We start from the raw sequence: 72,089 nt of genomic DNA on the forward strand, positions 1-72,089 counted from the left end.
AAAATAATAACATGACTCAGGAGGAATGAGTGTTCTAAAAGCAGCAAGCGCGTTTGCGTTTCTAGATAAGTACACATTCATTACTGTAAGATGCTAACATGTTGTATAGTGGTGGTGATGGGAGCCGGTGTATGGTGTGGCAATACGTTACATAAAGTCCCAATAGGTAGAAGCAAGCTCATGCATCTTTTTAGCATTTTAGTCCCACTGAGTGAAGCTCCATCACCAGACTGCAACTGCATCCCCTATCCAGACTTGTCATCCGATTCCTGAGCGTCGCTGAGTGTGGGAGCGTTCAGAGGTGCTGCCGCTCTGGCGGGAGTGGGGGTGTCCCTCCTGCCCCAGGCTGGTGTGTAGGCCTGCGTATTCTGGCCTGAGACTCAGTGGCATATATTGCCCGAGTGTCTCCCCCTCGTGGGGGTGGCGGGAGGTCTGCAGGTTGGTTGCCGCTTGTGTTTCCGCCCATGTGGCCGACGCTTGCGGGTCGTAGCCCTCTTGGCCTTCCGCCCGGGTGGGCTGGGGTAGGTGAGTGTCAGCTTTTGGTCCGGTGCTGCGCCCGAGGGAGTCCCCCTCTCGCCCAGCTGTCCACATCTCCCCTTTCGCTTTGCCTCGGCGCGCTGTGCGCGTTGCTGGAGCTTCTCCCAGAAGTTGTGGAATAGGGCATCCAGATGCTGCATGAGGTCTGTGCCACAGTCGGAGCCCTGCTCAGGAGCTGCAGGCTGAGTCTGCTGTTGCCGTGAATACTCCGCCGCCATGTTCGATCGGCCACGTGTCGCCGGCCCCGATGCCCTCACGCTGTGCATAGGCTCGGTCTGGGCTCGCGGCGAGGACCGGGATATCCCCCACCGGTCCCGGGGGGGGAGGGGGGCTGGATGATTGAACGTCGAGGTGGTCATGGAGCAGGTAGGAGGAAAGGAGAGCGGCCGTCTCCCCCTTGCCAGCCATTCTGTAGGCCTCGGTCACCGCAACTTGGGGTCTCGGGTGGGTAGGTCGTCGATTAGGGTGTCCAGAGGTGCACCCCGAGAATCCCCGTTCAATTATGCCCCTTTAGAGTGGGTCTGTGCCAGGTTTACGGGGTATTTTCCCCAAAATCAGGCGCATATTGCAGGAGCTGAGTTTTGGCACGTCCACTCTGCTTGGCAGCTAGGCTCCGCCCCCCAGAAAAGTGTTTTTTTTTACAGCAGCACACTAAAAAAAAAATCAGGATATAGCAATAAATTTAATGGTGATAGATATAATACAAAAAAACATTATTACAATAAAATAAAAAGTAAAATTGTAAAATTGTAAAACAGTGAAATCCCTGGTATAAATAAAGGTTTACACACTAAAGCATTATAAAAGCACGTAAAGACACGAAATAGGTAAAAGGCACTTCATAGGGAGCTAATCACATTAAATAGGGGTAGGAGTGTGTATTTTAAATGCCTGTATCCAGTAAAGAATGATTATTTACATAAATTCCTTGAAACACTTAAGGCTGTAGTGTCCCCTGGGAGACCATTCATGAGCGGTACCACTTGCTCCCATCACAGAGAGCTGAGCTAGCTGTTACCATTACATACGCCCGCGTTCTGCATTTTGTCTGTACGCTTCCCTCTGTTTTACTTCCAGACATTTCACGCTCTGAGTTTTGAGATCATTACGTCTATCTTTTCATTTTCTATCTATTCCTTGTAAGTGATTAAGCAACTGGTGAAATCCTTTTTTTAAAAATTAAAATTCTTATGCTATTAGGCATGGGAAACGTTGCTTTTTTAAATCTCTCTTCCCTTTTCATATTTCTCAGTCCATCTGACCATTCCATGCTTAGAACAACCACGCCTCCAAACATATAAAATCTCATTCTGCCCAAGGCACAGTGCCGGCTGTGGTTCCTAGTGTCACTAGTGTCCCAGTAGTTTGCTCTTTTGTCTGTTTTGTATAATTTTGGTATTGACCTGGCTTACTCTCACTTTCTCTGTTTTCTGGCTCCCCCGACTCGGCTTTGTTTCTGGCTTCCCTTGACCGTGGCTTGTTCTGACGTTCCTTGAACTTATATTCTATTATTTGGTCACTCCAAGGGACCGGTTTAAGGACCTTCTATCGGTCTCTGTTTGTTCTGGTGGATTTACATTCTGTGTGTTGGGTTATAGCGTTACACAAACCATCCACATCTGACAACTCTATCATTTCAGACCCCACAACCAGTTACACACACCGCACTGACTTCTCTATGGTCAAATGTCAAATTACAGTGAGGTTGCAGCTTTCCCTTGATTTCCATGGCACAAATACACATTAATAGTCCACAGGTTTAAATTATATTATTCCAGTAAAAAGATATATTCATAACATTCATAAAGTTCCATTAAAGTTAACATCACGTGATTGCCTGAGTGCACGAACAACTAATAAATAGTTTTAGAAGTTAATGAGTTAATCCATTCACCATTAGTGTTAATGCAAGTTCCGTCTAAATGATCAAACTAATCGATAGGATATGTGCAGCGTGGTGACCACTAAGCACTGAACGGATTAGGTAAATATTGAATCTCCACAAATAGTGAAGATAATGTGAAATAATAAATTGAGCGGAAAAGTAGGATTTCTATGTTGCGATATTTAAAGATAAAACATAATGTGAAAAAAGAATCGATAAAAATGCATGCCTATAAATATGAATCACTATAACAGCCTTCCAGAGGTTTCTTTCTGTGATACATAATGACTGAGTATGAACAGTGTATCTGTTCTGTGTTATGCAGATTCATAAAATTCAGTGATTATTATCTGTTCCGTATTATGTGGTCACTGAGTATCAGTTCTGCAGTATGCAGTGACTATATTATGTATTATGTTTTCTGTATTATGTTTATTAATACATAATATATTATGTATTATGTTTTCTGTATTATACAGTGACCGAGTACCAGTTCTGTGTTATACAGTGACCGAGTACCTGTTCTGTGTTATACAGTGACTGAGTGCCTGTTCTGTGTTATACAGTGACTGAGTACCTGTCGCAGGGGTCACAGCTGTGACCGGGCCCGTCACTCCAGGGGGCTTGGCCGCCCTGCGGACTCTGCGACCTCGGGTCTTGCCAACTAAGTAACGGGGCTAAGCTGAAGGGGCCTATCGGATGGCCCATGATGTTAGTGCCACCCTGTGGAAATTAATTTCCAGGGGGCACGGTCAGCGCTGTGCCACTTTAACAGCGCAACCGGGCCCCCTTTAATAACATGACTGCTCCGCTCACTCCTCTCAGCTTACACCGGGATCTGAACGGGAGGAAGGAGAGGAGGGAGTCAGAGTGGTAACGTATGTGAGGGGGGTATAGAGGTGCGGGGGTGGGAAATGTATGGGAGTAGATGGATAGACGTATGGGGGTTGCAAGGGGTAGACATATGGGGGGGCCCAGGGCAATTTTTACACTGGGGCCCCCTGGTTTCAAGTTGCGCATCTGGCTAGAGCTAATTGGTCCTGTGAGTAGTATATTCACTGACTTTTTTTTTGTTTAAATCTTTCTTTTATTGAGATGATAGTAGTATACAGATGAGAAAAATAGTAATTCAGAGCAAGCCAGCTTGGCAACAGGATCAACATTCTTGGTTAGGAGCTTTTGGTCAGAGCATTTGCTACACCGAACAAGGAAGACATTTATTTTTTTTGTTTAGCATATATCACAAGCTAAGTAACAGGCTGTGGATATGCATCTAGATTGGCAGTATACTGTCTAGACAAATATAATTAAGATTATTAGGTGAAATCAAGCTAAGCATGTGCTCATCAGGTATATGTTCCTGTGGCGGAACCCGCCTCGCCACTGGGCCTTGGAGGGGCCTGGCTGCCTGCCTCCTACCTGCTGACTATGGCTCCTGGAAAATTGGTACGTTTGAACTATATTTGGGCATGTTATATTTTGTATTGCTGCTGCTGGTCCTTTTAGAATCATCTGTGGACATATTGGGACTTTTGGGAATAATGTCCCTTTAAGACTTTGTAGCATATTGCAGTAATACTGTCTTAATTATATATGTATGTTATTATGTGTTCGGTTAAATTGTATTCATGTATGCAGCATTCCTCTAATTGTTCGGTAGAATCACTCCATTCATTATATTGAGTGAAACTACCGAACAACCAGACCACCCAGGAATAAGTGTGCCTCCAATTACCGTTTGCAACAATATTGCAAACGGGTAATTGGCAATCTATGTAATGTGTTCTTTGTCCTCTGGGTGGCCGCCATTCGGGAAAGAAACACATGGCGGCGGCCATCTTAAACTCCCGAACAGCGGTGTTTTGCCGTCGGGTGTCTGGAACTATTTTGTGTAGAAACTACCGAACGGCCCACCGTTCGGTAGAAAGAACCACACAAACTAGGGGATTCATTTGAATCCTCCCCAGGCTCCATAACCCAGGCAATTGTTTTTAGTCCCTTTTCTGTGACCGACCGCAGGGCCAAAATACATGGAACTATTTTCGGATACTTCGCACATGCGGTCGGTCAAATCTTTGCCTGCCCATAACTTCCGAACCCCTGGTCCGATCTGGGTGATTTTTGAGTATGTTGCTCACCCAGATCAGGGCTATCAGGGGAGAGGTGTATCATATATATTTGGGGTACATCTGAAACTTGGGGGAAATGGTGTACTGTTTAATTGTGTTAACAGATAAGTTAGAGGGAGGAGATGTGTGGGTTGTACCTTAAACTGTATTGGTGGCTGTACTAATTGTGGTAAATCCCTCCCTTGCATGGGAGAATGTCTTATAAGGAGATTGTGAGAATAAATCTGGTCTTCCTGTTTTAACCCTCAAAGTGAAGTGTCGTCTCATTATTGGGGGAGGATTTATTGCATGCTGTTCCAGTTTGACTGCTAGGAGTGCAAACCTATTCGTATGGTTCCTATTCAACTGTCTACAGCATTCAGAGGCTTGAGAGGATTCCTATGCTGCTCAGATTCGGTGGTTGTGGTGTCTGCTGCAGTGCTTGGAGTCCTCAGGAAACGCTAGGAGCATCCTTTAACGGAGGTACCCAGTCGGGGTGCCAGGTGATCCGTTACAGTTCCATATTCTAAAACGTTAATCTGAGTAGAGGTGGGAAACATATGGGGTGAAATATAAAGGTAGCGTCCCACTGGAGGAGGGGATGGGGGTTATAGGTTTGCTGCTTGAGCTAGTAACAGAAAAACGTCATTGAGTAATCAGAAAACAAAATATAACTGACAGAAAAATGAAACCCTATTGTGCCACAAATATACACATCACTGCCGCATACGCTGCCCTCCAAATCGTGCCAGGGATCTGTGGTAAAAGTCCCAGGCCGCCGGGTGTTGTATTCGTGTCGTCTCACTGACTTTAAAAAAAACAAAAACTTTATTTGAAGAAAAGTTGAGAATAAAAAATATCACAAGATTTGTGAAGCCCATGGAGCAATGCAATGGAGGAGTGGGCCTTGACAGAGCCAGGGAGTGGGCAGGTGCATGGAGTTTAGGGGCTGAATTAGGCTAATGGAGCTTGAGTGTGGGGTTATGGGTGGTTAAATAGCGGCCATTTTAGATAGGGGCCATTTTAATCTGAGCTTCACTTACCTGTTAATTGTCCCACCCACCCTCCCTAGGTTTGGAAGCTATTTCCCGTTTGGTCACAGCGGCGGGAACAGGGCGTAGTTATCTTGGAATTTGGCGTTGAATTGGAACTGGACAGGCCAAGGTCTAGGCTGGAGTAGGCCGGATGGAAATAAGTATTGGTAGGTTCTAGCTCTTCGGTGGCTACGAACCTGGGGGTGTAGGGGTGTCTGGGTACACCCCTACAGTTAACCTTATGATATGGGGCCTCTTTGGTAGGCCGTGTGTTTCAAGTTAAATGTTATTTGCTTATTTTTTGCTTATGTTATTTGTTATTTATTGTTCAAGTGGTAGAGTCATTGTCAGGGGTATTGTGCAGGGGGATAGTAACATAATGTCTATTAGGACAATGACCCTAAATATGTTAATTTATAATAATTTAATAAAGCTGTGGACTTTATACTCCAACAGTATAAACGGTGTCTGTGTCTTATTTAAGTTAAGGTTTATAGCACATGCCGAACAACGACTGTGCAATGCAGAAATTAGCATAAAACAGCTGCTAAAAAGCTGCACACAGCACTTGACTTGAACATCAATCGTATATAAAACGGAACATGGAGAAAAACTTTGTGAAACTAGTATTGTTACAGGGGAAATAACAGGAACGAACCGCAGAAGCCACACAGAGATATGGACACAGGTCTTCAGGAAGTAAAAGGCCTTTATTCACATACCGATCGGGTCTCAGATGAACTCCTGTTCCAAAAATATCTGAGAGACAAATACATTGTTCACAGGACTTTTGTTAACAGCATATCCCCTCCCATACAGTATAACCCCTCCTATATTCCTCAGACCAATCAGCACACAGGATATTCAGGATCACCTCATATGGGCAGACCACATGGCTTGTTGAAGACAAAGGAATTTTCTATCCACTTCCACACATGCTCAGTATACTGATGACTCATCCAACTGTTTGTAACCAGATACTAATTAGCATATGCCATGTGGAGATTTCGGCCTACTAAATTTTGACCATGCTGGATTCCCATCACAGTATAAGCATTATACTTAACACAAGTGGCCAAAGGCCATAAAAGTAACAAAAACCATGCGTTGCAATCATTAAATAAGAGAGAAGAGGGGAAGTGGAATGGGCAAACGCAACCTACAAAAGGCCAAACAACAAACAAGAAGCACTTAAATGTACACAACTGACCCCTAAAGCCAGGCCCGGACTGGCCATCGGGCACATGCCCGGTGGGCCGCGGTGGCCATGGGCCGAGGCCGGCAAGGGAGGTCACAGGATCTCCCCTGCCGGTCTATGCAGGGCCGGCACTATCTTAGCGCCGGCCCTGCTGTATTCCATGACGGGCTGGTGGGAAGATCAAAGATCTCCCTCACCGGCCCACATGCTGTCCAACGCGGCCGCCGGCGGGGAGAGAGGGAGGGAGCCAGCCTGCCTGGAGAGAGGACTCTAACTTGCAGCTCCGCCGGGTTCCTCTCGCGAGATCCGGAGCGTTGCCATGGCAACGACCGGATCTCGCGAGAGTGAACTCTAGCCCGCAGGCTAGAGTTCACTCACCACGAGGACCACCAGGGAACACTGCCACTCTGCCTCCCAGTCCCAGGTACCAGTCCCCCCTCCCAGGATAATGGTAAGAAGGGAGGGGGGGACATAATGTCTTTTATTTTATTTGTTTATTTACAGCCCCCCCCCCTTTACACACAATCCATTCTAACATTTATACACAGCAGCACTCTCACACCAATCACACTCAGCACTCTCACACACATCCCACTCAGCACTCTCACACCCATCATACACAACACTCTCACACACAGCACTCTCACTCACACCCATCACACTCGGCACTCTCACACACATCATACACAGCACTCACACACAGCACTCTCACTCACACCCATCACACTCAGCACTCTCACACACATCATACACAGCACTCTCACTCACACCCATCACACTCAGCACTCTCACACCCATCACACTCAGCACTCTCACACCCATCACACTCAGCACTCTCACACCCATCACACTCAGCACTCTCACACCCATCATACACAGCACTCTCACACCCATCATACACAGCACTCACACACACAGCATACACAGCACTCACACACATCACACACAGCACTGTCACACACATCACACACAGCATCCATCACACACACATACTGCACCCCTTACATACACACAGAACCCCCCAACACACTGCACCACACACATACACAATACTTCCAAATATATATATATATATACACACATACACATATACACACACACACTACACTTTTAACACACACACTCTGGATCCCCTATACACACACTAGATTCCTTGTAAGCAAACACATACTACACCCCTAAACACACACTTTCTACAAACACTACACCACCTATACACACACACTATAGCCTGAATGCACACACTTGCTATATCCCCTATACACACATTCTCTACAGCCCTTAGCCACATATGCATCACATAACACCACAAACACAACATGACTAAAACCAACCTTATTACACAATACCACACCACAATCAGCTCACTCTACACACACGCAATACCACAAGCAGGCTACAAACACATGCACAGTACTCTTTCCTAGCATTTTTGTCTCCGGGTATCCATTTATAGAGACCAGACAAATTGCAAGGAGAGACAGTGCAAGCATGTTATTAAATTTGCTTGCGCTGTGCAGAACAAATACAGGGCTTTTTTTCCTCATGCTAGAGCTCTTCAGCAGAGCTCTGTGCATGGTCTGCCCTGGAAGAGCATTGAACCAACATGCTCACTTTGAGAGGGGGCGTGCTTGTCATTGGTGATGACAAAACATACCTTCTCTGCCCCGCCCCCTTAGTGGGCCGCTGTGATAGAAAAATGCCCGGGCCGAATTTTTCTCCCAGTCCGGCCCTGCCTAAAGCAGTTTAACGTCCAGAAGTGCTTTATGTGTGAAGTGTGTTCGCTTTTATAATGTTACAAAAAGTGTACATTTCAATCTGACAATCAGTCCTGTTACTTCCTGTTTTGGTTAGCTCCAAACTCAAGAAGCAGCAAATAGCTCAGAGCACCTGCCTTGCAAAGACTTCTCATTGAACTGCTTTAGGACATCTGTGATTGGACAGCCACAGAAAGTCTGTTAGAAGGGAGAGGGGGGGGGGCGGAGACTTTCAAGGGCTGCAGACAAGAGATCAGCAGTTTTTGCAAGCTGCTTATAGATATACCCCGAATGAAAAAAATGTGGCCGTGGAGTGTTTCTTTTAACTTAATTTTTCAACTCACTCTAATTTTTTTTTAAAGTTTCAGACCAATAATAAAGTATTTCCTGTCACCCGTCTCCTTCCCTTACGTGATGCCAGCTGGTGGACCCACTAATGCAAACGCTCATTTTTTATTTTTTCTCCAAATGGTAACCTTTGCACAATAATAGTGAATAGCAGGCAAACAGCAAATTACAACGGCGGATTTAATGAACTATTAGTGGTTACACTTTCCCTTTCTTGCAACATTTGGCATAAAATATATTGGGGGTCCTAAATCTAAGTATATAAGCAGAGCCTGTTTGATTCTCTCCAGATGAAAATTCGCTTCACCACTACATCATCTGGCTAGTGTTCCCATAGCCGCCATGTTTTCCTGGATATATACCATTACTTCATGTGGATGGTAAACATAAAAAGTGCTGCTCCGCTATATGTAGCATTCACATACTCTTTGATTAATGACTTAATTTCCATCATGTTCATTTGAATTCTACGTAACACAGGGCAATTGCTTTTGGTGTACTGCCCAGCAATTCATATGAATGATATGTATTGGGAAAAACATGGTGGATATGGCAACCCTACAGCTGGCATGGCAACTCATCCTGAGGGAAAAGCTTACAAATGGTTAAAAAAAAAAAATGGCCTTTCCGTAGAAATTGCACAGAAAAAGATTTTTACTTGGTAGCTAGTGTGGAGACCTTTTACACATAATGAAATTCAGGGGGTCTGCACGTGTCATCGTTCTCCATTCAAATAATAAAAAAAAGAAAAATGCTAAAATATAGAAATAATGAAAGTCAAGATGAGACGTAGTCCTTATTACATCTACAGTAATTGTTTTGAAGTTAACTTACTCCCCATGGTTAATATATGAGGTGTCTTAAGGCAAGTTTGCCCATATCATGCCGTACATCTGAAATGACATTTTTAACGTGAGATTATGAAGGACTAGTGATGACTATAAGAATTAGAGGAAAGCCATAAAATGAAGTGAACATTTGAGAACAAGCAGTGCAGGTCTCTTAGGTCAGATAAGCGAGGGCAGAGCAATTTCTCTGCAGATTAGTTTAGACATGGGAATGAAATGCAGAAAGTCCACATTCCTGCAGATTAACCAATAAATTAATTTAATACCAATAGGTTTATTCTCCAAACAGTGAGCTGGCAAACAAATAAAAATTAGGGTAAAGTAGCCAAGTTGGTGATTTTGAAGGAACCCTATGGTGGTAGGAATACAAATAATGTATTCCTAATGTTATAATATTCTCTATTTAGATTCAGTCAAACCCCTAAATTAATTCAAAAAAAGGGGAAAAAGGTGTTTACTTAACTAATAAAGTCTAATCAGGAAGACAGCCAGGAGAGAGAATTGACTCCTCTATTGACATTGGGATCTCAGACAATTTAGGGTTTTATAAAAATCCAATACATCCATTACCAATAGAGCACACATAAAGACACACAGTATTTTTACAATACGCCCCCCTGTCACTGATACGGTTGTAAGTGGCAATCTAAATGGCTGTGGAACACTGCAACATGTTTTACATAAACCAGACATGAATGGAGTGTCTTAATAACTTTATAATGAAGCATGTTTGGCTTTTGAAAAGAAAAAGAGATTTAGATTTCTCTATAATTACGGTTACTACAGTTAATAAACAGTTTGGAGTACTTGGGAGCAGAATCATTTATTTTGTTTTTTAATTTTTACATTAAAAAAAAAATAAATTAATTAGTGACCACTGACCAACTTTAATGTTGCAAAACCTTGGTGGAACCCCAGTTTTGTTCTGGTGGAACCCCAGGGCTGAGTCAGAACACTATTTGGGAAGCACTCGCCTAAACCATCATAACAGGGGAATGTGTCCTCTTTACCCACCCCCCAAATATTATGAGGGGCATCTATTCCCCTCCCTCCCACTTCCTACATCCATGGCTTACTCCTCTCATGTGTTATTTTTTATATAGTTGGTAAATTAGCAAAAATCTCCATTTCTATGTATTTCTGATTTTCTCCCACTGTTTGATAATCCTATTAACACATATCTTATTTTGAGGTAGTTGTTGGGGCTGCAATGATAAGAGTGATAATATTTAGGAGGAGATTTATAAAGGCAAAACAGGTGCCAAAGTTGCTAAAGGTGCTAAGCTTTTTATTGGTTTCCATGGTGATTGTATCTTTGACAGCCCCTTTAAATCTCAAGTTTCCGCCCAAAGTCCAATGTTGTTCTAGTTATGTTTTAGGGTCCACCAATAAGCTAACATTGGAAGAGGAGGAACCCGACCCAGCACTGAAAACAGGTAAGTGTTTAACCCCTTAATGACACAACTTCTGGAATAAAAGGGAATCATGACAGAATATATAGACAGCCACTCGAGGAAATGTTAACCCAGGTAATTAGTGCAGTTATTAAAAAAAAAATGCAATAATTACCTTTCCAGAGCTAGGGGAACAGGGACACTGCACCCAAAACACTTCAATGAACTGAAGTGGTCTGGGTGCCTACAGTTACCTTTTAAGTAAAGAGAGGTATGCCTGTGTTAGAATTTAACAGACACTGGAATGGAATGGCCGCCATTGATTGGAGTAGTCCTCAGCACAGGGATGACAAAGAAGGGGTTGCAAAGGCTGCAGGCAAGAGAACCACTGCTTCTGCAACTTGTTTTTATATATATATACCTGATTAAAAAATGCTTAATAAATGCGTGCAGGGTATATCTACTAAAAAGTTCTTTTTTTATTTTTTTTTACATTTTGTTTTTGGGTGGCAATGGGGTGTTCCTTTAAATATTAATGAGTTATGTATGCTCTATTTTTATCGTACAAACGATTTTCCATAATGTAAAGTAAATGCAATATTTATGCAGATTTTTATGAAATGGGTTTGGTACATATGGATGCATTATGAACTAAGGAGCAGTCCTCCAATGAGTTAAATACTAACAAATCCATGTTAATTGCTTCCCGTCACTAAACAAACTGTTTAGAGAGACACATGTCAATGTTAATATTCTGGTTTAATGTTTTCATTTGTAATAGTCTTTGTATTTCATAGCTATCACCTTAATATGTTTATTGTGCTCACATTTTACTTATCCCCTTTAGATTATAAGCACTTTGTAAAAAAAAAAAAAAAAAAAAAAAAAGCAATACATTTTACAGGGTTCTATACTCCTTTTGTATTAAGTATAACTCTGTATGTGTAAAGCACTCTGGATACGAAAGCTGTATAAGCCCAGTACTGTAAAATAAAGAAACCAATCTTCTACATGAAATTCTGTATGGAGTGTGATAGCCCCACCTAGTGGCCATGCACTAGACTACCATAAAATAATGTATAAGGTATTTGTTTTCTGTTCATTAGATCATTCTATATGGGTATCCTGGACAGAGATGATTGTTACTTATACAGTACAAACATGGAGGGCCTATTAACTAAGAACCTAATTTACTTTTGTAAAATTAACCAAATTGCATTCTGCTCAATTTACTTGCATTTGGTTGTTATTCTGCACAGTGTTTGCTAATACCATAATTTCACTTACCCTTGTCTAAACCCGGTAAGTCACTTATTTATTATGTGGTATATATTCATGTATTTCACTTATTGATATTAATCTTGATAAAGACCCAGGAGGGTCGGAATGATTTTTTTTTTCTAAATACACATTTAAAATCCCAGTGGATTGCTTAATTTCTTTAATATATATATATATATATATATATATATATATATATATATATATATATATATATCTCTATCTATCCGGATACCGGAAAATTTCCCGGTGGGCCGCGGCACATGGGGGCTGCACAGCACTGATTTTTCCCTCCAATAGAGAGGATGCCCTAGTATCCTTAGTAACAACAGTGCGGTAGTGGGGGAGAAAGAGGGGGGGAATAGAGATAGAGGAGCAGTGGGGGAAAAAGATGGGGAAGAGAGAGACACAGGAGGAGGGGGAGAACGGGGGAGAAAGAGACAGAGTGGAAGAGAGAGAAACTGGGGAGTGGGGAGACAGGGGGAGAAAGAGAGAAACACAAGGGGAGGGGGGAGAAAGAGATAGAGGGGGGTGAAAGAGACCGAGAAGCAGTGAGGGGGAGAAAGAGGCACACAGAAGGGCTGTGGGAAGAAAGAGGCACACAGAGGGACTAGGAGGAGACAAACAGACACACAGAAGGTTTGTTGGCGGGCCAAATAGACACAGAAGGTTTGTTGGCGGGAGGCGGGGGGGCAAAGAGACATACAGAAGGGAAGGGGACAAAGTGACACACAAAAGGTTTGTGTGGGGCAAAGCTGGGCTGGGGGAGAGAGATGCACACAGAGGGACTGGGGGGGAGACAAAGAAACACAAAGAATGTTTGTTGGAGGGACATAGACACACAGAAAAGGGGCTGGGGGAAAGAGACATACTGCTGGAGAAGTGTAAAAAGAGACACACAGGGCCTGGGATGAAGTAAAAGATACACAAGGGGAGTTGAAAGAGACACACAAGGGGGGTTGTAAGAGACACAAAGGAGAAAAATTGGAGACCAGATTGTCATGTATTCATCCGCACATAAAAATAAAGAACTGTTAGCCATCATACTAGTGCTTAAGGAATGGCGACTTCTTTTTGAGGGTTTCAAGGATCCCATTCTGATTACTGATCACAAGAACCTGGCATATATCGGGGATGCCAAACGACTGTCTTCTGGACAAGCTAGATGGTCATCATTTTTGTCTCGCTTTAACTTCATTATCACCTACAGACCCGGTTCTAAGAACGTTAAAGCTGATGCCTTGTCTAGACAATTTGACGTTGAATCGGATCTAGAACAAGAGACATCCCCTATTTTTTCTCCTGAGTGTATTATTGCATCTACTGTCCTTTCTTTATCATCCCCTTTGCTCCGTGCTATCATGGTGGCTCAGCCCAAGCCACCTTGCAACAAACCTCAAGATAAATTGTTTATTCCGTTGCCTGACAGGAAAGAGGTGCTGAAGGTATTCCATGACAATGTGACCACTGGGCATCCGGGTATTAATAAAACTGTATCTGCCATTTCCAGGTCATTTTGGTGGGAGTCATTCAGGAGGGATATTAAAGATTATGTAGAAGCCTGCTCTGTCTGTGCAGTTTCGAAGGTTCCTTATAAACATCCGTGTGGATTGTTACAGCCACTTCCTATACCCAGTATCCCATGGTCTCATTTATCGATGGATTTCATTGTTGAACTGCCTATTTCCAATGGGTATACAACCATCTTCATGGTAGTTGACCGTTTTTCTAAAATTGCACACTTTACTCCACTTAAAGGATTACTAAAGTGCCAGGAAAACCTATTCGTTTTCCTGGCACTATAGTGCCCTGAGGGTGCCCCCACCCTCAGGGTCCCCCTCCCGCCGGGCTCTAGGGGGAGGAAGGGGTTAAACTTACCTCTTTCTCCAGCGCCGGCCGGACGACTCTCCTCCTCCTCGGCTGAATGCGCATGCACGGCACGAGCCGCGCGCGCTTTCAGCCAGTCCATAGGAAAGCATTCTCAATGCTTTCCTATGGATGCTGGCGTCTTCTTACTGTGAAAATCACAGTGAGAAGCGCCTCTAGCGGCTGTCAATGAGACAGCCACTAGAGGCTGGATTAACCCATTTATAAACATAGCAGTTTCTCTGAAATTGCTATGTTTATAGAAAAAAGGGTTAAACCTAGCTGGACCTGGCACCCAGACCACTTCATTAAGCTGAAGTGGTCTGGGTGCCTATAGTGGTCCTTTAAAAATTTGCCATCTACTCAGGATCTGGTGCACATATTTATACGCAATATTGTCAGGCTACATGGTATTCCTCAAAGTATTGTTTCTGACAGGGGTTCCCAATTTGTGTCATGGTTCTGGAGGGCATTTAATAAACAGTTGGGCATTGAATTGTCATTTTCTTCTGCTTACCATCCCCAAACTAATGGTACGGCTGAAAGAGCTTACCAATCACTTGAGCTGTATTTACGTTGCTTCGTGAATAGTACACAGTCTAACTGGGCTGAATTATTGCCCTGGGCCGAATTTGCAAGGAATAACGCTACCCATGACTCATCTGGGCATAGTCCGTTTTGTGTCAAAACGGGTCGAAACGTCTATCCCTACTCTGGATGATCACCTTACCTCTATTCGTGATACCTGGACTAAGGTTCACTCCGCTCTTGAAACTGCGGCTGCTCGCTTTAAGTTTCATGCTGATAAACGGCGGAGTACCAATCCAGTTTACCAGGTGGGTGATTGGGTTTGGTTATCCTCACGCAACATCAGGTTGAAGGTTCCCAACATGAAGTTTGCTTTGAGGTTCCTTGGTCCTTTTCGTGTGGTTAGGAGAATCAACCCTGTTTCTTATTCTCTGGCACTTCCAGCATCCTTAAGTAATACTTTTCATGTGTCCTTGCTCAAACCGCTTGTTTGCAATCGGCACACAAGTCCGGTTGTTCCCGTTCCTCCTTTGTTTGTTTCTGGACAGGGGGAGTAAGAAGTCTCCTCCATCATAGATTCCAGGTTTTCTTGTGGTTCCTTACAGTATTTGGTTTATTAGAGGGGGTATGGGTCTTCTGACCGTTCGTGGGTTTTGGCTTCTGATATCCATGCTGGCCATAGAATTCGTTCTTTTCACGCTACGTTTCCTCTCAAACCTGGTCCAAACCTGGTAATTGCTTTTGGGGTCAAAGGCCAGTTACGGCGATTCTGATCCACAGGAAGGGTATTTAAATCTAATTCTCCTTTTGCTCATTGCCCTGTCGTGGTTTCATCCTGATGGTAATCCGAGAGTGTGTTCCTGATCTTGATTTTCTGGTATTTGACTTTGGCTTCTTTTGACTTCCCTGAATTCTGGTATCCTTGACTTTTGGCTTTCCCTAATCGTTGTGTCAGATTCTGTGTTCCTGACCTTGGCAAGTATTTTGACCATTCTTGGATACGTTAAGTCTGGCCATTCCAAGGTCCGGTTATACGTTATCATTAGTCCTAGGTGTGACACAGTTCTGCATGCTGGATCAACTTGTAATCCTGACAAAGATACACTAAACGAAGTAAAAAAACAAGTCAAAAGAGGGAATAAGAAACACAAAAAAAGTGTTCAAAAGGGGGTTAAAACACAAGAGAAGAGGGGGTGGGGCTTGGACGCCATCCTGGAAGGTCGCAGGCAGCCTGAGCTCCTGCTTAAAATCTGAATAAAAGTGCTAAAAAAGCGGGTGAAAACCCCAAAATGGACTCTACCTACCTGTACAACCTACACCTGCATCGCGGGAAAGATCTTGGGGTGGGTGACAACCCCTCCACCCTCGCAAAACAACAGCTGCGGCTTCCATCCCTTGTGGCCTGGCGGGAGATGCGGCCGGTCTCTACGTCGGGGGCAACCAGGACACTCAGCCCAGCGACTAATCTTCGCCCCGTACTCCCCCCCCCCCCCCCCTCTGGGCCGGCGGGGGATATCCCGGCCCCCACCAGAAAACTACTTACCTCTGAAACGCATCCAGCCAACAAAAGTGAAGATGGCACACACGCGGCCTACTTTAAAATGGCCGACGGCAAAGCTGCACAACCTACCCTGCAACACAGCAACTGGGAAGAAGGTTTCAAGCTAAGATTTAATGAAATGTGCAAGCAGTACTGGAGAGGTTGGGAGGAACAGCGAAAGCCAACAACGAGATCTGCACCCATGGAGCTACCTACGGATGGCGTTCCGGAGCCTCGGCACACCCGTCCTGCACCAAGAGCCAGGAAGGCTCTAGCATGCACCCGCGGTCCAAACGCAGCGAAACAGAGCAGCAGCAAGAGACCCCGACACCCCTCCCTGGGGACGGTGCGAGAAACACATGGACACGGGAAACGGGAGTCCTTCAACTACAAGGGCTGTGGAGGTGCTGCGCGACACGGCAACATGGGGGACGAAAACTCCACGCTACCCCTACCCGCATTAGGTCTGAGCACCACAGGAATAGGCTGAGTGGACTCTCTTTAACGGGACTAAACAGGCATCCAGACCATGCACTCACCTCCCATTTTGTTGTTAGCCTACACTTAAATACCATGGTTTTTATTTCATAAATCTCTTCACTTACAGCCAAAATTGAGGTCTGCATATTAAGCTGAGATGCCAGCGTAGCTAGGTGGAATTATTTGTACTCTTAAAATCAGTGCTCTAACTTTATGTTTCAAACCGTTATTTTGCAAGCACTGACCTTATTTAGCATGCATACTCTTCATAACAAGCGCAGATTAAGCGAGTAAATTTAATTGTAATCTGTAACCGAAAGTGAACTATGCTCTGTTTATGCATTTATAAAAAAAATGTGCACTGCTCAAATGCCATAAATGTACCATCAATGTGAAATATCTATGCTTACGAACGCTATTGTGGCAGAGTGAGCTGTCTTGTCTAACCATGCACTCAAAAATAAAGAATTAAAAAAAAAAAAAAAAAAACACGAGGGGATTTTTTTCCACGGCTGCTTTTAGTTCCCAGTCCGGCCCTGTATATTAATTTCTATGAATATATATATATAGAAGGAGGATGTGGAAAGTGAAGGCAGTAGTAGTCCCAGTTTTGATAGGAGCACTCGGGGCTGTGACTCCCAAGTTGGGGGAGTGGCTTAAACAGATTTTAGGTGGGATATTTAAGATCACTGCCCAGAAAAGTGCAGTTCGAGGAACAGCTAAGACGTCCAGGCCTCTGGTAAAGAACCTGAGAATGAGGAATAATAAAAAAAAATATTTACCACCCAGGAAGGGTGAGAAAATTATTATTTTTTATATATAAATGAAGCAGAATCAATCAGGCCTATAAATCCTAGGGAATGAGGCCAAGGATACCTGAAACACTTCTAGCAGCCATCTAAGGAGTGGCCAGTGGAGGTATCCCTAGGCTATAATGTAAACACTGCAGTTTCTCTGAAAAGACAGCGTTTACAGCAAAAAGCCTGAATGGAATGATTCTACTCACCAGAACAAATTCAATAGGCTGTAGTTGTACTGGTGACTTTAGTGTCCCTTTAAATTTGAAATTTACTTTTAAATTTCAACAATTACTACTTTAAATAACCCTGTAAACATTCCTCATTCTGCGTGATCACAATATGACAGAACTTGTTTTTCTAAAAAAAAACTGAAATCAGATTGAAAATAAAGGTTGTGAAAATCTTCCAGTATGTAATTAATATGGTAACATAGTAAAACCCCTTCATGTTTTTCATATGTAAAGTTAAGACTTTCATGAGCACACCTGTCAATAATGCAGTCCCGTGTGTCCTGTTACAACAAATTCCTTATCTTGTGCCCATCTTCATGGCCTTGCATGAAGCCAGTCTATACATGCATTTAATCTGAGCTAGTGTAATAGGAAGGTTAGTAGCATTATAACACTGAAAAACATGTTATTGTCAGCGTATACAGAAAACTACAAATGTATAACTACAATAGTGTGAATATTGATTTATAACCCAGAGAAAGGCTCGTCCCAGGAATGGCCTAGAGCAAAAAATGTACATTAAAAAATATATACCGTATTTAATTTTAAAAATTCACGTCATGTAAGCAATAAACATCAAAAACAGTATCCTCAGTAGTCAGTGCTGATTTAGGGCTTAATTGGCCTGCAGCAAAACTATTCTGATGGGCTTAATATGAATTTATTTTTTCACTGGTATATGCATGAAATTACCAAGATATCGCTTATCCAGTGGTGTACCTAGGTTATTTGGCACCCAAGTCAGAATCGCATGCTCGCACCCTTTTCCCGGAATTCTATCACTCCAGCATCCTTAGTGTCTCTTGTGTGTATCTCCAGAACTCCGCTGTATGTATATCTCTAAATCCCCTTAACCCTTGTGTGCATCCACAGGGTTGAGCCAAGGGTTGGGGATGCCTGGGTGCAAATTGTTTGTAGCGCCCGTGTGGGTGTGGTTTATTTTGTATTGCCTAACCCTATGTAACCTTTAGTGTTTCTCTCCCAATCCCCTACACCATGTGTGTCTCTGCACAACCTTTACCACTTTGTGTAAAAAAAAACAAAAAACTCTTACCCTATTGAGGTTAAGGGGCACACCTTCCACACTAGAGGTAAGGGCCTTAGGATATACACTTATCTTACCTCTAGGGTGGTAGATATTCCGCTTTCACCCCTTGTGTGCCTTATAATCGTACTACTTGCATATCTCTTACCCCTCATCTAATGCTGACCTGTGGGGTTGAACTGGGGCATACAAAAAAGGGAGAGGGAAGCAGAAGGCAGGGAGGGGGCCTCCATATTCATTTCTATGATTATATAGTCTTGTGTGTATGTGTTTGTAGGGGATGTAGACAGTGGCGTACATACCAGGCGTACGCCCCTGCGATCCGGTATGTACCAATTGGGCCAGCCTCTTCTCCTGGGGGGCCCAAGAGCCGGCCACCTCCGGGCCCCCCGAGGCTGGCCCTGCTATCACCCCACGGCCGATCCTGCGGGCGCGCGAGGGAGCACTCTCCTCTGAGTGCTTCCTCTTCAGCTCCCTCACGCACCGCACTGAAACCGGAGCCGGAAGATGACGTCATCTTCCGGCGCCGGCATCCCTACGCGGCGCGCAATGAAGCTGAAGAGGAAGCACTCAGGGGAGAGTGCTCCCTCGCGCGCCAGCCAGCCTGCCCGCCGGGTGACCGGCCCCCCAGGAGCTCAGCAGCACCACTGGACCCCAGGGAATCCCCTCAGCACTCCAAAAGGTAAGGAGGCTGGGGGGATTAAATTAAAAAAAAAAAAACATGTGTGAGTGTTAGTGTGTGTGTGTTAGTGTGTGTGTTAGTGTGTGTGTTAGTGTGTGTGTTAGTGTGTGTGTTAGTGTGTGTGTTAGTGTGTGTGTGAGAGTGTTAGTGTGTGTGTGTTTGTTAGTGTGTGTGTGTTTGTTAGTGTGTGTGTGTGTGTGTGTGTTTGTTAGTGTGTGTGTGTGTGTGTTAGTGAGTGTTAGTGTGTGAGTGTGTTAGTGTGTGTGTGTCTGCTAGTGAGTGTCAGTGAGTGTGTTACTGTGTGTGTCTGTTACTGAGTGTGTGTGTGTTAGTGAGTCTGTTTGATGTCTGTTAGTGAGTGTTTGTCAGTGAAAGTGTATGTTTATAAGTGAGTGTGTATGTATGTCTGTTGCTGAGTGTGTCTCTGTCAGTAAATGTGTGTGTCTGTTAGCTAGTGTGTATGCGTCTGTTCGTGAGAGTGTGTGTGTGTCTTCAGCACTTACCTTTCTCCAGCGCCGGACTCCCATGGTGCTGGGGATCCCTCCGCCTCTCAGCTCCGAATGCGCATGCGCGGCAAGAGCCGCACACACATTCAAAGGAAAAGCATTACTCAATGCTTTCCTATGGACGTTCAGTGTCTTAGAATCGCGGAAGCGCCTCTAGCGGCTGTCAGTGAGACAGCCACTAGAGGCTGGATTAACCCTCAGTGAAACATAGCAGTTTCTCTGAAATTGCTATGTTTTCAGCTGCAGGGTTAAAACTAGAGGGACCTGACACCCAGACCACTTCATTGAGCTGATGTGATCTGGGTGTCTGTAGTGGTCCTTTAAGTGTGTGTGCATCTGCATGTACTGGCGTACATACCGCGGTCGCAGGGGTCGCAGCACTTCAACCCCTGCGACCAGGTGCCCGCCGCCATGTTGCGGCCCCGGCCCGCGCAGAGTAAGCACGGGGGATAGGGGGGCCCATGGATCAATTTTCGCACCGGGGCCCCATGGGTCATGTGTACGCCACTGGATGTAGAGTTAATGTGTATAAGGGCTGTAGCCTGTGTGTGTGTGTAGGGGATGTAGAGATTGTGTGTGGGTGTCCTGAGACAGTGTGTATAAGGGATACATTGTGTGTATGTGTCCTGAGACCGTGTGTATAGGGATACATTGTGTGTATGTATCCTGAGACAGTGTGTATAGGGATACATTGTGTGTATGTGTCCTGAGAGTGTGTGTATAAGGGATACATGGCGTGTATGTGTCCTGAGACCGTGTGTATAGGGATACATTGTGTGTATGTGTCCTGAGACAGTGTGTATAGGGATACATTGTGTGTATGTGTCCTGAGAGTGTGTGTATAAGGGATACATGGTGTGTATGTGTCCTGAGAGTATGTGTATAAGGGATATATTGTGTGTATGTGTCCTGAAAGTGTGTGTATAAGGGATACATTGTGTGTATGTGTCTTTATAGCGGGCTGTGGTGTATGTGTGTTTCTATGGGCAGTGTGGCCAGACATGGTGTCATAGCAAAAGAGACCCCAGGCGGTCAACACCTGCCAGACCTCCAGTAGGCAGGCCAGACAGTGGATAGGCAGTGATAATCAGGGGCTCAGCAGTGTGGAGAGAAATGTTGCCAGATAGCAAGAGGGTGGGTGGATTAGCAGGTTGTAGGAAAGTGTATTTCTCCAATTCCCCTCCCCTTTTAGGCCCTTTTAGGTGGCTGTTTGGTAAAGCAGGGGGAGGGACAGGGATGTATTTACCACAAGGCAAACAAGGCATTTGCTTAGGGCGGCACTTTCAGGGTGGTTGCCAAAAAACGCCACCCCAAGCTCCCAGACAAATGCCTTGTTTGCCTCATGTTCTGGGGCTGTCTACCTTACTGTGAGTGAGTGTAGCTGTCAGTGTGTGTCTGTGAGTGAGTGAAAGTGTGTGTTTTACAGTGAGAATGGGTGTGCCTGTGAGTGTGTGTCAGTGTGTGCAGGGGCGGACTGACCGGTCGGGCACTTCGGACATGGTCCGAGGGCCCGGCCGGGAGGGGGGCCCGGCAGCACACTCTGAGGGGGCTGGCCGCCCTTTAAATGCTGCAGCCGCCTGAGCGCTCTCTTAAGAGCCTCAGGCGGCTGCAGCTTCTCACCTCCCCTCCCCTGTAGCATGGCCGAGCTGCTCTCCGGTCCGCGGTGCCCGGCCGGAGTGATAGGAAGGTGCACACTGAGTGTGCACCTTCCTGTCAGTCCGGCTGGGTACAGGAAACAGAAACTCCTGTTCCTTCCTATCACTCCGGCCGGGCACCGCGGACCGGAGAGCAGCTCGGCCACGCTACAGGAGAGGGGGGAGGTAAGAAGAAAGAGGGAGGGGGGGTAAGAAGAAAGAGGGAGGGGGGGTAAGAAGAAAGAGGGAGGGGGGGTAAGAAGAAAGAGGGAGGGGGGGTAAGAAGAAAGAGGGAGGGGGGGTAAGAAGAAAGAAGGAGGGGGGTAAGAAGAAAGAGGGAGAGGGGTAAGAAGAAAGAGGGAGAGGGGAGGTAAGAAGAGAGAGGGAGGGGGGTAAGAAGAGAGAGGGAGGGGGGTAAGAAGAGAGAGGGAGGGGGGTAAGAAGAGAGAGGGAGGGGGTAAGAAGAGAGAGGGAGGGGGTAAGAAGAGAGAGGGAGGGGGTAAGAAGAGAGAGGGAGGGGGGTAAGAAGAGAGAGGGAGGGGGGTAAGAAGAGAGAGGGAGGGGGGTAAGAAGAGAGAGGGAGGGGGGTAAGAAGAGAGAGGGGGGTAAGAAGAGAGAGGGAGGGGGGTAAGAAGAGAGAGGGAGGGGGGGTAAGAAGAGTGAGGGAGGGGGGTAAGAAGAGGGAGGGGGGTAAGAAGAGGGAGGGGGAGGGGGTAAGAAGAGTGAGGGAGAGGGGGTTAAGAAGAGAGGGAGGGGGGTAAAAAGAGAGAGGGAGGGGGGCAAAAAGAGAAAGGGAGGGGGGTAAGAAGAGAAGGGGGGTAAGAAGAGAAAGGGGGGGTAAGAAGAGAGAGGGGGTAAGAAGAGAAAGGGGGGTAAGAAGAGTGAGGGAGGGGGGTAAGAAGAGAGAGGGAGGGGGGTAAGAAGAGAGAGGGGGTAAGAAGAGAGAGGGGGGTAAGAAGAGAAAGGGGGGGTAAGAAGAGAAAGGGGGGGTAAGAAGAGAAAGGGGGGGTAAGAAGAGAAAGGGAGGGGGGTAAGAAGAGAGAGGGAGGTGGTAAGAAGAGAGAGGGAGGTGGTAAGAAGAGAAAGGGAGGTGGTAAGAAGAGAAAGGGGGGGGTAAGAAGAGAAAGGGGGGGGTAAGAAGAGAAAGGGGGGGTAAGAAGAGAAAGGGGGGGTAAGAAGAGAAAGGGAGGGGAGTTAAGAAGAGAGAGGGAGGTGGTAAGAAGAGAAAGGGGGGGTAAGAAGAGAAAGGGGGGGTAAGAAGAGAAAGGGGGGGTAAGAAGAGAAAGGGAGGGGAGTTAAGAAGAGAGAGGGAGGTGGTAAGAAGAGAAAGGGGGGTAAGAAGAGAAAGGGAGGGGGGGTAAGAAGAGAAAGGGGGGGTAAGTAATCTCTCCCTTACATACCTGTCTCTTGCTCTCTCCTATGGGACAGTGCTTTGCTCTCTCCTCCAGCTCTGCTTCACTCCTACTTGATATTTCCTATCCTAATGTTTCTAATACCCCACCTACTATAGACTGTAAGCTCATTTGAGCAGGGTCCTCTTCAACCTATTGTTCCTGTAAGTTTTCTTGTAATTGTCCTATTTATTGTTACATCCCCCCTCTCAAAATATTGTAAAGCGCTACGGAATCTGTTGGCGCTATATAAATGGCAATAATAATAATAATAATAAGAAGAAGAAGAGGCGGGTAAGAAGAGAGATGGAGAGGGGGTAAGAAGAGAGAGAGGGGGGGGTAAGAAGAGAGAGGGAGGGGGGGTTAGAAGAGAGAGGGAGGGGGGGTAAGAAGAGAAAGGGAGGGGGTAAGAAGAGAAAGGGAGGGGGTAAGAAGAGAAAGGGGAGGGGGTTAAGAAGAGAAAGGTAGGGGGTAAGAAGAGAGAGGGGGGTAAGAAGAGAAAGGGGGGTAAGAAGAGTGAGGGAGGGGGGGTAAGAAGAGGGAGGGGGTAAGAAGAGTGAGGGAGGGGGTAAGAAGAGTGAGGGAGGGGGTAAGAAGAGGGGGGTAAGAAGAGAGAGGGAGGGGGGTAAGAAGAGAGGGGGAGGGGTAAGAAGAGAGAGGGAGGGGGTAAGAAGAGAGGGACGGGGGTAAGAAGAGAGGGGGGAGGGGTAAGAAGAGAGGGGGGAGGGGTAAGAAGAGAGGGGGGAGGGGTAAGAAGAGAGGGGGGAGGGGTAAGAAGAGAGGGGGGGTAAGAAGAGAAAGGGAGGGGGGTAAGAAGAGAAAGGGGGGTAAGAAGAGAGGGGGGGTAAGAAGAGAAAGGGGGTAAGAAGAGAAAGGGGGTAAGAAGAGAAAGGGGGTAAGAAGAGAGGGGGGTAAGAAGAGAGAGGGAGGGGGGGTAAGGAGAGGGAGGGGGGTAAGAAGAGAAAAGGGGGTAAGAAGAGAAAGGGGGGTAAGAAGAGAGAGGGAGGGGGTAAGAAGAGAAAGGGGGGGTAAGAAGAGAGGGTGTAAGAAGAGAGAGGGAGGGGGTAAGAAGAGAAAGGGGGGGTAAGAAGAGAGGGTGTAAGAAGAGAGAGGGAGGGGGGTAAGAAGAGAGAGGGAGGGGGGTAAGAAGAGAGAGGGAGGGGGGTAAGAAGAGAGAGGGAGGGGGGTAAGAAGAGAGGGGGAGGGGTAAGAAGAGAGGGGGGTAAGAAGAGTGAGGGGGGTAAGAAGAGAGAGAGAGAGGGGGGTAAGAAGAGAGAGGGAGGGGGTAAGAAGAGAGAGGGAGGGGGTAAGAAGAGGGGGGAGGGAGTAAGAAGAGGGGGGAGGGAGTAAGAAGAGGGAGGAGTAAGAAGAGGGGGGAGGGGAGAGTAAGAAGGGGGAGTAAGAAGAGGGGGAGGGGTGAGTAAGAAGAGGGGGAGAGTAAGAAGGGGGAGTAAGAAGAGGGGGAGGGGTGAGTAAGAAGAGGGGGAGAGTAAGAAGGGGGTAAGAAGAGAGTGAGGGGGGAGTAAGAAGGGTGGTAAGAAGAGGGGGAGGGGGGTAAGAAGAGGGGGAGGAGGGCAATTGCCCCCTCCCCTGTCCGCAGGCACCGTGCGGGCAGCCGGCAGGGGAGGGAGGAAGAGAGGACCCGGGAGCTCAGCTTGCAGCTCCTCTGGGTCCTTCTTGCGCGAGCACAGATCGTTGCCGCGGTTACCACGGCAACGTTACGGCTCTTGCGAGAGTAAACTCTAGCCCTGGAGCTACGGGCTAGAGTTCACTCTCAAAACTGTGACCACCAGGGATAAACACACTGCCCCCACACACCATACACATTCACACACTGCCCCCCATACACACACACACTGCCCCCCATACACACACCATACACATTTACACACATTGCCTCACACACACACACACACACACACACACACACTGCCCACCCATACACACACAGCCCCCCATACTAACATTGCCACACACATACACAGCCCCCTCATACACACATTGCCCCACACACCCTACACATTCACACACTACACCCCCTCACACACTGCACCCCTTACACATTGCACCACTGCTCCTATACCCTACTACAGCCTCATATCCCAGCAGACCCCAGGTAAGTTGTGAAACTGTTCTTAAACGGTTTGACTACTTACTCTGGGAGGGGGGCCCGGCCCTCCTGGCACCATAACGACTACACAGAGCAGTAGTGGTTATTGAGCATGGATTATTTCTTTAAATAATCTACAAGTGCCCCAGTAGCCAGCTAGCCCACAGGCCGGCCAGCCAGCCCACAGGCTGGCCAGTAGCCAGCCAGCCAGCCCACAGGCCACCAGTTAGGCTTACAACTGGCAAGCCCACAGCCTGCCAACCGCAGCCAGCAAGCCACAGCCTGCCAGCCAGCAAGCCACAGCCAGCAAGCCCACAGCCTGCCGGCAGTAGCCAGCAAGCCCACAGCCTGCCAGCCGCAGCCAGTAAGCCCACAGCCTTCCAGCAAGCCCACAGACTGCCAGCCAGCAACAGTAATTAAGGTAAGAGGAGCCAACTTGGCCTAGGTATCGGCGAGCTATGTTGTGTTGCTATATTGTGAATAGGAACCAGAGTGTTGGAGAGACCCCCCTCCAGGCCCCATGAGACTCCATTGTAGTCTCTAATGGGACCTGGAGGAAATTCTTTCTAACACACTCTCTAAAGGACACTGAGATAGCCTCTGCTAGAATGCTCCCCCCCCTCCATGGCCCATTAGCCCTCAATTGTAGTCTCTACTGGGGCCTGGAGGCGACTATTTCCAGCAGGGACACTGAGATGGCCTCTGTTAGAAAGACCCCCTTTGTAGTCTCTACAATTAGACTCCATTGTAGTCTCTAATAGGGCCTGGAGGGGATTCTTTCTAACACACTCTCTAAAGGACACTGAGATAGCCTCTGCTAGAAAGACCCCCCTCCATGGCCCATTAGCCCTCAATTTTAGTCTCTACTGGGGCCTCGAAGGGATTATTGCACTTTTGTTCCTTGTGTCTAAAGATTGTGTAGGGTGTGGCTGGAGGCGGTGCATGGAGGCGGGACATGGGTGGCGCTTGCTGCGGAGTATGGGTGGGGCCTGTAAGGGGGCCCTTGATTTATTTTGCCCGGGGGCCCTGAGGGTTCTCAGTCCGCCCCTGAGTGTGTGTATGTCATTTTATGTGTATCTGAGAGTGTGTGCCTGTCAGTGTGTGTCTGTCAGTGAAAGTGTGTGTTGGTTAAACAGTGTGTGCCAATGACTGTATGTATGTGCCAATGACTGTGTATCTGTCAGTGAGTGTATATCAGTGCATGTATCAATGAAGGCATGTGTCTGTCAGTCAAAAAAGTGGCCTTGACACGAATTGGGGGGGGCAAATTTAGATTTTTGGGGTGCCCAAATTTAGGGCAGCACAAATCCAAATTACACCACTGGGTAGGGGAGAGGGGGATGGGCAGGCGGGAATGTAGTGTGTGGGGTGGGAGAGAGGGCTTAATTGTGTGAGGGGTAACAAAGCAGTTTAATAATATATATCATCTGCCATTTCTCCAAGAGAATACATTCCCCAGGCCTTCTCTGAAAGTAACTCTACCAATGATAGGTTATCATGACAGTGTGTATAATCAATAAATCAGGAGCATGCTGAACAACTTCTGTAATAAACAAAATTGGTAAAAAAAAATGTGATACACCAATATGGCTTAGAGCCATAATTCTTAGTTCTTTATTTTTGCATTTTGGAATTATTTTGGGCCAATCTCTGTTAATTAATAATTGTCACTCCTTCTGTTGAGGCTGACCACTTGCTGGGAATTTCTTACATTAACTCATGTGAGGAAAACTCCAGAATTCTACAAATGTAAAATATTATCTCATCCCCCCTATAGCATCGAAAGCATCAGAAATTGACCTCTATGTTCTACAATACATATACAATACATGTATAGATGTTCTAATATAATGCATTTTTTTTTTCAAATATCAGCATTTAAGGAGATTTCTCACTACAAGCATGAACAAGCCTATTTCTTTATTTTTACGTAACAACAAAAATGAAAGTACCCGTAGATTGTTCTAAGAAATTGTTTTTATTTCCCATAAATGTCAGTTACAGTACAAAGAAGAGTGTCAGTGGTGGAGTTTCAGTCCCTGCGGTAATTCTCCCCAGACAATAAAGACAGTACATAATGCCATAAAATTGTTAAAATGGGAGAGGTGATCTACCTCTATCCCAATTAACCTCCACTAGTTTCAGTTCTAAATGATAAATTACCCAATACTGAGAGTTTACCTGTGTTAATGCAGTTAGTAACAGTATCAGTCAACAATCTCCTTATACGGGTGTGCAATTGTGAGTTTGTGGAAACAACACAGAGAAAGGTGTGGAAATGGGTGGCGCTTATAGATATAATATAGAACAATTTTAAAAAGCTGCTATAAAACACTCATGAGGGTACTGCAAAAACCACTCTCCACATGCAAAAAACGAACAATAAACCTCAAATGGGTCAGTGAAAACACCTTCCCACTATTGGTAAGAGTGTAGCGCTAAATAGGTGTATATTCACAGTGCTCAAGAATACAAATGTACACTTACCACTCAGGGTAGTACCAAAAAGTAGACATATAAAGGAAAAAACACAGAAAACATACATAGGGTAATAACGTAAAGCCTGTATTGAAGTGGATTTAAATGTATGCAGATAAACTCACATTTATTAGAGCCTTTTATGTGGATATAGGCTCTAAACACTTAAGTATCCGTGCCTTTAAGGTAGGCAGCGAGACCGTGTTGATTCTGCTTGCTTTTTTCTCCCTCCTTTCAATCAAGGTGAAGACTCCAAGAGAAAAGAGAAACAAACAGACTTCTGGTTGCAGATTGTTTAACTCTTAGCATGCAGTGCAATATCTCTTTAAGGTGAAAAGAAAAAGTGCTCACCTTTTTAAGAGCCTTTTAGTAACTGGCTCGAAGTATAAATGGTATATGTGTCTAATATAAAGGGTGACACTACCCTTAACCGGATCCAGAAATTCAAGATAGAGGTGAGTATATTCAAACACAAAATTTATTGTATGAAGTAAAATAAAAGATGATTAAAATATCAAATAGTGATAAAAAAAATAGATAAATACAATATGTGCCGAACTCCTGTTCTACCAAGACGCGTTTCGCCTTCTCCGTTGGCTTTCTCAATTGGTATTCTGTTGATGTCCTGTTTTCCGGTTTTAAAAGAGATTGTTTCTCCCGCCCTTCCTCCCTGCGTCCAATCGTTCGTCCGATATCAGGTGATCCTAGTTGCGGCATCTAATTGCCGTTACGTCACTTCCGTTTCGCCGTCCGGAACTACATTACCCAGAAGTCTCTTCTCTGTAGTTCCGGCGGCGTTAAAAGTTCAAAGTTCACTCCACCTCAGCGAGTAAGAGATCACTCATGAAGAAACAGGGGTGTATTTATGGGGATAGGAAGAGGGAAAAACATCATTTTACAGACTGGGATATGTTAATCGTATATATACATTAATTGTAATTCTGCAAATATAGTCTAAAATAGGAAACATTAATAATGCTAGTTTGAATGTACTAGTATTTTATAATAGCTTTAATAAATACATATTTCTTTCCTAGCATAATATATTCAAATGTATTTTAATAATTTATCATTTTATCAATCTTGAAGAAATAGAGGCATATATATGCAAAAATATAATATGTGTAAGTAAACTAGTTTATTATATTTTTCTTTATATTCTTTATATTAAATAATTACAAATATATAACGAAAGTCATATATATATATTTGTAATAAAAAATGTTTAAAAAAAAAAGTTTAATTTTTTTTTTATTATTATAAAAAATGGTATAACTCAAAATCGTCATTTTTTCCAAATATCAGCATTTAAGGAGATTTCTCACTACAAGCATGAACAAGCCTATTTCTTTATTTTTACGTAACAACAAAAATGAAAGTACCCGTAGATTGTTCTAAGAAATTTTTTTTATTTCCCATAAATGTCAGTTACAGTACAAAGAAGAGTGTCAGTGGTGGAGTTTCAGTTCCTGCGGTAATTCTCCCCAGACAATATAGACAGTACATAATGCCATAAAATTATTAAAATGGGAGAGGTGATCTACCTCTATCCCAATTAACCTCCACTGATTTTCAGTTCTAAACGATAAATTACCCAATACTGAGAGTTTACCTGTGTTAATGCAGTTAGTAACAGTATCAGTCAGCAATCTCCTTATACGGGTGTGCAATTGTGATTTTGTATCTAATAAACCAATAAAAAGATTGGTCCATAAACTCTTTTGTCCCCCATATATAATAGAAATAAATGAAAATGCATTTAAAAACAAAATATTTATTGAATTAAACAATGAAGAAATAGAAAGTAAGATTTACTAAACAGCAAACTTCTCTGCAATATGCAGAAGCAGAGTGTTAAATGCATCTTTGCCGAACAGGTCTTTCCACGTGAATTCTGCAAGATATTTTGGAAGTAAATCACGAAGAACACCCCTTTTTGTCTTGATACGAACCTTGGATTTATTACGGTAAGACTCTATATATGTCGCGTGTTGGCACCAGTTGCGGAAACAAATTGAAAATTGATTGATTGACATGTTTATGTTCAGGGCCATTGTCAACAGGTGCTCTCAATGGGTTACCGAATGCAAACCTAGTTTTTCACCTGTGTCTGTCACCTGTCTGGTCGAACAGTCCAGACACCGTTTGTCTGGATCCACTGTACTGCTGTTCAGCAATAGACACCTTCTGTTCACACTAGTTAATGATAATTTAACAGATATCGCAGCGTATATTATTGATAAGCCTGAGGGTTATCAGAACAATAAAGACCATTGGTTTTAGTGACATCGTAAACGAGTACTGATGCGTTTTTAATTAGAAGACTAATAGACTTTATTATGTTTACACCAGCTCAAAGATTAAGCGTACAAGTCAGAAACATCAAATGACGTACCTTCTGCTTAATCTTCTATTGTATTGATCTTAGCATTAAACTGGCAAATGTTTAACATCAAATAAAAAATATGAAATTAGAAAAAGCATTAGCAGATTTTTTTTTTCTATGTATGAAAAAAATTGATTTATCCCAAGTTTTCAAAAGGTTAATGTTTGAAATAAAAACTGACAGTCTATTATTGATCTGGTGATTATTGAGTGACATAAAATAGTTAACAAAGATGATTGATAATTTCTATTTAATTATTGAAGAATAATAGAGTAATACATAGTGCTCCGAATGCAATAATTATCCTTTAATATTCCGAATTGACCTTGCAGATATGAGTGCAAAACTGTATTGAAAGGGACACCCCACACACATAAGGCACTTTAGCGTTTAGCTTACTGAAGTGTTCTATGTGTAAAGAGTATGTCTTCTTTTTTATTTTTCACAAAATTGCACATTTGAATGCACTTAGGGGAGCTCCACTCAAGATGCAGCAATTTCAGAGAGTACCTTCCTTGCAAAGACTTCTCCTTTAGCTGCATTGGGAAGTCTGTGATTGGACAGGTGAGTCACGGAAAGACTGGACTGGACTAGAAGTGGAAGGCTTGTAAATGTGTTTCTTGATATTATCCCAATAAAAAATAATTAATTAAATGCATGCATGTTTTCATGCTGCTCCAATATTCTTTACATACAAATATATTACAAGCTTTCTTGTTATTATTCATTATCCATTCGTGTGGTTTTCATTGTACCCTGCATGCAATGTGTATATTTTCCAGGGCTCGAGTCCTGCAGGAACGCATGGGAACGGCGTTCCTGCACTTTTTCCAAAGCAGGAACGCCGTTCCCGTTCCCAGTCCTGCAGGACCGGCCCTGCTACCTGCACACAGGGCCCATCACACGCTGTGTTTCCTCTCCAGCTCTAACTCTCGCGAGACCCGCGGCTGTCAGAGCGTTACCATGGCAACGCTCCGCACAGGCGAGTCTCGCGAGAGTTAGAGCTGGAGAGGGAACACAGCGTGTGATGGGACCTGTGTGCAGCGGCTGGCTCCCCCACCGGACCACCAGGCGATCTCCCCCCTCCCTGACAAGGTAAGAAGCAGGGAGGGGGGAATAAACTAAAAAAAGACACACATAAAGTTTTTTAAAAAAATGCTCCCCTCCCTATCATCCTGCACACACACACACACACACACACATCATCCAACACACACATCATCCAACACACACACACACACATCATCCAGCACACACACACACACACACACACACACACACACATCATCCAGCACACACACACACACACACATCATCCAGCACACACACACACACACACATCATCCAGCACACACACACACACATCATCCAGCACACACACACACACACATCATCCAGCACACACACACACACATCATCCAGCACACACACACACACACACACACATCATCCAGCACACACACACATCATCCAGCACACACACACACATACATCATCCAGCACACACACACACATACATCATCCAGCACACACACACACACATCATCCAGCACACACACACACACATCATCCAGCACACACACACACACATCATCCAGCACACACACACACACACACACACATCATCCAGCACACACACACACACATCATCCAGCACACACACACACACCATCCAGCACACACACACACACACACACACACATCATCCAGCACACACACACATCATCCAGCACATACACACACACACATCATCCAGCACACACATACACACACATCATCCAGCACACACACACATCATCCAGCACACACACACACACACACATCATCCAGCACACACACACACACATCATCCAGCACACACACACACACATCATCCAGCACACACACACACACATCATCCAGCACACACACACACACACATCATCCAGCGCACACACACACACACATCATCCAGCACACACACACACACACATCATCCAGCACACACACACACACACATCATCCAGCACACACACACACACACATCATCCAGCACACACACACACACACACATCATCCAGCGCACACACATCATCCAGCGCACACACATCATCCAGCGCACACACATCATCCAGCGCACACACACACATCATCCAGCACACACACACATCATCCAGCACACACACACACACACACCATCCAACACACACACACACACACATCATCCAGCACACACAAACACACACATCATCCAGCACACACACACACATCATCCAGCACACACACACACACACACACATCATCCAGAGCACACACACACACACACATCATCCAGAGCACACACAAACACACATCATCCAGCACACACACACACACATCATCCAGCACACACACACATCATCCAGCACACACACACACACACATCATCCAGAGCACACACACACACATCACCCAGAGCACACACACACATCATCCAGAGCACACACACACACATCATCCAGAGCACACACACACACATCATCCAGCACACACACACACACACATCATCCAGCGCGCACACACACACCATCCAGCGCACACACACACATCATCCAGCGCACACACACACACACATAATCCAACACACACACACACCATCCAGCACACACACACACATCATCCAACACACTCACACACATCATCCAACACACTCACACATAATCCAACACACACACACAAATAATCCAACACACACACACACACCATCCAGCGCGCGCACACACACACACACACATCATCCAGCACACACATCATCCAGGACACACACACTGCATTCATTATACACAATCTGCACTAATTACAAACACACTACATTCATTATACACACTCTGCATTCATTACAAACACACTAGATTCACTATACACACTCTGCATTCCTTATACACACTCTGCACTCACTACAAACACACTACATTCACTATACACACTGCACTCACTACACACACACACACACACTACATTCACTATACACACTTTGCACTCACTGCAAACACACTACATTCATTATACACACTGCACTTACTACACACACTACATTCATTATACACATTATGCATTCACTACAAACACACTACATTAATTATACACACTATGCACTCACTACAAACACACTACATTAATTATACACACTATGCACTCACTACAAACACACTGCATTCATTATACACACTGCACTTACTACACACACTACATTCATTATACACATTATGCACTCACTACATTAATTATACACACTATGCACTCACTACAAACACACTGCATTCACTATACACACTTTGCACTCACTGCAAACACACTACATTCATTATACACACTGCACTTACTACACACACTACATTCATTTACACATTATGCATTCACTACAAACACACTACATTAATTATACACACTATGCACTCACTACAAACACACTACATTAATTATACACACTATGCACTCACTACAAACACACTGCATTCATTATACACACTGCACTTACTACACACACTACATTCATTATACACATTATGCACTCACTACATTAATTATACACACTATGCACTCACTACAAACACACTGCATTCACTACACACACTTTGCACTCACTGCAAACACACTACATTCATTATACACACTGCACTTACTACACACACTACATTCATTATACACATTATGCACTCACTACAAACACACTACATTAATTATACACACTATGCACTCACTACAAACACACTGCATTCATTATACACACTCTGCACTCACTACAAACACACTACATTCACTATACACACTTTGCACTCACTGCAAACACACTACATTCATTATACACACTGCACTTACTACACACACTACATTCATTATACACATTATGCACTCACTACAAACACACTGCACTCACTACAAATACACTACATTCATTATACACAATCTGCACTCACTACAAACGCACTGCATTCATTATACACACACTGCACTCACTACAAACACACTGCATTCATTATACACACACTGCACTCACTACAAACACACTCTGCACTCACTACAAACACACTACATTCATTATACACAATCTGCACTCACTACAAACACACTGCATTCATTATACACACACTGCACTCACAACACAAACACTACATTCATTATACACACTCTGCACTCACTACAAACACTACATTAATTATTCATACTCTGCATTCACTACAAACACACTACATTAATTATACACACACTGCACTATATGCATAGGAGTGTAAAAAATATTTTTTTAAGGGGGAGGGGCGGGAATCTTGGGTGAGTTCCCACACTTTTTTCCCCAGGACTTGACCCCTGATATTTTCATTTCCACGGCTAGATGACTGGGCTAACTTATCTCGCTTTCATTGTAGAAAGAGAATAGTGTTTGTGCTTATTATGGTTTGAAGTCTGGGACAAGCTGATTCTCTGATTCTGAGATAGGAATGATAAAATAGTCAAAGCTTGTTGTTAAACCATGATCTCTGATATCCTTGAAAGTATCACACGGGATAATACATCTACATTCTACAGGTCTATAGTATTAACTAAACACCAAATTCAGTAAAAATAACAGAAATTCATCCAGTCTGGAAATTTTCATATTTAGTAAAGCCAAATGCGGTGGAAATTTGGTTCTCCCAACTGAAGCTGCACCCTTCAGCCAGATGCATTTGACAAATTTGTGATTTTTGCATCCAAATCCTATAAAAAAGTATAGGATCCAGGCATTTACAGACACTGATTTTAAAGAAAATTGAGGCCGAATGCATCCACACATTTGCAAATTAACATTCACTTGGTTTTTGCAAGCAAATTATAATAATTAGTACAATTTGCCTGTTTGGACACCACCCTCTTAGAAATACCTAACACAGCACTGAGCACCTTTAAAAAAAATGCACCCTTGCTGCAATGTTCTCTTGTGTCCTCAGAGAAAAATCTTCAGATTGTAGAATATGTTCCTAAATGTGGGACTGCCCTGACAGATTCGGAACTCTTGGCACGTATAGTAAAATGTTCTCTTAGTTCACTAGAATTCCTTATGCTGTAGTGAAGATGAAGCATCACAGCACCCTGAGGCACAAACTAATATTACTATCAGCTATGTAGTCTTTTCCTACAATGTCAAGTCTGAGATGAGATAGACAGCAAGAGATGCCTTCATCAATATACCTGAATACAATAAAACAATATAAACTACAGGTTTAAATAAATTAGAACAAATCAACATAGGAGCTAAACAGTAATCTGACATTTTGCCTGTAGTAAAATAACTGTCTATTTTCTGGGATTGTTTGTTTCTTTCCCAGCTTCCAGGAAATTATGACGAGAGAGTACATAGAGTTTATTGTCAGGGTTGTGTTAGTTAATTAAAGCAATATTGAATTATTCTCAATGTAATGTTTAGACGGGTGATATCACTCGATGCACTGAGGGCTTGTTCTAGAGCTTTTAAGTGAGGAATGAAAACACTTTATGAACCACAAGGTTTATTATTGATTTCGGACAACAAACGCTCACTTAAGATGACTGACAGATAATAACAAGCATTAACATTGAATGTTAGAAGGATATGTGGAGCATTATTCTGATTAACCCTTGCAACTCATTTCAATGCTGGGTGGTTAAAAGAGTTGATAAACATTAATACCAATAGAGGTTTGCTACTCACATGCTATTCAATCTATCGCCATTGATACCGACCACCACTTAGCATTTCTAATTTTTCAACCTGGATTTGTGTTAAGAAAAAGGCTCTTTTTAAGGGAAAGCACACAGAGCCCAAATTTGCACACAGCTTCTCGCAGCACCAGTCAGATATTGAGGGGGTGCCGCGAGGAGCAGGCCGATGGCCTTATCCCCACCTGGCAGGTGACATGACGTCTTTCCTACTCTCCACATAACGTTTGCTATAATTGTGTCATCTGAATTTGATTTATGTGTAAGAAGCATTTATTATACATATACTACCATTTATTGGACTGTGTTCACTATTTCGTTCACAATCTTCAGATTTCTATTCGCACAAACATTCAGTATGCACAAAATTTTGGATCAGGAAATAATTTTGCATAGGGAAATTTCTCACCCTGAAATTTTTTGGGGGGGAAACATTGTCTGGCACCTTGATTAGGGTGCAATGGGCCCAGCAGGGAGATCTTTGATCTCACAAATGACCGTAGAGCTACCTCTTTCAGCCTGCACTACCATGCAAAGGCAGGTCGGGCAGATCATTTGGTTACCCCAGTTTGACATGGCCCAGTGGGCATTTGCAATAAAAGTAAAAAAAGATTGGTTCTAAAAACTGTAAGATAATAAACGCCTTGAAGTGGCCTTGTTGTGTGTAAGGTTACTCCATGCTGTGCAGTTAAGGTCTGGACAATGATAATCTACGTCCGAACTGGCCATTAATGGTCCTTGCACAGCAGCCTAGTGGCATGAATACCATGTTGTCAGTTTGTTGGTCGAAGGTCCTCATGCAGGAAATATGTAGTTCACTGAAAACAAGCAGACTGCAGAAGTGTTTATTTCTATTTATCTTATGATTTACTATTTGTTTTACAATTTACTTGTATATCGTACGCAAAGTTCTTTCAGTCAAGTTTTAGTATTTTTTTTTTTTTTTTTAGAGATCTTCCCATATTTTATAGAAAATTACCATGTTAGATTGATGGCTGATATGAGCAGAAGATGAAGGGACAGATTGTAGTTTGTTTGTAAAAGATTCACTAAAACTTAAAGGGACTCTATAGTCAACATATAAAAGCAAGAAAGACAGGTCCCCCAGCCTTCCTTCTTGCTTTTATATGAACTTTCATGGATTAAAAATTATTTTCGAGGTTTTTTTATAATAAAAACTTACCTCCGTTCCAGCGCCGAGCTCCCAGCCATGCCGCGCCCCCTTTTTCGTCAAAATGACGAAATTGCGGGGCCCAATAGGACGCTTCTCAGAGAGAAGCGTCATCGTGATGTGGTGTGCATGCGCGGCTTCGCGCTGCACCAATCGTGTTCTTCATAGAGCGGCATTGACAGCCACCCTATGAAGAACCTGAGCATGTGCGCGGAATGCGCGTTCGCGAGCTGAGCTGTCTGACTGACAGCTCAGCTCGCTTTCTAAAACTAACAATAAGGGGGGGGACCTACTGTCCCTCCCCGGCCCCCACCCCTGAGCGGCGGGTGGGGGCCCTAAAATTCACACTAGGGGGGGGGACCTACTGTCCCCCCCTTCCCCCACCCCTGAGCGGCGGGTGAGGGCCCTAAAATTCACAATGGGGGGGGACCTACTGTCCCCCCCCCCGGCCCCCACCCCTGTGCGGCGGGTGGGGGCCCTAAAATTCCCAATAAGGGGGGGGACCTACTGTCCCCCCGGCCCCCACCCCTGAGCGGCAGGTGGGGGCCCTAAAATTCACAATAGGGGGGGATCTACTGTCCCCCCCCGGCCCCCACCCCTGTGCGGCGGGTGGGGGCCCTAAAATTCACAATAAGGGGGGGACCTACTGTCCCCCCCCCCGGCCTGAGCGCGGGTGGGGGCCCTAAAATTCTCAATAGGGGGGGACCTACTGTCCCCCCCCCGGCCCCCACCCCTGAGCGGTGGGTGGGGGCCCTAAATACAAAGGGGGGGGACCCTAGTTAACCCTTCCCCCCCCAAAAAAAATTATCTCCCTACCTACCCTCCTCACCCTAAAAATAATGAGGGGGGGACCTTTAACTAAAAACCTGTAAAAAAAAAAAAATGAGATAAAAACAACTTACCATTCGATGTTTTCTTTCTTCTAAAATCTTCTTTCTTCAGCCCCAAAAAAGGCCAAATAAAAAGCCATAATAACCGCCGCAATAAAAAAAAAAAAATCCATCTTCACCCATGGAGGGCTCCACGCAGACTGAGCTTTGCAGGGCGGGAGAAGGCTTATAAAGCCTTGCCACGCCCTGCAATTAGGCTAAGAACACTCTGATTGGCTGGTTTAAGCCACTCAGAGTGCTGTGTGTCATTTTACACAGCGTGGGAAAATTCCAAATAATTTTCCCACGCTGTGTAAAATGACACAGAGCACTGTGATTGGATGGCTTGAAATCCATCCAATCACAGTGCTCTGTGTCATTTTACAAGCGTGGGAAAATTCCAAAGAACTTTCCCACGCTTGAAAAATGACAAAGAGCACTCTGATTGGCTGCGGAGCTCAGTCTGCGCGGAGCCCTCCATGGGTGAAGATGGATTATTTTTTTTGCGCTCGGGTTTTTTTTTTTTTTAATTGCATCGGTTATTATGGCTTTTTATTTGGCCTTTTTTGGGGCTGAAAAAAGAAGATTTTAGAAGAAAGAAAACATCGAATGGTAAGTTGTTTTTATCTCATTTTTTTTTTTTACAGGTTTTTAGTTAAAGGTCCCCCCTTCATTATTTTTAGGGTGAGGGGGGTAGGTAGGGAGATATATTTTTTTTGGGGGGGGAAGGGTTAACTAGGGTCCCCCCCCTTTGTATTTAGGGCCCCCACCCACCGCTCAGGGGTGGGGGCCGGGAGGGGACAGTAGGTCCCATTGGCGGATCCAGGGGGGGGCAACGGGGCAATTTCCCCCCCCGAGATTCCCCCCTGCCGGCTAGTGCAGGGCTGGCATTGCCCAAGCGCCAGCCCTGCAATGTGCCTGCGGATCGGGGAGAGTGATCAGTGATCTCCCTCCCCGGTCCGCAGGCACTGTGCTGACAGCCGGCAGGGGAGGGAGGGAGAGAGGACCCGGGAGCTGTTACCAGCAGCTCCTCCGGGTCCTCCTCTCGCGAGATTTGGAGCGTTGCCGCGGTTACCACGGCAACGCTCCAAATCTCGTGAGAGTGAACTCTAGCCCTGGAGCGCGGGCTAGAGTTCACTGGAACCACTGGACCACCAGGGATTCCCCACTGGGACCACCAGGGATCCAGAAATGTCCCCCCTCCTCCTCAATAAAGGTAAGAAGGGAGGGGGGGCATAAATATATTTCATTAAATTTTTTTTTTTTTTTTCATTAAAAAGCCCCCCTTCCCTCCTCCCCTCCCCCCCATACACACTGCCCCACATACACTGCCCCATACACACACTATACACACACTACACACACTGCCCCCATACACACACTGACCCCATACACACACTGTCCCCATACAACACTGTCCCCATACAATACTGTCCCACAAACACTGTCCCACAAACACTGTCCCCATACAACACTGTCCCACAAACACTGTCCCCATGCACACACTGCCCCACAAACACTGCCCCATACACATACTGCCCCGCACACTGCACACCCATACACACACAGTGCCCTACACAAACTGCTGCCCCCATACACACATTGCCCCAAACACACACACACGACCCCCCCATACACACAGTGCCCCCCATGCACACACTGCCCCACACATACATACAGTGCCCCCATACACACACTGTCACCCTTACGCACTCACACTCACTTCACCGCTCACACACACACTGCACCTTTCACACACACTTCACCCCTAACACACACCACTTCTTCTATGCCCTATATCCCAGCAGACCCCAGGTAAGTTGTCAAACTGTTCTTAAACGGTATGACTACTTACTCTGGGGTGGGATCCTGGCACTACTGGCACCATAACTACTACACTGAGCTGTAGTGGTTATTGTGCCAGGATTATTTTTTTAAAATAATCTACAAGTGCCCCTCCCGAGATCAGGCTCTGGATCCGCCACTGGTAGGTCCCCCCCTTATTTTTTATTTTAGGGCCCCCACCCGCCGCACAGGGGTGGGGGCCGGGGGGGACAATAGGTCCCCCCTTATTGATAATTTTAGGGCCCCCACCCGACGCACAGGGGTGGGGGCCGGGGGGGGACAGTAGGTCCCCCCCTTATTGTGAATTTTAGGGCCCCCACCCGCCGCTCAGGGGTGGGGGCCGGGGGGGACAGTAGGTCCCCCACTATTGTGAATTTTAGGGCCCCCACCCGCCGCACAGGGGTGGGGGCCAGGGGGGGCAGTAGGTCCCCCCCTTATTTTTAATTTTAGGGCCCCCACCCGCCGCACAGGGGTGGGGGCCGGGGGGGCAGTAGGTCCCCCCCTTATTTTTAATTTTAGGGCCCCCACCCGCCGCACAGGGGTGGGGGCCGGGGGGGAAGGAGAGTAGGTCTCCCCCCCCCCCCTTCAACCACTATTGTGGCCAGATAGCGTCCCTGTGGGTTCGGGCTTCAGCTGTCAGCTGAAGCCACGCCCACAGCAATGCTGACAGGCTATCAGCACACAAAGCGCGTTCACAGTGCTTTGTGTGCTGATAGCCCGTCTGAAGTATTCACCCAGAATGCATCGGACGAGAGGCCTTTTTAGGGCCTCTGAACACAGAAGTCCCTCTGGTGGCCGTCTGATTGACTGCAACAAGAGGTGTTCCAAGCTTCCAATGTAAACACTGCATTTTCTCAGAAAATACAGTGCTTACAAGAAAAAGGCTGCAGGGAGCTGTAGCACTCACCTAAACAACCTCATTAAGCTGAAGTTGTTCAGGTGACTATAGTGTCCCTTTAACAAATAAAGCAATATTGCTTACTTGAATATACTCACAAAACATATCATAGATTGTGCTCTATACCAAATGAAAATTATAATTAAAGTGACAGTACTCTCCAAAACCTCCTCAAATTCATACTATCACTTTAATTGTTTTGTTTTGCCATTTTTTGAATTATGTTTATTCCATTCATTTTGCATTATATATTTTCACAATGCTCTTAAAATACACTTTTGCTCATTCAGCACTAGCACTATTTAATTTGTCTCCCAAGTTGGAATTAGTGTTTATTGGGGTACTGACTGTGAAGTAGCAGTGGGCTTAACACAATATGGCCATAGGGTGGAACTGAATCCCCATATTTGTTTGCTGAAATAGGTGATTTTAAGTAGCTTTATAAAATTTTAGGGGGGCGTGGCCTAGACACCGACCGGGATGGCCGCATAATTCCGGAGCTCCGCCAAATCCACTCTTAATCCGGCACTAGCCATAAGCATCGAGACCCAAAAACCAGCCCAACACCCTCCACTATGCCTGGCAGACACTCCGGCTTGAAACCCGACCCGAAAAAGAAGGGTGACAGGAGAGAAACCGGCAGATCGGTGGCCGACATGCTAACTACGCCGCGAGGCAGACAGGCCTCACAAGATGGCCGCCAGCACAGCCCGCGTGGATCCCTCTCCCCGGCCTCTACCACAGGCAGCGATATGCCAGAAACGCAATCAGGGGACCCTGCACAAATACTGGCTAAACTTCAGGAGGTGAAAAGCTTCCTTGCCAAAGAAATCTCCAACAGCACGAGAGAGGTCAAGGCAGAAATCCAGGCGCTGGGAGCCCGGACTGCGGCCCTAGAGGAAAAGATGGATCTGGTCACTCAGGCCCATAACAACGCCGCATCTTATTCAAGAGCAATGGAACAGCGGATCTGTGAGTTGGAACTTACGGTGGAAGACCTCGCCAACCGCTCCAGACGCAATAACGTGAGACTCAGAGGCCTCCCTGAAACAGCCGCGGAAGGGAACCTGGTGAGCAAAATGGAGCACTACTTCAAGCACTTACTCCCAGATATCCCTGATACTTACTGGGCAATCGATCGAGCACACAGAGCGCTCAGAGCCCGTAGAACGGAGGGACAGGCACCGAGAGACATCATCATCCGCTTTCATTACTACTCCACAAAAGAAGCGGTGATGAAGTATGCTAGGGCCAACGAGCTTAATTATCAAAACTCTATCATCACCTTATACCAGGACTTTTCCCCTACCACTCTGCAACGCAGGAGAAACTGGAGACCCCTGACAACTCTGCTTCAAGAGCGGGAAATCAAATACACATGGGGACACCCCTTCAAGTTGGTGGCTTTCAAAGCCGGGACTACCTACACCCTGCAGCCAGGAGGAGACCCACTAAGATTCCTTCGGAGCCTACAGATAGAACCACCAAGAAGCTTTGCCCTATCCGGGGAAACACCGCCAGGGCTTGAAGATCTACCCGCTGACTGGACAGTCGTCAAAGCAGCTAAAGCCTCGACGAACCGCCACACCTGAGACCCTCAGCGGTCACCTCACACCCACCTATGACTCACTCTCCCAACCTGCCGGGACCCGGTCCCTAGGGAGAGAAAGACTCACCTGAACTGCCGTACACCTTATTGCCGACGGCTGATAGGTATCATGCGCTGTCTCTGCCTAGTTGGGGTTTTCTACGTGGGGAGTGCCTGTGTACTGTATGTTGGGATATGATGACCCCCGCACGGAGTACCCCAACATGCGGTGCACTACCAGTTCATTGGGGCACCCCTCCCCCCAAGACCCACCCGCAAACTGGACAATCATCAAAGCAGCGAAAGCCTCGACGGACTGCCACACATGAGACTCTCAGTGGTCACATTACAACCACCTAAGGTTCACTCTCCCAACCTGACGGGACCCGGTCCCTAAGGAGAGAAAGACTCACTTGAACTGCCGTACACCTCACCGCTCTCAGCTGATTGGTATCGTATGCTGCCTTTGCCTAGTTAATGTCTTCTATATGGGACTTAATTTTTTGCACCCAGCTCTGAAGGAGCGATCCGTGGAGGTGGGGTGTGCTTGTGTGCTGTATGTTGGGATATGATGACCCCCATACGGAGTACCCCAACATGCGGCACACTGCCAGCTCATTGGGGCACCCCCCCCTCCCCCCCCCTCCCCTCCCCTCCCCCCCTCCCCTCCCCCCCCCCCCAAGATAGCGGCACCCTATCCATATCAGCAACCTGATAAACATAGTGACATGTGTTAGGTAAAAGGCAACACCAAAATGTTGAAAAAACTATATTATTTTGAGAAAAAAAAAAAAAAAAATAATAATAAGGCCTTGTTACGTGTATAAATGTTACAAATGGGGTTATTACAATAACGTGTGTTGTACCACCCTTATAACTTCCCCAACATAAATACGGCAGATCAAACAGATCCCTGGATCAATTAGAGACCCAGAGCGCCGTTAGTAGCAAGGGGTAGCAGGTTCACATTTAATGGGTAGACCTGATAAGCCACATGCCCCTATATGCTCCCCCCCCCCCCCCGCCTCCCGCCCTTACCCCATTGAGCTCAGAGGGCTTCAAGATATGGAGCTAGGCTCCACGACCCTGTTACAGTTTGAGAGGCCTCATACAGAGGCACAGTGGAATGGAGACTCCCCCCCCCCTCGCAGGAGAAAATTCGGACCTGCGAAGGAGAGGGGCACCCCCACCCGACACTGGCGAGTTGTAAGACCAGTGTGCGCAAAATGTTACATTACTATGTATCAAATGTTTACGGTTATTTTATGTTTTTGTTCATGTTTTTATTTATGATTTTGGGTATGACTAACACGACTGGAGGTAGGAAACAGACATGGTTAAAGAGCCAAGACAAAGAGAGGGAGACTAACGGACAACGGACAGGTAGGGAAGACGCACACTCAGCAATCACACGCCACACGAGAGTAACGGGCACATGACACTAAAAATTTTATCCATTAACGCCAAAGGCCTAAACATACCTACCAAACGCAGATTACTCCTACGAGACCTCAAGGCTAAAAAAGCAGACATAGCGTTAGTACAGGAGACCCACATACCGAAGGCCTCGCCAACCAAAATAGGGGATAACATATACAACACTGTCCACGAAGCCAGGGCGCTACGTAAACAAGCAGGCGTGGCCGTACTCATACACAAGAGATGCCCTTATACGGTCACACACACACAGAATGACTCTGAAGGCAGATACCTGGCTATCACCGGCAACTACTACAATACCAAACTGCACATAGTGAATCTGTACGCACCCAACAAGCCAGACAGTGAATACTGGAATGCAATAACATCCCTACTCACCTCCCTACAGGGAGGCATAATGGTGGTGGGAGGAGACCTAAATGCCGTACCCAGCCCGGCGACCGACCGTAGCTCTAAAACAGGGACTCAGCGTTCACAGGGGAGAGGGGGTCAAGACAAACTCCTCCATACCTTTCTACAACGCACTGGACTAATGGATGCGTGGAGACTTCAACACCCAGACACCTTAGACTATACATACTACTCCGCACCCCACACTACATACTCCAGAATAGACAACCTCCTCCTCAACGGAGCGGGCATGCCAAAACTAATACACTCAGAAATTAACAATATCACTTGGTCGGACCATGCAGATGTGACTATAACCTTAGGCATAGGTCAACATCGCAACACATGGACATGGAGACTCAACTCGGACCTATTCTCTGACAACGACATATCCGCCACTACCCGACTGAAAATATTAGACTACTTCACCACTAACGACACGGAGGACATCAACCCGACCGCATTGTGGGCAGCCCACAAAGCGGTGTTACGGTGACACCTCATACAGGCAGCCACACATAAAAAGCAAACCAAAACGAAACGCCTCCTAGAATTACAAACCAAAATGAGGAAACTAGAGCAACGACATAAGCAGGCGCCCACAACCACAATATACACAAAACTACAAACCATACGTCACGCTATAAAAGAACTCACCATAGCAGACATAGCACGCTCCTTAGTCTGGTCCAAGCGCTTTTTCTATGAAAAAGCCAACAAAATGGACACACTACTTGCAAGGACCCTCCGACCCAGACCAGGGCGTAAACCCATAACCACGCTGCGAACAGCTGCCAATGACCTGGTACACACCCCGAAAGATATCAATAGCACGTTCACCGAATATTTCCAGAACCTATACAACCACACACCAAGAGAAGGGGAAGCGCAGACACAATATACCACTCGCATAACGGAATTCCTGACCCAATTAAACCTCCCCCAGGTGTCCACAGTGGAGGCCAACATCCTAGAGAGCCCCATCACACAGGAGGAGGTAGAATCGGTGATAGCAACCCTTCAAGGTCGCAAGGCACCGGGCCCGGACGGGTACGACATGAGCTATTACAAAAGGTATAAACCGGAACTAGCCCCCCACCTCACCAAATTATACAACCACTTCCTCCAAGGCGGCACCCCAGATCGCGACATGGCTACGGGCAACATAATTTTAATCCCCAAACCGGACAAAGACGGAACACTAGCCACTAATTACAGACCTATATCACTTATAAACGCGGACTTAAAAATATTCGCAAAGATACTGGCGAGGAGACTAACCCCATTGCTCCCAAAATTAATACACCCAGACCAAGTAGGCTTCATGCCAGGGCGCCAATTATACGAGAACACACGCAGAGGAGCTGATCTGCTGTGGCTCATGTCTAAATCTAAGTCACCAGCCCTGGCACTGTCCCTTGACGCAGAGAAGGCCTTTGACAGGGTCCAATGGTCTTTCCTGTTCCAATTATTGCAATTACAAGGCTTCCCGGACACATACATCACTGCCATAAAAGCCCTATACACAGACCTACAGGCACAAACCATAATAACGGGCGCCCCGAGGACACCATTTCGAGTGAGCAATGGTACAAGACAGGGTTGTCCCTTGTCGCCACTGTTATTCGCGATAGTACTGGAGCCACTCCTGCATCTCATCAGAACAGATCCAAATATTAAAGGGGTGCAAATTGGGGGGGAGCAATTTAAAACAGCAGCATATGCGGACGATATCCTCCTCACACTGACAGACCCGATTCCCTCAATGGCGAATCTGGAAAAACTACTTCAAATTTACGGGGAGTTATCCGGGTACAAAGTCAATCTCACCAAATCAATAGCGCTACCATTTCACATTCCCGAACAAGAGTTACAATACATTAGACGTACGCACCACATCAAAACATCTACGACCACACTCACATACCTAGGCGTCAGGCTAACCGCAGACCACAAAGCACTTTACCAACACAACTATACACCGCTGCTTAACAGACTTAAAACAGACCTAGACAACTGGACAGACAAACCGATTACATGGCTTGGCCGGTTACACTCAGTAAAAATGAATATACTGCCAAGACTACTATTCCTCTTCCAAGCACTCCCGATCCGGGTCACCAAAAATGACCTAGCAGACACACAAAAGGCAATAGACGCCTTCATATGGCAAAGAAAAAGACCCAGGATAGCCAAGGCAACTCTGTATAACCCTAAATGGAGGGGAGGTTTAGGTATGCCACACCTGCACCATTACTACAAGGCCGCACAATTAGCTCAAATAGCTCACTGGCACTGCCCGACTAATCAACGTAGGTGGGTGGACATAGAATCCCTCATGACAGGAGCTGACCTACCGCAATTCCTAATATGGGTGCCCAGAGAACATAGAGTAATCCTACGGACAGAATTCCCGGCGATCCTTAACTCCCTAAGCTTATGGGACAGAGTCGCAAAGAAACTTAAACTCACAGACTTACCGTCACCAATGACTCCGGTCTTGCGCAACAGAGCGTTCCCACCCGGACTGAGGGCACGAGAGTTTCAGGGCATAGAGGCCACAGGTCTACAACGCTACACACACCTGTATTCAAACAACCAATTAGTTACTTACCAACATCTGCAATCCCTGGCCCCACTAAAAACGAGAGACTTCTTCAGATATCTCCAGGTACGGGACTTCGCACAGACCAGAGAAGTCAGAACGGCAATAGCCAAGCCGCTCACCTTCTATGAGAAATTTTGCTTGCAAGAGCGTATGCCAACCAAACTAATCTCGTTATTATACAATCATATATGCCTAGAATCAGGGACCTGGGGCAACCAGACATACACAGACAAATGGGAGACGGACTTAGGGGAGACATTAGACGGGACGGACTGGCAGGATATCTGGGAGGCCAATGCAAAAGTTTCCGTATGCACGGCCCTCCAGGAGCAATCTTACAAAATACTACTCCGGTGGTATACGACCCCTGTTAAACATTGCCATATGCAACTAAGTCCCACAGACACCTGCTGGAGGCTCTGTGGAGAGAAGGGCACATACATCCACATGTGGTGGCACTGTGTCAAGGTTAAAGAATACTGGGGAAAAGTTACAGACCTAACCTCGAGCATTATGCAACGCAGGATAACACTTGACCCGTGGGCTTGCCTACTATCACGGCCAACGGAGGGGCTAAATAAACACGACCAAAAGCTGTTAAATATGCTTAACCTGGCAGCTCGTAGAGCATTAGCACAATATTGGATCAAACAAGAAGTACCCCCGATCTCCCTAGTCCTCTCCAAAATCAGGGATAACTACCTGATGGACAAGCTAACTGCACAGGTTCGCGATTCCAATGCCTCCTTCCAAAAAACTTGGGCGCTCTGGGAACAATATGACATATAACAAATCAGCATAACCCCATAACCAATAGTCGTGAAGATACAACTTATAGTATGACATACCCAACGTTACTGGTTTTACAGTTCCTGTCATATACTGTACATATATTACCCTATTTTATTATACGTTATTTTGATAGATATTTTGTACTTGTATGTGTCTCACTGTACAATAGTCTTCAATGAATGTACATACCTACGAATTGAGACGAAATTTAAATTTAAATACATGTGGACTCGGCACAACACAAAGATATGGCTGAAAGGCTTCTGCGCAAGCCAATTGAGAAGTGTTTTCTATGCACTAACATACCCTTCCTTTCTGTATTGCAACTTTTAAAATGATCCTATTGATTGGGCCTCTGCGTAGGCCAAAAGAAATATGATGCAATGTGCCAGTCGACATTTAAATAAAGAGTTGAAAAAAAAAAAAAAATTTTTAAACTGTATTAGTATGTGTGCACTGTTTCTTAATCTGTATTATGTATACATTTTGGTCTCTATGCAACATCATTCCTGCCTGAGAAATGCATATTCTGGGTGTGTCCCCGAATCCCTTTTTGTCTTTCCAAAAAGATGACTGATGAGTTAAGACGATGATTAATGGTTAGGAGACAGGCACTTAATATTAATACCAATAAATGGATAAAAATTACAAGCAGTAGCAAAAACAAGCTATATTTAACATATATGTATATGTATATATATATATACAGGGAGTGCAGAATTATTAGGCAAGTTGTATTTTTGAGGATTAATTTTATTATTGAACAACAACCATGTTCTCAATGAACCCAAAAAACTCGTTAATATCAAAGCTGAATATTTTTGGAAGTAGTTTTTAGTTTGTTTTTAGTTATAGCTATTTTAGGGGGATATCTGTGTGTGCAGGTGACTATTACTGTGCATAATTATTAGGCAACTTAACAAAAAACAAATATATACCCATTTCAATTATTTATTTTTACCAGTGAAACCAATATAACATCTCAACATTCACAAATATACATTTCTGACATTCAAAAACATAACAAAAACAAATCAGTGACCAATATAGCCACCTTTCTTTGCAAGGACACTCAAAAGCCTGCCATCCATGGATTCTGTCAGTGTTTTGATCTGTTCACCATCAACATTGCGTGCAGAAGCAACCACAGCCTCCCAGACACTGTTCAGAGAGGTGTACTGTTTTCCCTCCTTGTAAATCTCACATTTGATGATGGACCACAGGTTCTCAACGGGGTTCAGATCAGGTGAACAAGGAGGCCATGTCATTAGATTTTCTTCTTTTATACCCTTTCTTGCCAGCCACGCTGTGGAGTACTTGGACGCGTGTGATGGAGCATTGTCCTGCATGAAAATCATGTTTTTCTTGAAGGATGCAGACTTCTTCCTGTACCACTGCTTGAAGAAGGTGTCTTCCAGAAACTGGCAGTAGGACTGGGAGTTGAGCTTGACTCCATCCTCAACCCGAAAAGGCCCCACAAGCTCATCTTTGATGATACCAGCCCAAACCAGTACGCCACCTCCACCTTGCTGGCGTCTGAGTCGGACTGGAGCTCTCTGCCCTTTACCAATCCAGCCACGGGCCCATCCATCTGGCCCATCAAGACTCACTCTCATTTCATCAGTCCATAAAACCTTAGAAAAATCAGTCTTGAGATATTTCTTGGCACAGTCTTGACGTTTCAGCTTGTGTGTCTTGTTCAGTGGTGGTCGTCTTTCAGCCTTTCTTACCTTGGCCATGTCTCTGAGTATTGCACACCTTGTGCTTTTGGGCACTCCAGTGATGTTGCAGCTCTGAAATATGGCCAAACTGGTGGCAAGTGGCATCTTGGCAGCTGCACGCTTGACTTTTCTCAGTTCATGGGCAGTTATTTTGCGCCTTGGTTTCTCCACACGCTTCTTGCGACCCTGTTGACTATTTTGAATGAAACGCTTGATTGTTCGATGATCACGCTTCAGAAGCTTTGCAATTTTAAGAGTGCTGCATCCCTCTGCAAGATATCTCACTATTTTTGACTTTTCTGAGCCTGTCAAGTCCTTATTTTGACCCATTTTGCCAAAGGAAAGGAAGTTGCCTAATAATTATGCATACCTGATATAGGGTGTTGATGTCATTAGACCACACCCCTTCTCATTACAGAGATGCACATCACCTAATATGCTTAATTGGTAGTAGGCTTTCGAGCCTATACAGCTTGGAGTAAGACAACATGCATAAAGAGGATGATGTGGTCAAAATACTCATTTGCCTAATAATTCTGCACTCCCTGTGTATATATATATATATATATATATATATATATATATATATATATATATATATCACATGCAAAAAATCTTGAGAAGTTCGATGTATATATTCTCCTTCATTGTTTCCCTGTATTGGCTACTTCTTCTTACTTGATCTGTGAACCAAATCAGTGTACTTCAAAATATATACATAATATATAATATAATATAAACCTAGTATAATAGATGCAATTTTTTGTTTTGTTCGAATAGTTTTTAGTGAAATGTTTGTATGGACATAGTTTATCCGAACTCTGAACCAAAACACCACATGGAAAGAATCCAAATCACCCCAAACTATTTTTTTGTTTCCAGACGAACCCAAAGTTTTCCAATGCTCAAGTGTCATAACTGGTAATATTGTGTTACAGAAAATAAACCTATGTAGACATATACCACAGCACCACCTACTGGATTTACCAGGAAAAGCAAAATCAAAATTGATGAAAGTATGGGTTAAAATAATGTATAAAACAGAATTTATCACAAAATTAAACAGCAATATTACTTACAGACTTGAAATATAAGAACTTACATACTCACATATTAATAAAAGAATAAGATAATGTTAAATGACTATCATACATGTTGACTATTGAAAAAAATATCTATATTTCAAATTGCTCAAACATATTGGAAATAAAGCACTTAAATTAAAATATCACTCTTTACCCAATATCCAGTTTGTTAGATGGAAACATGCAGGGGTGGAGCTGACAAGAGCTCTGAGTAGACGCAGTGCTTTAGACCTTCATGTAGTAACTTTTTCCGATATTTTGAGAACTTATAACCTCTCCTTTTACTTGGAGAAAGACATCTCATGTTGGAGAGGAATATAACTCACCATCTACTAACGATAGCATTTGAGATACTGGCCTCCTCCTTTCAAAGATGTCTCCACGCATCTGATGGCAGATTCCCCCAAGGTTTTACATTGGCTTTAGACAACGAAGATCTCAATATAACAGAGGCTTCATCCCGACCCACAAGTAGACCGGTTTCAGCTATGATGAGAAATAGGTCTATTTTGGCAACCAAAAGTGATATCTCCGGCTTAATCGTTGAGGCTTAAGGCTTTCTTTATCATAGAAATGGTGGTTCTTACAGCGGACCTTAGCACACTTACCAGAAACATCAAGATAACTGAAAAGTACATTCAAGCTGTCCGCATTAAACAAGATTCAACCACAGCTCAGCTACAAGACTTAAGTGAAACTTGTACTTTCTTGACTTCAAAGGTGGAGCAGGTTGAAGACAGAGTAAGACAGCAGAAATTGAAAGCGAGGGGTATACCTGATTCAACTGACCAAGGAGAACTTCCATAGTTTATCTGACACTTGCATTGTACCAAATTGCCATCTAAAGTAAGCAAAGATATGTCTTTAGATGGACTATATGCCCAGGCATCAGAAACACAAGATTTTATCATTTGCTTCAAGGCACAAGGAGAAAAAGAAACCTTTTTGAATACATTGAAATGCCAAACATGTTTTATTTGTAGGCTACCTTAACTAAAATTTTCCCAGGACCTCTCTCGCTCAACATTACAATGACATGTATCCTTAAAGATGGTGACTAAACAGTTATGTGGCACTAAAACCCCCCCAAAAGTGCACTTCCCGAGCATTACTAGTTTACTGTGGTGTCTGCCATCATAATTTAACATTGGTGTCAGAGGTTGATTCCTTAATGCAACCTTTCTTCTCCTCTACAAATGCACTAGGAGACCAAACCTTTCCATACCTGGCATGTTGACAGAATTGATGAGTTTCTTCACAGTATTTCCACTGTCCATCGATGAGAACTTTCTCTAGATTATCTGTGGTGGAACTGTTTTGCTCTCTAGAGTCCACCATGGTTATTTTTCTTATTATTTTTCTTTCATTATGTTTTTATTATTTTTCTTATCTTTGAGATCCATGGTATTCTGCTCTGATGCTTTTACTACAATTCTTCATGTTGCAATCTAAACCCCCTCCCACCATTTCCGTGATTGTGGAGTATTTAAAATTAGACTGTTCTCGGGGTGGTGCTTAACTGCTGAAGCGGATGGTCACATGGCTGCTGAGCTCCAGGCCACTACAACCAAAAATACCCACTTTCAACCCCCCGATACGGGCCAAACCCACCCTGAGGAGACCCAAACACTTAGCAGAGCCCAATGGGGCGAAAAACTAAAAAGCTTAAGCCCGAAAAACCCAGGATGGGCATGCATATTGGCGAGCTCTGGCTCTAAGATGGCGTCCCTCCATGGTGGATGCTCAGATTTTTACGACGAGACGTCGGATGAAGCAGAAGGGGAATCCTCCCTGGCCCAGTCAAAGCCACCGGCTCGGATGCAGCTCCAGCCACCCACTGCAACCTCCACACCGGTGAGCATGGAGGCCATTAGGGAACTTACAGTGGACCACCACAAGAAAATCTCGGCCAATGTGGCCTCGATCCGGGAAGCCCTGCAGGGCTTAAATGGATGACTCTGAGCCATGGAGAGTACCACGGACACCCATGACTGACAAATAATGGAGCTGCAACAAGCGGTTCAGGATCTTAGACAGCAGTACCAGCTCAATGAGCTACCATTTGCCACGCTGGAAGACAAACGCTGCCTAAAACACCTGAAGATCAGGGGTGGTGCTAACAACATACCATATGCTGAATTGCCTCACTTTGCTTGACGGCTCCTCACAGCACTTCTAACCCTAAAGCTGGCCAAAGCGGTAGTTCTGGACAGAATATTCCGTATACCAAAGCCTACCAAGGCTCCATCCACAGCTACAAGGGACATAATCCTGCAGTTCCAGACCCAGAAGGATAGATCCGCAGTCCTGGCGGCTGCCAGGGAACACCCGACTTATCTTTTTGAAGATATGACCCTCACGTTCTATTCGGATCTCTCTGGTGCAACACTGGCGTGGAGGAGAACCTTGCAACAATTTACCTCCCTCCTGCGAGCGCAACACATAAGGTACCACTGGGGCCCAGCTCATGCCCTACAGGTCATCAAGGGAGACACCATGCACACAATACGCAACGTGCATGAGGCGACGAAGATGCTGAGGCAGTTGGATCTCCCCTCGGACTCGCTTGACCCGTCTATGCCCCCGGCAAGGCCCACCAACCCACCAAACTGGGACACTGCCAGTGCTCTGGAATTTATCCCCCACTTGCCTAGAGCTCTCTGACCATTTGGAGACAGTTATCCCACCCCCTAGTGCCCCAGGGTAATACCGGCATCAATAACTCCAAGACCGCCATTGGTCCGCCTGGGGAAAGCTAACCCGTGTATCTCCCCTGTTAGGGAACATATCCACCAACTGACTCACCCCCATAACATGGCAATTTACCAATTTCTACCCTGAGTGTTCCCTTGAGAACACCGTACCCTCCCCGTCTTTAGCTCAGACGACAGAACGCACCACTTGACCCTTAGACCGACAAAAGCGAGCACCCCCACAATCTTTGACTCCCCTATCTTCACTACCAAATATGTGATATACTCCTTGTTTATTAAGTTGCACCTTGCCTATTATGTTAAAGTTCAGAACCGAAGGAAAGCCTCAGAGAAACCTCCCTATCTACGATATAATAATATAAAAAGCATAATATTGTTAATGCATAAATGGTTTATGCCTGGTGGATAGTCTTGGCTTGTTTCAGCTCTGGTAGATTTAAATTGACTGCTATATAGTATTGAGACCTTTGTTGGTCGAAAAGTTGCGTTGCATTTTGTTACATTAAAGCTGCATACGGCTTAAAATTTGGAGTGCCTGTGATCTTTTCTTCTTTGCTATATAGTAGTGATCTAACAGCATGTGTATCTTGATAATTTCAGTCGATATAACAATCTAGACATGCATTAATTCGCTTGTTTATATACTTTAAAAATGTGCACTGTTTCAATGCCATATCTGTGAACTCCTGTGATATTACTGTGCTCACGTATGCTGTTGTGAAAAAGTAAGCTGTTTTGTTACCTCATGCACTACAAAAATAAAAAAATAAAAATTATCTTTCTCTATTTCGTATGTGCATTTTATGCTAAACCCTACCTTTATACTTAGATTGCAAAACATTTGGAAGAACATCTTATATTTAACGTATGAATGGCTAAAGAGTGCTGTCATTGTTCTTAAGATGTTTTGTATCTCATCTTCAAAAATAATAAATAGATAAAAATAAAAAAACATGGAAAAAAGCAGTTGCACATTGGACATTACAACTAGTGGTTGACTTATTTAGTTAATAATTGACCAATTCTATATTAAGTTCGTGTCCTGGAAAAAGGAAAAAAAAAGTAGTATAAAACGTGTCTCGTTACTCAAAGGGGTTTTCTCACTAAACACGAAATGTAGTAAATTAAAAGTCAAATTATAAAATTTCAGCAAAAGGTGCACTGATTTAAAAGAAATCTCCACCTCAGTTATAACTTTACCCTGGGTTTGGATTTTGATTAACTTTTTATTGTAAAACCCACTAAGTCTTTCTACAAATCTGACAGTGTTATTCGCTAAACAACAGGATTTTAGAAAATTCGAGAATTTTCGCGAATCAAATCCAAATGGAAAAAACGTAGACAAATATAACTGATCTGGGAAAATTCTCCGATGCAGCTATAGTCGCAGCTTGGTTATTTCTGCCTCAGTTTTGCCATTTGGATTTAATTCCATTAATTTAGTGAATAACCCTGTGAAGGTATATATTGACTTTAAAGGCTCGATTAACCAAGCAGCGCAGCCAGAAAAAATTAAATCATTCCTATAGTGCAGTGATAACATTATAGTGAGACTATTCATTGATTCTCAACCTTCCAGTGGAACCTCCAGATGATCAGTGGTAACAATAAATATCACCCAGCATTGTCAGCTTCCTAACCAAGATATAAGCACGTGCACACCCCTTTTACCCTAAAACATCAGTTCTGTCAGTCAGTATATACTTCTGACAACGTACTGATACTGTTCTCTGCTCTTCAAATGCCAGAGATATATTGTTTTTGTATATTTCAAAATATTACTGTGGCAGATTGTTGGTACAATGATGTTGCAAGTTTGCAGCGTACATAAGGATACAGCATTAACAAGCCATAGTGTCACTTTGCTTTGGTAATGTCAGGGGAAACGTATTGTTTGCAGGTCTTTAGCACTGGATTTATAGTATTAGGAGCAACATTAAGGGTACCGATCATCCATATGCTATTAAAGCATCTTGTAGGCAGGTTCGCTCTAACCCAAAGTCTCCATAATACTATATTCACCAACCTTAAAGGGACACTGTACGACCCAGAGCACTTCAGCTCATTGAAGTGGTCTGGGTGCAGTGTCCCTGTTGCCAGAGGCATAACTAGAAACCACTGGGCCCAGTGCGAAAATTGCCCTGGCCCCCTCCATATGTTACACCCCCCCAGCCCCTCCATGTGTCACATTCACATATATGTGCCTGTGTATATGCATGCCCCACACACAAATTAACATGCATATACACAGGCACATATATACACACTGACACACATTTGCATACACAGACACACATACAGACATACAGGGGCGTACCTAGAGCATTTGGCACCCGGGGCGGATCCTGGGCTTGGCACCCCCTCAAGCGCTAAGGAATCTGTTGGTGCTATATAAATGGCAATACTAATAATCTCCCCTCCCCTCCTCCCCCCCCCCCCCAAAAAAAAACCTGTAACATTTGTTTTCCTTTTTTTTTTTTTATGTATTGAACAAATTTGGAAACTTTGTAAAACCGCTGTCAGCCCCCTTCTACAAAACCCTTGTGTGCCCCACCCCCTCCAACAAAACCCCTGTCCCGCCCCATCTACAAATCCTGTACTGCCCCCAGTCTACAAAACCCCTGCAACCCCCATCTACAAATCCCCTTCTAAAAACTCCTGTCCCAATAAAAAAAACCTTCTGCAAAATCCCTGCAGCCCCACACACACATTTACAGGCAGACAGTCACACATACAGTCAGAGACAGTTATGCACACAGTTACAGGCAGACAATCACATATACATTCACACACACACGCTCACAGGCACACACAGGGCCGGACTGGGAGAAAAATTTGTCCCGGGCATTTTTTTATCACAGCGGCCCACTAAGAAGGGGGCGGGGCAGAGAGGGTGTGTTTCGTCATCACCAATGACAAACACGCCCCCTCTCAAAGTGAGCATGTTGGTTCAATGCTCTTCCAGGGCAGACCATGCACAGAACTCTGCTAAAGAGCTCTAGCATGAGAAAAAAAGCCCTGTATTTGTTCTGCACAGTGCAAGCAAATTTAATAACATGCTTGCACTCTGTTTCCTTGCAATTTGTCTCTGGTGTCTCTATAAATGGATACCAGGAGACAAAAGGGCAAGGAAAGAGTATTGTGCATGTTTTTGGATCCTGCTTGTGGGATTGCGTGTGTGTAGAGTGAGCTGATTGTGGTGTGGTATTGTGTAATAAGGTCGGTTTTAGTCGTGTTGTGTTTTTGGTGTAATGTAATGCATATGTGTCTAGGGGCTGTAGAGAATGTGTGTATAGGGGATGTAGCAAGTGTGTGCATACAGGCTATAGTGTGTGTGTGTATATATAGGTGATGTAGTGTTTGTAGGGGTTGTAAAGAGTGTGTGTTTAGGGGTGTAGTGTGTGTTTATAAGGGATCCAGAGTGTGTATTTTAGGAATGTAGTGTGTGTGTGTGTGTATACAGGAGTCTGGTGTGTGTTTGAAGGGTAAATGAACATATCGATTGTAATACTACTAATGTAGTTTATATTTTAACTTGTGGATGTGGTATCCAGTATGTAGGGAGGACAAGTAGAGCTTTGGAAAATAAGGTTCATGGAACATTGCAATAATATAAAGAAAAAATTGACCACCCATTCTGTACCTGTCCACTGTAATAATTGTCCAGATTTTAAATTTGAAACATTTCTGTGCACGGGTTTGGAAAAGGTTACCTTGGATGACAGAGGAGGAGATTTAATAAAAAAAAAATCGACAAAGGGAAGGTTATTGGATTTTTAATTTTAAAGACCTTCAGCCCGACAGGGCTAAATGTCGACTTTGATATGGTGTGTTTTTTATAATTATCACCACTTTAATGCTTCTTAAATAATTGATATAGTGTCTCCTTTTTAGGTCTAAATATGGAATTTTTAAGCATGGGATTTTTAGTTATGTGATAATTTTTATTATATTGTATTTTTACCATATGTAATTTTTATTGCATTGAATTAATATTTATTTCTTATATTTTTCTTTGAATGTTTATATTATTATTTATTAATTCTCATTATCTTTATAATTATATACACAATGGATTCTAATGGCTGAAATACCTTAAAAAAGCTTTCTAGTATCGAATATTAAATTTTCTTTTCTTTCTTTATGTTTATTTAATGAATTTTATATCTTTGAAAACGCTTAAATTTAAGATTTGTTTGCTACAACTTCTATTTCTATGTTTTTTTTATAATTTTTCATATGTGGAGTGGAAGACTTCCGGATATACGATATACTGCTGATATGAAAAAGAGGCTTGGAACTCATGAACTGGATACAGGTGATGCGATTCAATATGACGCAACGTGATTGGCCATTTAGAAGGCGGGATACTTAACATCTATTTTAAAAAGACGGACGGAGAAAACTTCATTACAGACCTTTATTTGCCCCTAAGGAAGTCCAGTTTCAGACGAAACGCGTAGGGCGGAGGGACTACGACAGCACTTTATTGAATTTTTATTTTCATTTTTGTTATTTGATTTGTTTTTTTTATTGATTGTTTCATGTGTTTTTATCCGGCTTTTCTCAATACTCGTTACGGGAGGAAGGATGTCGACACTGTGAACCCTTAAGTGTTTGATATGCTGGATTTCAACCATTTTCTTGTGAGTGCAATTTAATAAATAATATTGTTTTATATTATACTGGTGCACTATGTCCTGTGTGTCTCTCCCTCTTCAATAAGGTCAAAAAGAAGATTACAGATATCCGTCAAGTTCACAAGATCGCTATATGCCTGTACTGCACTTTTATCCTGTGAGTGCAATTTGAATCAGCGCACTTCTGGTGTTTTAATTTATTACACTATGTTTTTCTCGGTTTATTTCTTTTTGTAGATTGTATTGTTTATAAAAACACACACAGTTACAGGCATGCAGTCACACACACACACAATCACAGTTACAGGAAGACAGTTTTACAGACACAGTCACACACACACACTATTACTTACAGACAGGAGCTGGAGGAGGAGTGGATTCACTGGAGTCCTCCTGAAACCTGTTAGGTGGAGAGCAGGGGCGGGCTGGGCCGGGGGGCAGGGAGGCAATTGCCCCCCAGGCCGCCCGAAATTCTTTTAGGACCGGCCGCGGCGGGCCGGCCCTTTAAATGCTGCAGCCGCCGAGCGCTCTGTAAAGAGCGCTCAGACGGCTGCAGCAGCTTCTCCCCTCCCTCCCCTCCCCTGTAGCGTGGCCGAGCCGGTCTCCAGTCCGCGGTCCCGGCCGGAGTGATGGGAAGGTGCACACTGAGTGTGAACTTCCTGTCAGTCCGGCCGGTTACAGGAAACAGAAACTCCTGTTCCGCGCGGAGTTTCTGTTTCCTGTAACCGGCCGGACTGACAGAAAGTGCACACTCAGTGTGCACCTTCCCATCACTCCGGCCGGGACCGGAAAGCAGCTCGGCCACGCTACAGGGGAGGGGGTAAGAAGAGGGGAGGGGGGGGATAAGAAGAGGGGAGGGGGGAATAAGAAGAGGGGAGGGGGGAGTAAGAGGGGAGGGGGGGGAATAAGAAGAGGGGAGGGGGGGAAATAAGAAGAGGGGAAGGGGGGAATAAGAAGAGGGGGGAATAAGAAGAGGGGAGGGGGGAGTAAGATGGGAGGGGGAATAAGAAGAGGGGAGTGGGGGAATAAGAAGAGGGGAGGGGGGAGTAAGAAGAGGGGAGGGGGGAATAAGAAGAGGGGAGGTGGGGGAGTAAGAGGGGAGGGGGGAATAAGAAGAGGGGGGAGTAAGAAGAGGGGAGGGGGGAGAGTAAGAAGAGGGGGAGAGTGAGGGGGGAGGGGAGAGTGAGGGGAGGGGGGAGAGTAAGAGGAGGGGAGGGGGAGAGTAAGAAGAGGGGGAGAGGGAGGGGGAGTGGGGAGAGGGAGGGGGAGTAAGGAGAGGGAGGGGAGTAAGGAGAGGGAGGGGGAGTAAGAAGAGGAGAGGGAGGGGAAGTAAAAAGAGGGGAGGGGGAGTAAGAAGAAGGGGTGGGGAGTAAGAAGAGCGGATGTGGGAGAGTAAGAGGGGAGGGGGGGAGTTAGAGGGGAGGTGGGGAGTAAGAAGAGGGGAGGGGGAGTACGAAGAGGGGAGGGGGGAGTAAGAGGGATGGTGGGGGGATAAGAAGAGGGGAGGGGGGAGAGTAAGAAGAGGGGGAGAGTGAGGGGGGAGTAAGAGGGGAGGGGAGAGTGAGGGGAGGGGGGAGAGTAAGGAGGGGAGGGGGAGGGGGAGTAAGGAGAGGGAGGGGGAGTAAGAAGAGGAGAGGGAGGGGAAGTAAAAAGAGGGGAGGGGGAGTAAGAAGAAGGGGTGGGGAGTAAGAAGAGCGGATGTGGGAGAGTAAGAGGGGAGGGGGGGAGTTAGAGGGGAGGTGGGGAGTAAGAAGAGGGGAGGGGGAGTAAGAAGAGGGGAGGGGGGAGTAAGAGGGATGGTGGGGGGATAAGAAGAGGGGGGAGTAAGAAGAGGGGAGGGGGGAGAGTAAGAAGAGGGGGAGAGTAGGGGGAGTAAGAGGAGGGGAGGGGGAGAGTAAGAAGAGGGGGAGAGTGAGGGGGGAGTAAGAGGGGAGGGGAGAGAGTAAGAAGAGGGAGGGGGAGTAAGGAGAGGGAGGGGGGAGTAAGAAGAGGGGAGGGGGGAGTAAGAAGAGGGGGGAGTAAGAGGGGAGGGGGGTAAGAAGAGAGGGAGGGGGAGTAAGAGGGGAAGGGGGTAAGAAGAGAGGGATGGGGGAGTAAGAAGAAGAGAGGGAGGGGGAGTAAGAAGAGAGGGAGGGGGAGTAGGGAGAGAGGGAGGGGGTAAGAAGAGGGGGGAGTAAGAGGGGAGGGGGGTAAGAAGAGAGGGAGGGGGGAGTAAGAGGGGAAGGGGGTAAGAAGAGAGGGAGGGGGGAGTAAGAAGAAGAGAGGGAGGGGGAGTAAGAAGAGAGGGAGGGGGAGTAGGGAGAGAGGGAGGGGGGAGTAAGAGGGGAGGGGGTAAGAAGAGAGGGAGGGGGGAGTAAGAAGAAGAGAGGGAGGGGGAGGGGGGAGTAAGAAGGAGGGGAGATAAGAAAAAGAAGGGGTGAGTAAGAAGAGGGGGGAGTAAGAAGAAGAGGGGGAGGGGGAGTAAGAAGAAGAGGGGGAAGGGGAGTAAGAAGAGGGGGGAGTAAGAAGGAGGGGAGATAAGAAAAAGAGGGGGAAGGGGAGGGGGAGTAAGAAGAGGGAGAGGGGGAATAAGAAGGAGGGGAGATAAGAAAAAGAGGGGGGAAGGGGAGGGGGAGTAAGAAGAGGGAGAGGGGGAATAAGAAGGAGGGGAGATAAGAAGAAGAAGAAGGGGGAGTAAGAAGAAGAAGGGGGAGTAAGAAGAAGAAGGGGTAAGAAGAAGGGGGGTGTAAGAAGAAGAAGAAGAGGGGGTAAGAAGAAGAAGGGGGAGTAAGAAGAAGTAGGAGGGTTAAGAAGCTCTAAGGGACAGAAGGGACAGCTCTATAGGACAGGGGGCAAGACAGGGAGCTCTTTCATACTATGCGCACACACACACACACACACACAATGCATCCCTATACATACACAGAAACACACAATGCATCCCTATACATACACAGAAACACAACATGCTTCCCTTACACACAGAGAAACACACAATGCATCCATTACACACACACACACAATGCAACCCCCACACAAAGACAATGCATCCTTTGCACACATACACAGAAACAGACAATGCAAACACACACACACTGCTTTTCTTACATACACACAGAAACACAATGTATCTCTTACACTCAATGCACACACATACAGACACACACCTTGCATCCCTTATGCATACAAACACAGATTCACACAATGCATCCCTTACACACAACCAGAAACACATAATACATCCCTTATACACAGATACACACTGCTTCCACTACACACAAACACACTGCATCACCTGCACAAACTGGTATCCCTATAAACTACATACCATAAGCACACATATTAGATCCTCTACAATAACTCAAAACACATCCCCTACACACTCCACTCCCTGTGAGCGAACTCATGGGTGGGTGGAACATATAAGTGGACTTATGAGTGGGCCTTATGGGCATACTCACCGTCAGGCCCTGGGGCCCAGACCTTGAGCTGTGTAAGAGGCCCCCAAAAAATGGAGCTGCTTCTAATTCTCCCAGAACATTGAATTTTGTGACCACAGTTGCAAACAGCCTCCAGAGATCCTGTTCTACACCAGACCAGTGGAGCCAAACTGCAGCTCATCATCATCCTCATCTAATTGTAAGTAGGCAATCTAGTATATTATTAGTGACACTAATCTATAATTTACCTCACATTAAAGGGACACTATAGCTTAATGAAGTGGTTGTGGTGTCTATAGCTGGTCCCTGCAGGCTTTTTAATGTAAACACACACTGTGTGCAGCACTGGCGTTAGTTGATATGGCAGATCATATGGGTGGGGCATTGTGATGTCACATGGGGGGGTGGCAAATTTATATTTTGTCTAGGGCGGCAAAAATCCTTGCACCGGCTCTGGTCCTGGGCAGGTGCACCAGTCTACTGGTGACCCATAGGAGGGGATTTCACTGATTGCACTGCACTCTCCTCCTGCCCAGACCCGTCTTGACCGCAGTGCAAGTGCCCTCTGCCCTCTGCCCCTAATTTACAGTGGCTCACACTCACAACAAGCAGTGCCTGGAGCCCTTTGCAGAGACGGAAACAAAGAGGTTCTGCGGCAGCTGGCCGTCCTGCAAGCATTACATTAAACAGCTGTTCCCCATGCAGCCACAGGTGGCGTTGTGCTGGGAGACTGTGATTACTCTTCACTTCCTCCCAGCCTACAGAGCAGCGCATGGGGGAGAGAGAGGAGGAGGCATGATTTAATCTTACAATAAATCCTCTAAGCAAACCTTTATAAATTTGGGGGGATCAGCTCTGTTTCCACAGTTTATTGGTGTTTACTCTGATGTCTGTATTAATATTGAGGGATGTCTAAGTAGTAACGTCAGTGTGTGTCAGCAGGGCCAGCCGTTAGGGTGGGCAAGCTGTGCGGTCACGCAGGGTGCCATGACAACAGAGGCACCCGGCGGCCAACACAGCTCACAAGTTGGGTACACCAGCATATTTAATTTAAACGATTCGCTGGTGGTCCACTGGTGCGCACCAGCAGTAGGTGCAGTCAGATCATATCCTCTCCCTCGTGGTTCCAGCGCTCAGTTAGTGAGTCAGAGCACAGGCTCAGGGATTCTCAGCCTGTGCTCTGACAACATTGAAAGTCAGAGCCATGAAGGAGTGGGTATGGCAAAGATCTACTGATTAGCATAACATCAATATCCGTTATAAAACCAGGAAAAGGTGGGCATGGATGGTGAACTGATTTGGTGGCGTAATAGGCCACTTGACTGGTTTTGCCCCCCAGGCCTAAGGCTGCCAGCCCTCCCCTGGTGGAGAGGCAGGGATATCTTCTTGCTGCACCTCCATGTGAAGCAGTAACAGCAGCGGGTAAGGGCCGTATTAAGCCCCGATTTGGCTCCGCCCCTGTTTCTGCTTAGTCCCGCCCCCACTTTCCTTTGTGCGGCCAGTTCAGCTGCTCCTTGCGTGTGTGAGCTGTTCTGGCCGCACGGTACCCTAAATACCATGGGGCACTGTGCGGCCACAGCTCACACAGCCCCCACACCAGGCTCATGGCACCCCCCACCCAGTGGCACCCGGGGCGGACCGCCCCATCCACCCCCCTTAGTCCGCCACTGCAGACATATACACATATAGATACAGATACACAGACACTTAAGGACAAACATTCAGATACACAGAATGGCACTCATACATACATATATAAGCAATGACACACATACAGATGCATAGGGCACACACTGACATACAGATACGCAGACATACAGATACACATAATATAAATAAAAAAGGTGCGCTATACCTTTAAAAATTTAAGGTGCGCGTATATGCATATAATTAGTGCAAAAAGGAGTGTGTGTCCAATATAGTCACACTCAAATAAGCTTATGTGCAAAGTTGCAAGTGAATGGTGGTAAGTAATAAAATAATAACTTACAATAAAAAATATGTCTCCTTAGATGCTCCAATCAAGTTAAAACATATGTAAAAAAATACAGAAAGGAAAAAACATAGTATAATATTGTTTGATAAACAGGTATATAGGAGAAATCAAAAATAGGAATATTACTCACAAAGATAGAGCAGTAAAAGTCTGCTCTAACTTGTCCAGCTTGTAAGTCCACACATCAGGACTTGGATAGTAGTGTAAAATAGCAGGGTACCAGCTCGATCAGTAGTAAAAAAACACTTTATTTTATAAATAAAAACCAATAACTCCGTTCCCATATGGAAGTAAAACAATCATGTATCAGTGTTTGTATGAGGGATATCTACCACTCCCATACGAAACTTCAGCACTTCACTGCACTTCCTGGAACTCGGAGTTTCGTCCGATCACGTGATGGCGTGATGACGTAATGACGTAATGACGTGATGACGCGTTTCGCCCAATCGGCTTCCTCAGATCACGTCCTGATGTAGCTGGTCCTGCCTTTTAAAGCCCATGTTGGGGCGTGGAATCTATTAGTTCATTAGGTACATTCCCATAGTCTTTTTTATATAATGAACACGGGGTAAGTCCACTAAATGTCTAAAAGGGGAATCCCACAGTCCATATAGAATTGGAAAAAATGGCATAGAGATCAAAAACCAAAAAAACAACAGCAAAAGATAATGTAAAACTATATTTAAAAAAAAAAGGTAGTTCATAACAGTAATCAGAAGGTATGTATATTATTTTTAAAAGAAGATATAGGCATGTATATATATTATTTTAAAAAAGAAAAAATATCTATATATATATATATATATTTTAAAAAACACATTTGGTCCAAGAGATACATTCAACAATAAAAATATATATATAAGAGTGCACCTACTAGCAGAAAGAGGAAGAAAAAAGCGAGGATAATTAATATCAATATATACATTTAAGTATAAAATTCATTACATAAAATTGTACAAATCAAATTCAATATAAAGACCTTTGGGTTCTAGGGTATCTAATGTGTGAACCCATTTAATTTCTTCTTTCCCTAGGTATTGAATAAAATTGCCTCCACGCCATGATTTTTTAACCATTTGAATCCCTAAAAATGTAAGGCCACTAGGGTCTTTGTTATGGTACCTTTTAAAATGAGCAGATACGCTATGGTGATCTACACCTTTCCGAATATTATTAACGTGTTCATAAATTCTTTTATGTAAGGGGCGGATGGTCCTTCCTACGTATTGTAGACCACATGGGCATATTAAAAGGTATATAATATTTTTAGAAAAACAAGTAATAAAATCTTTGAAGGTGTATTCTTCTATTTTGTTTTAAATTTACTAATCCCTCTTACAGTACTGTTTTTGCTGCATTTGCATCCTACACATTTTCCACATGAATAAAAACCTTTTTTATTTGCACTTAAGAATGTTTCTGGCACTTCTTTTCTTGGGTGGTTAAATGTCAGAATCTGCTTTAAACTAGGTGCACCTCTAAAAGTGATAAAAGGCTTATCTGGAATAATTGTCGATAGTTCTCTGTCTTTTTTTAAAAGGTGCCAATGTTTATTAATAATAGATTTAACCTTTTTAAAATCCTGATTAAAATCTAAAACCAAAGATACTTTCTCAAGTTTTTCTTGTCCTCTGTTAAAATTACTTTGTTTAAAAACTAATTTATTTTGGTCCAAACTTTTTATTTCATCGTATGCCCTATTTAATATATCAGTGGGATAATGTTTTTGTGAAAATTTGTCTACCACTGTTTTAGCTTGTTCCTCAAAAATACTCTGTTCGGTGCAGTTTCGTTTTATTCTTTGTAGTTTACCTTTTGGAATATTATTTAACCAAGGAGTGTAGTGCCCACTATTGTATAGTACATAACTATTGGCATCAACTTTCTTAAAATAGTTTTTTGTTTTTAAAATACCAGCTTCCTCATAGATTTCTAAGTCTAGGAAATTAATATTCTGGCTACTAAAAGAACGGCTAAAATGTAGACCCCACTCATTAGAGTTAATACTTGATAAAAAGAACTCTAAGTCCGATTGTGTACCTTTCCATATAAAAAATATATCATCGATATATCTATGGTATGAGGCCAGGTTCGTCCCCCAGTTATGACTGCCATAAATAACTTCGGTTTCCCATCCTGACATGAATAGGTTCGCATAACTAGGGGCGAACCTGGTCCCCATAGCCGTACCTTGTAATTGTAAGTAAAATCTAGAATTGAAGTTAAAATAATTGTTTTCTAAAATCCATCTGATGCTGTCTATAAGGAATAAAATGTGTGGGTTACTAAAATTTCCCGATTTTTCCAAACATTCCTGAACCATTTTACATCCTTTCTCATGGGAGATAGAGGTATAAAGTGCCGTTACATCTGAGGTTACTAGAAAGTATCCATTTTCCCATTTGATGTTTTTTATAATTTTAATTACATCTGTAGTGTCCTTAAGGTATGATGGCATTTCTTTCACTAGATTTTGTAACCAAATATCCACGTATTTGGAAAGATTTGCTGAAATGGACCCAATGCCGGACACAATCGGCCGGCCCGGAGGATTTTCTAAACTTTTGTCCACCTTAGGCAAAGTATAAAATACAGGCACTCTGGGAAATTCGACCAATAAAAACTTGTATTCATTATCATTTAAAATGCCTTCTTCTTTACCTATTTTTAATAAGGTCTCCAACGAAAGTTTAGTTTCTATCGTTGGATCCCTTTCTAATACCCGATATATCTTTTTGTCCTCTAGTTGTCTATGGCACTCTTTCAAATAGTCAGAGGTGTCCTGAATCACAATACTGCCTCCCTTATCAGCGGGCTTTATTATTATTTCTCTATTTTTCCTTAAATTTTGTAAAGCTTTATATTCATTAGGGTTTAGATTCGAATTATGTTTGTGATTACATTTCCCTAATTTCTCAAAATCATCAATAACAGATTTTTCGAAAATATCTATAGCACTTGTTCGATAATTTCTTGGATAAAAATTTGATTTATTCTTTAAATCCGTATGACTGTCACTCTTCCTAGTATCTGTATATTTGTTGATTTCAAAGAATCTTTTTAAGGTTAATGTTCTAGAGTATTTTAATATATCTACATATGCTGAAAAAGAATTGAAATTTTTACTGGGGGCAAATTTTAGGCCTTTGTTCAGGGTTCTAATTTCATCTTTATTTGGAACAAACTTGGACAGGTTGATTACTCCTTCCAATTGGACATTCTTCCTCTCTTTTCGCTGTTGTAATCTTGTTCCTCCTCTACATCCTCTCTGTCCCTCCTTCTTTTTATGGGAGAGAAGGAAACCTTCCCTCTCATCTTCCCTAAAAAATCATTCTGTCTAGAGTCTGATTGATCTCGCGATAGAGCCTCATATCTGTTTGATAAGGCTAGATCTCTATTTCTGTTTAGGGGACTTCTGTTCCTTCCATATAGGGGACTTTTGTTTCTTTCGGATCTATTTAAGTGCCTATTTTTTGGTTCCACTCTTTTCCATTCGTTGCCTTTATTGGCTTCTGGAGTTCTCCATTTAGGGTTATTCCATTTAGGGGCATCAGAACTGTCTATTCCCCTATTATATCCATTTTGTTTAAAATTGTATCCTTTATGTTTAAAATTGTAATTGTCGGATCTTCTGTTCTCATATCTATTATTCTTTCGATCAGTGTAATTGTTTTGATGATAATTTCTTACTTTATTATATTTATAATCATCCATATCCCTCTTGTACTTTTTATATTTCATTTGTTTCACCTGATCTTCCAATTTGTTAAGATTAGCTTTGGTGGATTTAGTCAAATCTTCATAATCTTTGGTTTCAACCACTGGTTCTAATACTTTTTGTATTTCTTTGACCTCTTTGTCTAGATCTGTCAAATTCTCACTTCTGCATAAAATGACTATGTTCATCATCTCCATTGAAAATCTTTCAATTGCATCATTCCACATATTTACGTACTTGTGGTTTTTTTCATTTTCAAATGTAGGGGTTTTAGAGAACCTAAGACCCCTGGGAGTAATTTTTTCTTTGAGATATCTCTCTAATGTAGCAATCTCCCATTTATATTTAATCTCTTTAGCTAAAATCTTTTCTAAGTCCTTGAAAGTGACTTCAATATCATCATTTCTGGAAATGTGAACATTGTCATACATAGCATTTTGTGCATCTTCAAAACCACATTTCATATTATCTCGGTATTCAAAAAGTGACATAGTGAAAAAAGCAGCCTTGCTTGATGAGAGCTATACAGAATAACAAATCAAAAAAGATAAACAAGCAAAAAAGGCGCTAAGTGTATAAATATAAATATAAATATTAAAGTGAAAAAGGTAAAGCAGCACCTAAATGTGTACAAGCTCACAAAATACCATACAAACAATATAAATAAAAAAGGTGCGCTATACCTTTAAAAATTTAAGGTGCGAGTATATGCATATAATTAGTGCAAAAAGGAGTGTGTGTCCAATATAGTCACACTCAAATAAGCTTACGTGCAAAGTTGCAAGTGAATGGTGGGAAGTAATAAAATAATAACTTACAATAAAAAATATGTCTCCTTAGATGCTCCAATCAAGTTAAAACATATGTAAAAAAAATACAGAAAGGAAAAAACATAGTATAATATTGTTTGATAAACAGGTATATAGGAGAAACCAAAAATAGGAATATTACTCACAAAGATAGAGCAGTAAAAGTCTGCTCTAACTTGTCCAGCTTGTAAGTCCACACATCAGGACTTGGATAGTAGTGTAAAATAGCAGGGTACCAGCTCGATCAGTAGTAAAAAAACACTTTATTTTATAAATAAAAACCAATAACTCCGTTCCCATATGGAAGTAAAACAATCATGTATCAGTGTTTGTATGAGGGATATCTACCACTCCCATACAAAACTTCAGCACTTCACTGCACTTCCTGGAACTCGGAGTTTCGTCCGATCACGTGATGGCGTAATGACGTGATGACGTGATGACGCGTTTCGCCCAATCGGCTTCCTCAGATCACGTCCTGATGTAGCTGGTCCTGCCTTTTAAAGCCCATGTTGGGGGCGTGGAATCTATTAGTTCATTAGGTACATTCCCATAGTCTTTTTTATATAATGAAAACGGGGTAAGTCCACTAAATGTCTAAAAGGGGAATCCCACAGTCCATATAGGATTGGAAAAAATGGCATAGAGATCAAAAACCAAAAAAACAACAGCAAAAGATAATGTAAAACTATATTTTAAAAAAAGGTAGTTCATAACAGTAATCAGAAGGTATGTATATTATTTTTAAAAGAAGATATAGGCATGTATATATATTATTTTAAAAAAGAAAAAATATCTATATATATATATATATATATATTTTAAAAAACACATTTGGTCCAAGAGAGACATTCAACAATAAAAATATATATATAAGAGTGCACCTACTAGCAGAAAGAGGAAGAAAAAAGCGAGGATAATTAATATCAATATATACATTTAAGTATAAAATTCATTACATAAAATTGTACAAATCAAATTCAATATTAAGACCTTTGGGTTCTAGGGTATCTAATGTGTGAACCCATTTCATTTCTTCTTTCCCTAGGTATTGAATAAAATTGTCTCCACGCCATGATTTTTTGCATAATTTTTTTTTTTTTAAATTCTTTATTTTTTCGTGCAAGAGTTAATATTACAAGCTTTCATGCTTTGCCACAACAGCAGTAGCATGTACCGAATTAAAACAAGATTGTACAATTGTGGCACAGGATAAAGTTGCACATTTTTTAAGATAGTCAAGAAGAAATAAACGTTAGGGACTTACAATGCCACAACAGCTAGGGTAAGCATTTTTGCTAACATGGAAATACATAAGTGAGTTAGGCATTAGAGGTTACTACACATTTTTACAGATTAATGTTGCTTAATGTTGCAAGGAATTTCTTGTATTCAGTTTAACAGGAAATGTAAAGTATGAGATTAGACAGAGCTTAGTAGCATACATTTAGCACTAGAGATTGAAGCATTGCTATTGTAGAATATGCACAGGTAAATACTGTGAGGTATATTACAAGAGTAGAATACATGTGAGGTATGCCACCCTGAGTGAATTTAGTAGCAGGTGCTAGTGTGAATACATTTGGGGCAACTGGCCCAGACAGCAGATAAATTACACGTAAATCAGCAGAAATACATAGCATACAATTAGTTGAGGAAGGGATGATTTCTCCTGGCTGTGTGTGGTGTGAGTGTGAGTTAGATGACCCTCTTTGCACTCAGCCTATGCCCGTCATGGGCAAGGTACAATACCAGGCAATGGGATGGATTAGGAGGTGTAGTGACCCAGCCAAAATCGAAGCAGTGTCCATGGTATATGGTTTCTTCTTCGATGTCCCCTGCTCTCCTCTCCCTGCTTTAACCTGCTTGATATTCCAGCTTTCGGCTCTGTATGCACGTCTTGCTGATGCAGGCCTGCGCTTCCCGCCCTCCGTGCTCCGCCGACCCGGTTTTCTCTGCCATTTTCTCACTGTCTTTGTGCCACGCCGAGTGTGAGGCTGCCGGGGAGCAGGTGTAGGTGGGTGATCCCGCTTGGTTTGTAGGTCGGGTACCGGTTGACGGAGTGACAGCGTCCCCCAAAAGTCGTTAAGAAGTTTGTCCAGGAAGGACAGCGTTCTGGACATCACATCACAGCTAGGCATGTGGTCCGCTGCATCCGCCATGTTGGGTCCACCATGTGGGGTATCATTGCCGTCTAAGACAGGTTTGCACAGCCCTGGTAAAATGGGTGAGCCTCCAGGGTGGGGACCGGGATCTCCCCCGCCGGTCCATAGGGGGGGTAGCAGGGCACCATCAAGACTTGAAGGTCCGCCTGAGCCTTGGCTGGGAGAGCGGCCGCCTCTCCCCTCCACAATGCTCGCTAGGCCTCACTCCAGCCCGTTGAGGGCTTAGTCTGGACGGCTGCTGTTGACCGTTCAAGGCTTCAAAGCTTCACCTGATGTCCAGGCTTCGCAGGTTCTCAGAGAGAGCACCGGGAATTCGGGTAAGTGGCTTAATTTCTCTGATTTGCCCGGAGCTCTCTGAAAAAGCGTCCAGCCGCTATCACAGTCAGGCCCCGCCCCCCGCCATGATTTTTTAAACATTTGAATCCCTAAAAATGCACATACAGATACACATACTGACAAAAAGATGCACATACATACAGACTTACAAACACAGACACATACAGAGACACACATACATAGACAGACACACACACATACAGAGACACACATACCTACTGACACACAATATACAGACACACAAACATACATACAGACACACACGCACATACAGGCAAACACACACACATACAGGCAGACACACATACAGACACAGATATACAAACACACACACATGCAAAATGGTTTAGTCACCCTCCTGTTTCCTACCTTTTAGGTGCAGTGGGGTAACTTCCCTGAAGTCCAGGGGCTGTCTCAGGCTGATGGGAGTCAGAGTTCCCACTCTGATTCCCTCCTCTCCTTCTCCTCATCTTCCTCCTCCTTTGTGACTCTCAGTGATTGCTGGTAGGAAGTGACCAGGGCTGTCACTTCCTCCAAGCACCTGACCTCATCACAGGGGGCCAGGTCAGGCTGTTAACCCCTTAAGGACCACACTTCTGGAATAAAAAGGAATCATGACACTGAGCACTGAGTCAGCCTAGAGTGGTTATCTACCAGACAGCCATGAGAGGGCTTCCTGGTTTGAAACAGACCTTCGGTCCGGTATCTGACGCTGGATGTCCTCGCGCTCTGCATGAGGACCTCCAGCATCAGATTTAGCCCCAAAGGAAGGCATTGATGCATGCACATTAGAGCCCGCTCGTTGCGGGATGGAGGAGGGGGTGGAGCTTTGACCCAGCACCAAGAGACCGGCGCTGGGATTAGGCAAGTAAATAAAGAGTTTTTAAACCTATATTTGCCTGGGGGGCGCAAGGAAGGGCGTAGGCAGGGGGAGAGATAGTGCTTGGAATATAGATTTGTATCCCTTTAAACACCCCTTTCATTACAAGTTCCATGGTTTGTTTAATGCAACATTATAGAATTACTAGAATGATGCATGGCTATTTAGTATGGACATTTACCAGCTGATATATCTAAAGTGAATTAGCTCTCTTAAGTGTTACTGGGAGTGATGTAAAATCCCGGGGGTACAAATTAACTATGACTGCAAATGATAACTAATTTTACCACATGACAGGAGGCTCCATATTTGCATATCTTTCTTTACTGAAAACTCCAGCAGCATAGAAACAGTAACAACCAATCAGAGAAAAGATATGCTGCCCATAAAAGGGTCTGTCTATGACATCATTTCCTCTTTCTTTGCTGCTCCAGCCATCAACAGGTCAGAGTATTTTGCCTTGTGCAAAGATTTTTTCCTGTGTACCTGTTTTTTCGATTGTGTACTGAATTAGTTTATATGATTGTGTTTATTCTTGCCCTGACTGCCTGTACCTGCTCCCCTCTCTCTGCTCTGTGCTCGTTTTATTTGTTTCTCCCTTTCACTTTTTCCGGCGATCCGCGGGCGGCGCGGCTGTCTGTGCCACGCTCGCCGCACGGACCTGCCTCTACCACACGCAGGGTTATTGTGGGGTGACGGGTGGAGGGTAGCCGGGGCTCGTTTTTTCTACTCCGCCGCGTTTTTCTTGTCACTCGCGGCCGCGAGCGGGAACCTCTTCCCCACGCGGCCGGCGGCCATCTTGGATCTCGCGGTTATCGCGAGATCCGCGGCGGCCTCTCTCTGCGGTTCGGTACTCACTGACCGTCGTAACGATACCGGGGACCACCCTCAGGGTGACTCCCCGGTCTCCTTTCTCCCTCGACCCTTGCACTGCTGTGCAGGGATAGATATATTTACATACTTACTGTTTGGTGCATTTTTTTTTTTCTCCCTGAGGGAGTAAATACTTCAAAACACTTTTCCTATTTGTACATCTGCCTCACTGAGGCAAGGGAATGCATGCTCAAATTTGAAGGCTTATAATAAGTTGTTATCGTCCCCTCAGTGTGATAATTAATTAAAGGGACATACATACATATACATATATATTTTCTCACCCCTCAGGGGAATTTGCTGGCACTATTACCCCTTCAGGGTATATCATTGGGTACCCCTCATAGGGTCCTATTACATTACTGCACCCAA

Source organism: Pelobates fuscus, chromosome 5 (assembly GCF_036172605.1).
Source record: "Pelobates fuscus isolate aPelFus1 chromosome 5, aPelFus1.pri, whole genome shotgun sequence".
Classification (NCBI taxonomy): domain Eukaryota; kingdom Metazoa; phylum Chordata; class Amphibia; order Anura; family Pelobatidae; genus Pelobates; species Pelobates fuscus.